The 72,089-nt window shown below is 35.1% G+C and overlaps 2 protein-coding genes across 2 annotated transcripts; one reads left to right on the top strand and one right to left on the bottom strand.

Annotated features, from left to right (window-relative positions):
• The first annotated feature begins 17,858 nt into the window (after positions 1–17,858).
• MMD1 (RING/FYVE/PHD zinc finger superfamily protein) lies at positions 17,859–20,389 on the top strand. The gene has a single exon (XM_090306576.1). The coding sequence runs from the start codon at positions 18,944–18,946 to the stop codon at positions 20,354–20,356; it is 1,413 nt and encodes a 470-aa protein (XP_090162702.1). The 5' UTR covers positions 17,859–18,943; the 3' UTR covers positions 20,357–20,389.
• A 2,958-nt stretch (positions 20,390–23,347) lies between these two features.
• On the bottom strand, positions 23,348–28,315 carry LOC120081679 (uncharacterized). Its single transcript, XM_039036753.2, has 3 exons — positions 27,487–28,315; positions 25,884–26,336; positions 23,348–24,307 (listed from the first exon to the last, which is right to left on the bottom strand). The coding sequence occupies exons 1-3, from the start codon at positions 27,876–27,878 to the stop codon at positions 23,470–23,472; spliced, it is 1,683 nt and encodes a 560-aa protein (XP_038892681.2). The 5' UTR covers positions 27,879–28,315; the 3' UTR covers positions 23,348–23,469.
• Positions 28,316–72,089: the final 43,774 nt, after the last annotated feature.

Genomic DNA, 72,089 nt, shown 5'->3' with positions numbered 1-72,089 from the left:
GCATCATAAAGGTTAGCTAACAATTATAGGAACATCAAGTGAACGAAATGACTTGATTTGTCAGAAAACAGATTTCCACCCGTCATTTGTAGTATACATGCTCGCATATATCTCATAAAGGTTTCCTTGTCCCATCAGCAAGCTCATGGAATTGTGTCCTTAACCATGTCAAAATTAATCTCGATCCTTTAATTTTATCGATGGGTGGGGTGACACTGAGTAACAGTTGACAAATATGCAACCAGTAATCATGCATCGCTCCAAAGATCGGCTCACAATCAACAGGTACCCGAACAACACTTCTATGACTTGTAGAGTGATAGTGCACTCTCTAGTGGGCACATGAAATATATGTGTCTCAGATCTCCATCTCTCAATCAGTGTTGTGATGAGATGTCAATCTAGCTGAATGAATCCAAATCTGGCAACTCCATAAAATTCAGACGTACAAAGTAACGGTAGTATTCGAGGGTGGAATGGGATAGTGTGATGAACAACTGTCTCTCGACATCTACAGGATATCTTGTCAGTGGTACGATCTTCCCATACAACTGATGCTCGATAAATCGATTGGTAGTACAGAAAATTAGGAACAACCAGTCCTTGATTTAAAGTCATGATCTAAAAGAAAAAATTATTTATTTCTTGAGTAAAAGATAAAAAAAATTACAGTTTAATATTTGCACAATAAAAATACTATTTGCATAATAAAAATAGTATTTACAAGATAAAAATACTATTTTCATAATAAAAATAGTATTTACAAGATAAAAAAAATATTATTTACACAATAAAAATAGTATTTACAAGATAAAAACATTAATAATAAAAATTCCTAACTGTCTAGAGCCTGTCTTTGTAACGAAGAACACTTCCTTCGATTATGACCTAACTGATTATAAAACCCATATCGTAGTTGAATGTTTGGCTATGTCCAATCCATCTCGTTATGGTATCGTGAACCCTTTGGTTTACCAGGTTTCCTCAACAACGATGGGTCAGCATGTAAGACATGTATATTAGGTGTGTGATCCAATATTCTTTATGCAGTACACGTTTAAATTAAGGAGAGTAACAGGCAACATACGTTGACAGTTTATAATAGTCCTTAATAAAATCTTTGTAGTTCATGTTAAAATGTGAGCAAACTACCATAAAATGCAAGCATGAGATGCAAATGCTTGCCACTTGTTACATGAATAGTACCGCTCAGACCCATTTAGCCTTAATATTTGAACATTTCCTCCTTTGGCGTTGAGGTTGTGACGTCCGGTCTTCATATGAAACACACCTTTATATCGATCGTATGACTATACTTCATGTTTACTTGATCTTGCAGCCCATTTGTTAATTTTTTTCGTGTGCGAACCTGAATATTTACTCACTTAGTATTATATAATATATTTGAAACAAATTGTTAATCACAAAAAAAAAAAAAACCAAATGTATTTATCTCGATGCTCCAAAGTAGCTCTTATTTCTTCTCTCATTTTTTCGAAATAATTTACACACTTGAAGAATGTTATTTGAGCAAGAGCATTTATCGACAACTTTCGAACTTCTTTGAGGACTTCGTTTATGCACACTGATAGATTTGTCATCATCCACCCGTATCTTAACCCCCAATTGTGTGCTTGAGTCAATTGCTCCATGCCAATGTTATAAAAAAAAAAAAAAAAAAAAAAAAAAAAAAAAAAAAAAAAAAAAAAAAAAAAAAAAGATAGCTCCGGTTTATTCCTTTGATGTCCTCAATGGTATTAAACTTTCGAATTTGGAATTGACATCTGATATGATAAACATAATTCTTTAATGTGTAGAATTTGTATTTTTTTATTGAAGTTGCTGACGATATATCGTAAGCAGAATCAATGGTGATATTTTGGTCTCATCCAACTATTTGCTGGATTGTTCATTGTTGAGATAATGCCAATATGTCGATCTAAAATTAAACAAACCTCTTCGTGTGTAACAATTCTCTCAAATGTTTCAAGAATCATCCCATGAGTTTGCAGACGACGAATGTAAGGGGAAGAAGATGCCCATTTGAATCAGCTGATGTAGCAACCTATAACTTTCCACGATATTTTCCATACAAGAGGGTACCGTCTATCTGAATCATCAATCGACATCTATTAAAAGCTTCTATACAAGGACCAAATGCCCAAAATACAAAATTTAGGATTGGTCTGCTTAACCATATACAGTCATCTGGATAACAATTTGTATGACTCGTCCCAGTCACCGAACACTTTAATCAATGCCTTTCTTTTGCCCTCCCACACCCTATGGTAAAGAATATGATATCCAAATTTTGTTTTTATGTCGGTCTGCAGTTGTGTCATGTTGATGGATGGTTTTTCTCTAATGACATCATAAAACTCTAGTGCAATCATCTATGAATCTAATTGCACATGACTTTGACTAAGTTCTGAGTAAGAACATGTATTTTGATCAACATACTTAGTGATCTCAAACAAGCCATGCGACTTTTTTTTTTGTTGCACGAAGTCTCCATTTGCAACCTTCTTCCCACTTCTTTTACCGAATTGCCCAAATCATCGGTGTCGATTCCACATCCTCATATGGTGTGTGACAATTAATAGCAAAACATTTGACTGCGTGTTGTAGCATTTTTTTTGTCTTGACAAATCATCCCCTTATACAATTAGGTATTGTCAACATCCACATGGGTTACAATTGTGTCATGCTATCGAATGCTATATATTACATTTATACCAAAATCATTGAATGATTCTAAAGGTAACTCATGTTCACGACCATCAAAATCAAACTTTTCAAATTCATTTCTGTTCTAAAATCCTTATATTGATTGTTAGCCACCATATCTTCATCATCACAAGGTGGTCTAGTTGATTTAAGATCAGGGTCAATACATTGAGTCAGATCTTCAAACTGACTAAAGGGTGCATTCAAGTTTATATCCTATTCACATTAACATATAAATGCACTAAATTCGAGAGTGGCATCGCGATTGAGAACATCAAGTTCATTGCTTGTTCATTAGGAATAGGGAATGACATAAACCTTACTGATCCTAATGGTGTTATATTAGGATGTCTCTATATTATTTCTAACCAATTTGCTCTCATATCTACACCAAGTGACAGCCCTACCATTTAAATGAATTGTTAAAAAAACAAGTCCTCTGTTCACATTTATGCTAAAACCCTCACATGGTGGTTGGTCATAATCAACTCCATCAACACCATCAATCACATTACCATTTGTAAACAACATAAATCCCAAACATTTGTCTGCCACAGAAAAAAGACAAACAATACATTAGTAATTATTTACTAATTATCAAACTTAAATACAAACAAAAACAAACAAATATATTAAAGTTAATAATTTTGTATTAAACTATAAACTAAACTTTCTTATTAAAAAATCACTCAAAACAAAAATACTAAACTTTTTAAATGATAAACATCCAAGTTAAATACTAAAAAAATCAAATATCACAAAAAAATATATAAAAAAAAAATCACAATAATTTTATATTAAACTATAAACTAAACTTTTGTATTAAACTAAATATTTTACTAATTATCAAACTATAAACTAAACTTTTGTATTAAACTAAATATTTTACTAATTATCAAACTTAAATACAAATAAAAATATACAAAATACTAAAAAAAAATCAACTTAGTTTGAACATCAAACTTATTAAAAACTAAAAGAATTGAATATTATTAAAAAAAAAAAAACAAACAAACAAACAAGAATACTAAACTTCTTATAATAAAAAACTTTAAACATCAAATTAATAATTTTATATTAAACTATAAACTAAACTTTCTTATTAAAAAATCACTAAAAAAAATTAATCTTTTTAAACGATAAACATGAAAGTTAAACTTTCATTAAATTAGTAACTTTTTTTTTTATTAAAAACAAATGAAATACTAAATTTTTTAACTAAAAAACAATACTAAAAAAATAGAATATCATATAAAAAAAACAAATAGACAAGATTACTTCTTTTATCTAAAATCTAATGCCTAAAATCTAATATCTTCGAAAACAATAATAAACTCTAAAAATCCTAACACTAATATTATTTAAAATGCAAAAGAAAACATTAACATTGGAAATCTAATATAATATAAATAAATAAAATAAACTATAAAAAAACTACTAATATCATTATATCAATATTAATGAATTCAGACTATTGAAAAACGTTTATTGAATTGAGACTAACATGGTAGATCTAGAATATTATTGAATTCAAACTAGTATCAATATATAACTAATATTAAAAAACTACTAACATCAATATATAAGGAATTCAAATAGTATATCTAGCATAAAATAAATATAAACAACAAAAAACTAGTGATAAATAAAAGTTAAACTCACAAATTCAACAGTGGTTCTATTTTTTTTTTTCCAAAGTGACAGCGTTCCCTTTTTTTTATTTGTTATCCGGCAACAAAAACTATAAAAAAATAAAATAAGATTAGAATCTATAACTTATTTTTTAATTAAAAAATAGGAGTCTAGTTGAGTGAACGTATACTTCTTTTTGAATCTTTGTTTCTCGAATAACAATGAAAACTATATATATATATATATATAAGAAATAATAATATGAGAATAGAAACAAAATTTATAATTATTTTAAAAAAAACAGAAATCTAGTAGAGTGAATGAATAAACATGTATAGTTTGTAATCAGAGAAGGGTGAAGTGTGGGCAGAAAGGATGCACACGAAAGAGAAGAAGAAAATAAGGCAGAGAGTGAGAAGAGAGTAAGGTAGAGAGTAAGAAGAAAAGAACAAAAGTGGAAGAGAGCAAGAAGCAAGAAGGCAGAGAGTAAGAGGCAACCGGCTGTTTAAAAGACCAAAACTCGACCTACATACTTAAAGTCTCTAGTAGTGATGAGACGAAACATGAGAAGTGAGACTAACCGACATGAAGTGAGGATTCTCTGCATGGGGAAGTGACGAGACGGACATAGTATGTTGATGGTTGAAGATTCGACCTATGTAGGTCGAGTTTTGAACTCTAGACTTGCTTTTGAATTTTTTGTTGGTCAAAATTTCAACCCTCGACTTATTTTAGGTCGAGATTTCAACCCTCGACTTAATTTTTTATTTTTTTTCATGCCTCAAAATTCTAAACTACCACAAATCTCTAAATAGTTCTAAAACTACTCTATTTCACTAATTACTTTTTCAAACTGCAATATGTAAATAAAGGGTCCTCGGAAGTTTTGTTTTGTTTTGTTTTTTTTTTTTTTTTTTTTTTTTCCTTAATATTCCACTTTTTATTTCATACATCCATTTTTTTTATTTCACTTTAAATCAGTTTTAAAATATTAATTCTATTTTTAATTTTTCTTTCATATAAATACACATGAAAATATATAAACATTTAATAAATTATTTTTAAAAAGTAATGGTTTTAATTTAATTGTATTTTAAAAAACTTTAATAAATATTTTCAGATTTCATTACTTCCTTATATATTACATTTGGATAATTTTATAAAATTTTATTATAATTTTATAATTAATATCACTTAATTTCGATGTTACATCGATGAATTTTATATATAAATATTAAATTATAAGTTTAGTTTGATAATTAGTTAAATAATTAGGACAATGATAATTAGTTAAATGAATATAAAGTATTTAGGAAAATATTGATAAATATTTTTAAAACCATTAATATATTTTTTTTCAAATTTTCCATTATGGACAATAGTTTAATTATCTATTTATCTGCACTATCTAAAAGGGACTCTGGTGAAGATCACCTCTGACAATTAACTCTAGTGATGACCACCTCTGACGCTCCAACTTTTATGCTCACCTTAACGACCAACTTCAACCAATAATTGTAGAGAAGACCATCTTCGATGAAAACTTCTACAAATAACGTAGTCTCTATATTTAGAATAAAACATAACACTAAAATACGTGAGGAGGTTTTAGGATTTTTAAAAAATATTTAGGAAAATTAGATTGTTCGAAAAGTATTTATGATATTCTGATAGTTTTGCATGCGTTTGCAAGTTGAAACAACAAACTCCTTAATTTTTTTTTAAAAAAAATGGAAAATTCACATTTTTAGTCACTAAGTTTTGGATCTAGTTTCTATTTGGTACATAGGTTTCAAAATGCTATATATTTAGTCCACTTTGATTTCAATTTAGTCCCTAGGTTTCAAAATGTTATAATTTTACCTTGACATTTGAGGTCTTAGGTAAACATGGTCAAGAATTGATGCAGTTCGGGGCCTTGGTAAAAATGGTCAAGGATCGAATGTTGAACACCATAGAGAACATTGAGGTCATGGATAAAAATAGTCAGAAGTTGACGGTTCTTGAAGGGGTCGATCTCAGGCAGTTAAGGGAAAAAGATGGTTTTGTTAAATGAGCAAGCTAGTGGAAACTGTGTTTAACTGTCAAAGCTCAGTATAAGGAATTGAGGGATAACTTGGAAAGGTTGGTGAAAGTTAGGCTGGAATGTTTAGCGAATATGAGAAGTTTGAATTAAAACTATCTATTATCTTGTATTTGTAATTAATCTCGTATCATTAAACCCATAGCTCCATAAGGTTCCCTTGCTAGTTCAATAAGGGTTAAATAAGAATAAATTAATTTGAATTGTTTAAATTAATTAAAGAGATTTAATTGTATGGGATGCAATTAATATAATGTATACGGATGTATTATAATATAAAGTTTGATAAGAGAGATAAATATTTGAATATGATTCAAATATTAATTATATAAATGAGATTCATATAAATACTGTAGGTTAAAATTTAATGTGAATATGATTCATATTAAAACTATAGATTATGTGAGAGAATATCTTTTGAATATGATTCAAATTAAATTAAATATATGATATTTAGTTTATTAGGTAATTGTTAATTAACTAAGATTATTAGTTCAACTATTTGTTAAATATGATTTAATATATAGTTTAATTAACATTATTAATTTATTTGTATTAAATTGGATTTAATATAGTGTGTTTTTCTCTTTAACATTCTTCTTCCAAGAATACTTTCTAAAAAAAAAAAAAAAAGAAATCAATTCCCTTACCAAAATTAAAAGAAGACCCACGACTCCTTCTCGATATCTTACCTTGAGAATAGCGAGGAAGGCTTTTGGTGGTGTTGTCCAGTGCTGGAGGTTTTTTATTTTGCTATGTTCGTGAGGAAGAGTAGTGTTCGTGACCTTTCGGAAGAGGAAAATGTGAAGAAGGAGTTTTCATCAAGGGTGAGTAAACCTCTCTTCCCTTCCTCTCTAATTTTTAGACAGCATGCTTTGGCGTTTATCCATATTTGTATTTTCTCTGCCTTTCATCTCTTTTGAAAAACGAAAGTTATGACCATGGACATATAAATATATCTACAGTGCGAAGAGTGCAATATGAGTATTTAGTGGAGTGACTCACAGTTAATTAATGTTGATTAATTTAATCAAAGAATTTAATGAATTAATCTCGTATCATTGAAGCTTATAATCTATAGATCTATTAGGTCCCCTTGCTAGCTTACTAAGGATAAAGCAAGTATTATTTAGTTTTGAATTAATTTGAATTGTTCAAATTGAATAAAAGAGTATAACGATTAGTCACCATTGTTTGGTTAAGAATCATTAGCTTACTTAATAGTTTCTTGTAAGTATAACCCTTCATTTTAGATTCTAAAGTTTCGCTCCAATGAGCCAACTATAGGGAAAAATCAATTAAAAAAAAAAAAAAAAAAACTAAAGCAATCCTATTCATTTCTAGAGTTTGAGTAAAATTTCATGCAAATACCTTCCATAGGGGACACAAGCAAAGGTGCCTCGAGGTCGAGCATGAAAGTTTACTGCAAACCAATGAAGGAGACCATGGGATGTGTTGACACACATCCATCTCCCACTTACCATATATACTCTCTCCATTTACCTTGGTATTGACCTATGCAAACTCCATCTGTAGGGGGTGATAGCACCAAAATTATGCTATTTTCCTCTTCTTAATTTTAGATCGTTACTATATTTAATGTGTTTATTTGATAATTTTGTAGACATCGAGCATCTTAGAGGTAGAATTCGTCGTTACAAGCTATTTGGGGTAATTTGGAGCAATTAGAAGTTAATTTGAGCAATCGGGCTTCAAGAGGACGTGAACGGATGAAAACACCCCTAGACGGAGCGTCGCAACGCTCAAACAAGCGTTGCACGACGCTATAAGGCAGTAGCTACCCATTCGGTGAAGAATAGGGCGTCTCGACACTCAAGTGGCGTTGCAACGCTAAGAATTGAAACGGACGCACGCGCGGAGCAGAAGCAACGTCGCAACGCTACGAGATTTTCTATAAATGCGTCCCTTGCGTTTTAGGGCAAGGGACACAACCTCTAATCGGCCTCCAGCTGATTTTTACCCTTTTCTTACCTCTCCACTTGTATTTTTCTCCTCTTTTCTTCTCATCTCATGTAACTAATGAAACGATGTCGGAATTTATCTTCTTCATCTCAATGGGAAGGTAAGTTCTAGCTAATTTTCTAGCTTAAGGGAATTTGGAACAATGTAGTTTTTTGGGAGTTTTGTTGGAATGCAATCTTTTTGTTCTTGTTTATGGGTTTTAGTCTAAACTTTGTGTTTTATGAATTGCATGCTTTTAATTATTGATTGACGCCCAATAATTTGTCATGAGATTCTAATGCTTTGTGATTACTTTGTAATATCTAATAAATATTTATAGGTTGATCCCATTGGAAACAATGGGTTAGTTAGGCAAAAAGGACTACTCCTATCAACCTAGAGAAAAACCATATTGAATGTTTGATTAGACATTGGAAGTCAAACACTCATCCTAGCGTTATCCCTAAAACTTAATGTGATTAATTAATTTATGTGGAGCGGATTCATTTTCTATGTATGTTGATTAATTAGGTAATTAGGACCATTGATTGGGATTCCAATCAATTGGGCTAGGCATATTCAAGAAACTAAATTGCATTTAAATAACTCGATAAGCAAAATTACATTGGCCAATTCTGATTCCCTTAAGCTAGATCGTTTCTTTAATTGCATTGCTATCTTTTATTTTCTTGCACTTTATTTCTTTTATGCAATTTCCTCTATCCAACCATACCAATCCCCCCTCATTTATCACTTTAACTGAAAACAAACTTGATGAACTAATCTTCCCTGCTTCCCTAAGGTTCGACCCCGGACTTGCCACTTGTACTACCCAGTTAGTATAAGTAGTTAGTTCGGTGATTTATAAATATTATTTGTATAGCAGGGGTTTGGGGAGCAACACCAAAATTCCTGCTATCAGGAGGACACAAGCAAAGGTGTCTCGAGGCCGAGCATAGATCTCATAGTGTGAACTATTTAGGGAGAATGTGAAAAGAAATTGACATATCATATACATCATTTTCCTCCCATTAAGTATTTTAAACCTAGGATTTATTAACTTAGGTAAAATCGACTAATAAATTAATTAAGTGATTATTAAATTTGCCCAATATAACTCTTATATTGAGTGGTTTAACAATAATGATTCTTGTTTATTAAACACTTTAATAAACCTAATCATTTATTGTATGCTTATAACATAATTTTCTAATTCACATTCCAGGTCGGTTCCTAGGTAGGGATGACATACCCCCTCCCCAGCTTATCTCTTTCATTCAGAAGGAGGCATGAAGACAGAAGATATACCCTTTTGTGATGCCTACTGCCCATTCAACCTTTCACATTGAACAAATTTTATACAAACATTACAATTAACTGGAAAACAATTATTTATTACAATGATAATGTTTTACAGAAGTCTGTTTATGCTCCCTTAGGTTATTACAATTATAACTTTAATCTATCTACAAGTAAAGACTCAAAGCTAATGTTCTTGATGGGGAGAAGGAAAACAAGAGTTGGAAAGCTCAATGAGTGGAATCTTTTATAAAACATACTTATAGTTTTTTAAATTCATTTCGAAAACATTTAGTAGCACTCAATCATTCAAACATAATACAATATCAACTTTTAAGATAATAGAAATTCTACATATATATTTCAAATTCTTCCCAATCAGATATATGTCCAAAGCAACAATCCCAGTATCCAATATAACCCATCTAATTTGCACATACCGACAATTTTGCTAAACATACTCGAGTGTACTGATAATCCCAGCCAAATCATACTGACAATCTCAGTCAAATATCCTCGAGATATGCTAACATTTCTAAGGTACAATTCCAGTTTCCAAACAAATCAAATGAAACATGCTTCCAAGCAAATCCAAATAAAAACATTCATTCAATTAAAATAATAGAAAACCAATTATTAAATTTTAAGAAATCATATTTCCTGATTATGCCAAAATTTTCCAGACCATACATATCTATCTAATATCCTATATGTATATAGATTTAACCAAAACATTTGAAAATATATCACTCACAGTTCATCGGTAGAGGTTTTCCAAGTTCCTTGGTTTCCTGTATTCTCCTGAATCCCAAGTCTGTATTAATCCAGTAACCAACTTAGAATCTCATGTTTAGGGTTAAAAATAATCTTAAAATACCTTTCTAACCTTAAACCTAGCTTACCAACCCTAAAATTCTCAAAACTACACCTTTGGACTTGAAAAACAGTTGTTGGCATAGGGTTTGGTCTCCTAAACAAAGTTGGGCACAAGGCTATCTTTGACAACTGAGTTGGACGCCTAGCTCACACTCCTCAACGCATGGTCTATCTTCTTGGATGCATGATGGTCAACCTCAATGCATGATCTTTCTCTCTCTAACCCTAAATCTCATCCAACCCTCCCATTTTAAGTCTTCTTTAAGAAATTTTTAAGTTGTGAGATGAAATGAAACTCCCTCGGGGTATTTATATGTCTTAACAAACCATCCTCTTCATCCTCTCCTACCTTCAACGCATGACACCTCTATCTTGCTTAAAATCTAAGTGTCTTCTTCATGTGTAGTCAACCCACACTTCTTGCCACCACATACTTACATGTAGCCTTGATGTGTCTATTCCTAGCAAAGTCCAACGCATAACTCCTTTTGATATGGCAATCCCATATTTTGCATGTTTAACTTTACTCCTCGACCTTCCACCACCTACTTAGATTAGCCAAGATTTCATTTGGTTGAGCCACACATCTCACCTCATTGTCAACTCAACCTTGTTTCTCAAGTAACCCAAGTCAACGCATAGAATCTTCTCTTTGAGTCAAGTTGGACGCATGGTTTCCCTTCAATGTGTTCAACCTTCTCCAATTCTCCATTCTTGGATCTAGCTTCTTTCTCGTAGCATGGTTTCCTCCCTTGATTATATCCTATGTTGGGATTGGTGTCCTAAATCTCTCTTATATTCTCATAGTTTGTAAACTTTGTACAAACAAACTGTTATTATTAAAATAATTGTTATTTTATGAGTATACACTCAATCCAATAAACAAAGATCCTAAGTTATTTTATGTAATTTAAACATGTATGTAGAGACATACAGGTGGATCAGGTTTAAATGATAACCTAAATGGTCTGTAGTAGATGGATAAGGCTGGGTATCTTATTCTGGTGATATTATGGATACAACCCGCTTTGTAGATGTTACAAGTGTTGTAAAATGCTACAAATGATCTGATCCTGACCATTCATATGGAGACATGTGAGCAGAGTTATCCTATACAAAGAGTTTGTATAAGACCAGACCACGATATGACTAGTCTCATTATATAGCGCCGTTAATAGCAGAGACTTACATTTCACTGGAATGACCATAGGTGACATGACTGAATCTTGAGTGAGTTGTGAACTCCTGCCCATGAAGGTGATTCTTTAATTTACATGGGTGAGAGTGACCATATCACCGACTCAATATGCCTACCATTTTGAGGATTCTTCTGATTGGGGAGCTGGGAACACAACTACACAAGACGAAATTCACTTATTCCCTAATGTCGAGGTAAGTAGATAAATTGCTCCTTTAAGGGCTGATTCCGGGGCTTGAACAATATGAACACACCCTCTCATGGCCCAAGAGGGATTTGGTCATAGTTGGACTATTACTTATGGTTCATTAGAGGGATCAATGGTACTTAAGGAGTTAGATGTAACTATAGAGGCAAAACGGTAAATTTGGCCTAACTGTACTTACAAGCAATTTGTGAAGGGTCATCATGTTATTGACTGGTTATATCTAATGGACACAGAAATATATCTGTAGTGCGAATAGTGTAGTTGTCGGTATTTAATGGTGTGACCGACAGTTAATGGATGTTGGGTAACTTAATTAAAGGAGTTTAATTAATTATTCAAGTATCATTGGAGCTTCAATTTACAGGTCCATAAGGTCCCTTCTATAGTTCAACATGGATTATTGAGAATTCATTTTGGATTAATTTAAAATTTTAAATTAATTGAGAAAAATTAATTATATGTGATATAATTAATATAATTTATTCGATACATTATAATAGAAAGTTTATTTTGAGAGGAATTAGATATTTGAATATGATTCAAATACTAATTATGTGGGTAAGATTCATATAATTGAATTTAATATGAATTGGATTTATATTAAATACCATGATTAATTGAGAAAATTCAAACTATAGATTATATTGTATTTGATACAATATAAAAACTATAGGTTATGTGTTTTATTTGATATACATATAGTTTAATATATAGTATATGATAAGTTGATTATCATATATATATATATATATATATATATATATATCTATTTATTTATTGAATTATTTGAATTTAATAGATAATTCATTTAAGGAGGGAGTTATAACTCCCTCCCCTAATTTTCTCTGATTCAATCGTGTGGCCAAAAAGAGGGGAGTGGTTTTTTAACTTCTTCTTCGTCTTCAAATGGTTTGTGAGAGTATCTCTTCCAACAAAAAAAGTTGCTTTTCTACAATATTTTTCTCCTCTCAAAATTCTCTCCCTCTTCTAGAAAAGATAGTAAAGCCCACGGCTCTTGTTTATTCTTAAACCCTAAGGAGAATACAGGAGGTTCACTTGCGGTGGTGGCCACTTGATTTTTTTGTTTGAGATTTCAGTATGAGGAGAGTTTGTGACCGGATCGAGGGAATACGTGAAGACCTTTTGGCTTTAAGAGTAAGTTTTACTTCTTCCCTAAATTTCCTCAATTAGCATGCTATAAAATTTTATAATGCATATTTGTATGTTCTGTAATTTTAATTCTGTACAAAATTGAAAATTGGGACTGATCTTGCTTCTGTTGCGGACCCCACGATTTCCTTCATCCTAAGTGTTCATATTCTCATAACATGGTTGCTCTAAGTGTTCATATTCTCATAGCATGATTACTTATTCTCATAGCATAGTTCCTCATGCTTATAGCATGGTTTCTTATTCTCATAGCATAGCTTCTCATGCTCATAGCATAGTTCCTTATTCTCATAGCATATCTCCTCATGCTCATAGCATGGTTTCTTATTATCATAGCATAGCTCCTCATGCTTATAGCATGGTTTCTTATTCTCATAGCATAGCTCCTTATGCTCCTAGCATGGTTTCTTATGCTCATAGCATAGCTCCTTATTCTTATAGCTACTCCCCATGCTTGTAGCATGGTTTCTTATGCTCATAGAATAGCTCCTTATGCTCATAGCATGGTTTCTTATTCTCATAGCATAACTTTCAAGATGTCTTATATTTTCTCAAGGTCACATTTTCCCTTTAGCATGTGTTCAAGGTGTCCAATTAGGGTTACTACTATGCATCCAAGTCATCCTCCATGCGTCCACGAGATGCCTCCATGGTTTTTCTCAACTATGATTTGAGTTGAACTTCCATAAATATGCTATGAGTTTAGGTTATAAGTTAAACTCTCTTAACTATGTTATGATTTTCGTACCCAACTATTGTATGACTTCTCCTACTCAACTATGCTATAACTTTAATTATGCTATGACTTCTCCTTCCCAACTATGCTATGACTTTAACTATGCTATGAGTTGAATCCCTCTACTAGCATTTAGCCAATTCTTCACATACCCTAGGCCAATGCCTTGAATTTCTCAAAGTTCACAGCATGGTTTGAACACTTAATCAAATTTTTTCATTCTTTGCTATGTGATAACTTGTAGAAGTATGAGTTATTTTACTTCTTTTATTTGAACCAATTAGGAAAAAGCTTTGAAAATGCGATAACTTGATGAGAAATTCATGAAAATAATTATATCATGCAGTCACACACGCACATAGTCTCTCTATTTACAAAAGTTATAAAAATCGTGCTTTTTAGGTGTAGGAAAATTTCTTATGTGATCGCAAGAAATTCTCATTGCCAATATAATCGCATATTTGGTAGCCTCATGCGATGGGGAATGACCTGATGCATGGACAATGGAAGTCAAATCGAAGACCAAGTTGGTGGCTGAAAAGAAAGCTTCATGGCAGAGCCAATGAACTTCTGACGCGGAGCAGGCATCGCACTAGGGTATGAAATTTAATGTACCTTATCAGTATAATCATTAGTAAGAGATGAAAAGCTGTCCCTTGGCGCCTATAAATACCCTATGATACTTCCATGCAAAAAAAAAAAAAAAAAAAAAAAAAAGGACATTGGAAAAAAACTCTGCCTATATTCTCATTTCAAAAAGCATTCCTCTTTGAGCCATTGTGAAATTTTAAGTGGAAGCTTAGGAAATCTCTCTTTGGAAGCAAAAAGAGAACTTCACCTCCAACACTCTTTTTGAAGCAATCATCTACAGAGCCGGAAGGAGTAAGGAATTATACACCACGACTTGATTCTTTATCTCTATCTCTTTTCTTCCATAGTTGCATATGTATTGTGTAAACGTTGAAAGCCTTCTTTTTCTTAATATGAATGCATTTTCAGTCTATCTTTTATCTATCTCCTCAACTTTTATCATGAGCAACAAATTTCTTTATGGGTTGAGAAACATCGCAGCTAACATAAACTAAATAAAGCTTAATTATACATTCAACTTGTTTTATGCATGCTTCATAAACCACTTGAATGAGTTGAGAGATTATTCTAAGTACATTGAAATCTAAGTTTGAAAAAGCCAAAGATTTAGACCTCATAAAACAAGAAGAGAGCATATTTAGAAAAAAAGAAATGTCTTTTGCATCAAATACTCATTACATGCATCCTAGAGATAGGATATTGTGGCTAAATACATAGGAGTACATGTAGAAGAATTGTTACCATTGATTACAGAAAAGAAAAGAAAGGGAAAAAAAACCCTCTACACAAATGACCTAGAGTTTGGAAAAAGGCTTTTCAAACCTATTTTATTGTTGGATTTTATGTCCTAAGCCCATCATTTATAAATAAACTATTTACTGACATTTAATAAAATAAATTATTATTTTACTTTGTATTTAATATTGCATAACGTAATCCAATAAAGTAAAAATTTAAAGTTTATTTAATGAAAACTCGAATAGTATGTAGTTGACATACATATGGATCATGTTCAAGTTATAACCTATAGAATATATAGTATATGGATAAAGTTGTGTGTCTTATATCCTGGTAAAACTATAGATACGACTCACTTGTAATTATTACAAACGGATACGACTCACTTTGTAATTATTAATAACGATTTGGTCCAAATCGTTCATGTGCAGACATATGAGTGGGGGTATTATTATTCTAAGAATGCCAAAAATTGGTCTATTATTACTTTTTAATTTGAATTGTTTTCAAATATAGAAAAATGAACGGAAATATTTACAAAATATAGCAAAATTTTAGAATTATCAATGATAGACGCTGATAGACACTGATAGATTTCTATCAGTATCTATCAATTGATAGATAGACACTGATAGAAGTCTATCGGTGTCTATCATTGATAGTTCTAAAATTTTGTTATATCTTGTAAATATTTTCAACAGTTTTATCATTTGAAATAATTTTCCTTTTAATTTAATTATGCATTAGATGTATGTTTAAATTAATTTGCATACAGTATGTCATGTAGATTAAAATCCTAGCATAAGTTAAGCATCATATTAAATATAAATATTATATTTAATGTTTAGAATAATGCCTAAAGTATATGTATGCATGAATATAGTTTTTATTAATTATAGTATTAAGAATTATATTAATAATTCATAAAAAGGTTAACGCACGAGATATGATTTTGGTTAATTAAAATACAAGTGTTATGTTTGATAATTAATGATTTCATTGGAAATGAAAATTATAAATTTTATATTTCATTAATTTAGATATAAACGCTATATTGGATATTTAATGGAGGTGGAGTTGTTGTGTGTGATGGTGTTGTCGATTGTTGGTATCAATCGACTGCGTGAAATTGAATATTGAAGAACTTAGTGACGCCTGCATAGTGAGAATGGAGAGGAGGACAGTCTTGAAAGCAAGAGATTTGATGAAAACATATTTGTATGCCACGTTTTAGATATGTGTTCGGTAGTGCTAGACTAATTTCAAGTATTTTGGAGTTTAAGCATATATCACATTTAGGTTACTTTTTTTGTGTGTGAACTTTTGTTGGAGAAGAAGGTTTGGAACTCTGCAATAGTTGACAAGAGATTTTGGTTAATGAAATTGGTGAGATGGAACTTGTTTACAAAAGAACAAATAAAAAAAAAAAAAAAGCAAATTACAAAAACCACCTAAAATATGATGATGGTAATAATTACATCGAAAGTGTAAAAATTAACCGGTCAAACTTTTAACTGTATACAAATTATACCTATAAACTTTTAAGTAAAAAAATCAAATCTTAAACTATGATAAATATAAAAATTAAACCCTCAGAGTTTCACTAATTTGAAAATGGAATCCACGTCTTACTCAATTTAATCTTCATTTTCAACGCAAATATATTGAGCACGAAGATGATAGAAAACTGTGGCATAATAGCAATAAGAGGCACTACAAATTTAAACCCAAGTGGTTGAAAGTCCACCAAATCTACCTAGAGCCCATCTCTCCAACCGACCATTTTCTCACCAATGGGACAGAACAGAGACATGGAAATTCATCAAAAGCCGATGGAATTGAAGATTTTAGGGTATGCAGAGGGTTTAATTTTCGGTTTGCATATGTTGGAAAATAATTACTTTTGAAAAGGGAAAGGAAAAAAATTGGGTCATTAAAAAAATGGAAACGGGTGTGATAGATAATTGTGATGATAGTAATGGTATGAATAATAATTAAATGTATAACAATATTTCAAAAAATTTAAATATCGTAGAATCTATTAGTGATAGACTTTATCGTTTATAGACTTTTACTACCATTATTACTAATAGTCTTTGAGATCTAAATTTAGTTATATTTGCAAAAAAATATTTGCATTGTACTAAATCTGCTACTATTTTGTACTTATTATATTTCCACCTTGTCCCATAAATTTAATATTATACCAACACTAGAGCATTTTTCAATATTGGTCTTTACAGTTATTAGATTAAAATCTATGTTGGTATCAATATCAAGAGTTTAATTTTATAAATATATTGATAAAATATCAATATTGATGGATATTTTCGATAAGTCAAAAAATGTAAAAATATTTGTTTTAAATTAATAATTATGTTGTTTTTACTCTCAAACTAAGTTGTGGATATTGTTGTTGTATTTCTTTTCATATTGGATTAAATAGATGACCTTTTTTATATTTAACCATTAAAAAAGAAAAACAAAGATATTTATAGATATTTAATATTGATGTTGTATCCATGGATTTACTTCGACATATCTACTATATATATTTTCATCCTTAATAATCTTAGTTTCACTAGGACTCAGGCTTACGATTCCTATCGAGTCAATCAAAGAGTGAGAATGAAAAATGAAAATTATAACAATACCATACAATAATGAATGAATGAAAAAGAGGAGGAGAGTTGGAAAAAAAACTACCCAAACTAACTCAACAATATACTTTTAACGAACTCAGAAAAACAGTATACTTTCAACCATTTTTAATTATCACAAAAGTACTATCTTCATACCATTTTAATATTCTAACTAAGCATTCTCTCAAATTCCTTTATCAAAACCGCCAAATTCAAGTATGAAACTGCCACATTCTTCTCTATAACCAAAGATTCATGCCCATTTCAGCATTCTTGAATGAAAGAACTCGAAGAAGAACCACCAAAATCCAGTGGATGATAGAGGAAGAAGAAGAAGAAGAACTGAAGTTCATCTTCAGCCATGTCGATTTCAATCCTCGAATCCTGCAAGAAGAGAAAGAGAAGGCCTAAACTTTTCGGGTTTCAAACGTTTGGCGACCCCGGATCGCCGATCAGCCCCACCGGCCCATTTCGTGAGAATATCAGAATCTTTCTTCAACAATGTGCAGAGATTGAAGATTACAGAATTCAAGAAATGCCTATCTGGTGTACTCTCCTCGTCCATGAAAACAGAAGCTTTGTTGTTCCACTTTACACCATTGAAGAAGAAGTGAAGCTCTCCCCAAAGCCCTACTGCGATTACTGCCGATGTTCTGGTATGAATTCTTTTTCTATAGTGAGTTTCTGTTTCAATGAATTCATCTAACTTTCTCTTATTGTTTCAGGGTGGAGCAATCATTTTGTATCGAAAAGAAAATATCATATCATAATACCTTTGGATGATCGGTGGAACAAACGTCTAGATGATGGCAGTTTCGATCTTGATGATCAGACTCATCTTCTTCATGGCTTGATTCACTGCAATGGCTTCGGGCATTTGCTCTGCATCAATGGAATCGAAGGAGGCTCCAAGTTTCTTTGCGGCAGAGAAGTTATGGATCTTTGGGATAGAATCTGCACAAATCTAAGAACAAGGTATAAAGAATGAAAGTTACAATCTCTGCCGCAAAAGAAATTTTCTCTAACTTTCTGTTTGGTTCCTAGGAAAATTACAGTTGAGGATTTGTCCAAGAAAAGATCAATGGATCTTCGTCTACTTCATGGAGTTGCATATGGACATCCATGGTTTGGGAGATGGGGCTACAGATTTTGCCGAGGAAGCTTCGGCGTGAAAGAACACCATTACAGTAGAGCTTTGGAAATCCTCAGTTCTCTGGAACTCGACAAGATAATACACGAGGTCGATGAAACAGATCGAGGAAGAGAGATGAAGCAAATCATTCGACATTATAGAAATCTGAGCGAAACACAGTTGATCACATTGAAAGATCTACTTAAGTTCATATTGACAGTAAAGTACGTTACTACCATTCAGAAGAAACCGATTCAACCAATCGCTAAATCTCCTCCTCCTTCCAGGCAATCTCTGCAACGAAACAAGCAGCAATCTCTAGTGAAGGAGAAGCAAATACGGTACAGAAAATTCGCCACCGCAATTTCTAATATGGACAGCCGATGGCCGGCGAGACGGTTAGAATACGCGGCGGAGGTGATTGTGAAGGCATTGGAAGAGAAGAAATCAGACAAATTCAGCCATGGCGGAAATGGAATGACTCGACAAGACGTTCGAGATGCTGCTCGCCTTCACATTGGCGACACTGGGTTGCTCGATTACGTTCTAAAATCACTGAACAATGTGATTGTAGGGAACCAAATCGTTCGCCGCGCAGTGAACCCTAAAACGCGGATTTTAGAATACACGATTCACGAACTCAGAAATGGCGCTCAATTAACAGAAGAACAAGAATCAACACAAAATTCAGAACCAACTCTAACACCTGGCAATGACATTTACAGCGATGTGCTATGTGTATACAGAAGCATTTTCCTCGACTATCCAGAATCAGATATGGTGGAATTAGCAACACAAGGAGTTCTCGATAGCAAACATTTTGTTAAAGAATGGCCTCTACGAGACGAAGAAGACCATCTATTAACGTTCATTATCAGACTGATGCCGAGGCTGACGTTTACACAGTCGGAATCGGAGTTGAAGAGCGATTTCATGCCGTCCGGCGAGGTAGTGGTTCTTCCATTACACACAACGATTGGAGAAGTGAAAGAAGCAGCAGAAAAAGCCCTAAGAGACACATATTACGTTACGGAACAGTTCGAGGTTAAGGAGATACAGAATTTGGAGAACTCCGAAGACAGAGAGGTGATTTTCGGAGCGGCAGAATCGGGAGCAGAGTTGTTTGTCAAAGGAATGGGGATGGATTTAGAGACGCCATTGAAGTACCAAGGAGGAGTTGATACCTGGAAAGTCCGGTGCGAGTGCGGCGCCGGCGACGACGACGGTGAGAGGATGGTGGCTTGTGACATCTGCGAGATCTGGCAGCACACTCGCTGCTGCGGAATCGACGACGCCGATAACGTGCCGCCGTTGTTCGTATGCGCCGCCTGCTGCGATTCGCTTGGGCCGTTGAGGATTTGAAAAGGAAAGAGCGCCGCCGGAGTTTTGATTCTCCGTCGAGTTTTTGTCGTTGCAGATATTTGAATGAATATGCAAATATCAGCGTATTCAATTTTGGAAAATGGTAAAAAGAAAATAACCTTTTTTTCTTTTGCGAAGCCCTTTCCCTTGTGGAAATTACAACTAACCCCCTTCTTTTTAGGGAATAAAACTAATCGACATTTTTTTTCTTTCTCTCGAGATAAAATTCTAATCGAGCTTTTGATTAAGAGATTGAGAATATGAATTTTTTTTTCTCTCTATATTACACTTTGGATCTAAATTTGAAATTTTGTATTGATCGATTTTTTTTTCGATTCTTTACCTTGAAATAACTTAGGATCATGTTTGTATCTCTAACAATTAATGTCATCAATATAATAATTTTTTAGTATAGTTAATGGAATGATTTCAACAACTATGTATTGTACCTGAAATTATTGGAAAGGTGATCAAAATGTGACTTTTGATTGGTCGTATACCATTTTTATTATATGAAAAAAAAAAGTTTTTTTAAAAAAAACATAAAAAGAAATTTACATAAGAAAAAAATTATAAAACATATTTTGAATTTGAACTCACTAATTACAAAAAGTTATTACATTGTGGTGACTTCATTTACTAAACCTTTTGTGTTGCAAGTACTTGCATCTTCCCTCAACAATTTAGAATGAGATATTCATTTGTTCTTCTTCTTCATTCCTACTTATTATAAATGAGGTTTAAAATCCTTAACAACCTGGCTTCAATAAAAACACACAATATGAATATTTTTAAAAAATTTATGATGCAACGATTTTTTTTTAGAAAATTTACCATGAACTAACAAGTATGAAGTGAGTTTAAGATCGATTGAAATTAAATTGACTAAATTTGGATATTTGAGTCTTTAAAATAGATTAACTAAAATAAAAATAAGTGTATTGTGATAAAAATGTATTTTAACCGTCGTATATGTGTCTAGTTTTTTTTTCTTCTTTAAATTCAATAACAAGTGGAATTTTTATTTGAGCCATTAATCTATTGCTCAATAATTTAATATCTTTAAGGCGTCATTTGGTTTAAACCTTTTAAATGTCTAGGAATAAATGATGTTTGAGAATAAGATATTTGAAAATAAGATATATGGATATCAAATATGACTATGTTTGGTTGTGTATTAACTACGGTTGAATTTCAAGTAGTCAATTTCACCAATAAGATACGAAGACTTACTTCACATTTGGAATTACACAAAAAAGACTATTTATCTCAAAGAGGATGAATCGACTTTTTCTAGTCGGCCTCTCTCCGGCTGGGCGAGCGCGCGTGGCCACCTACTTCTTTAGAATGCTAAAGGCTAACCATTTCTACTTCTCAAAAAAAGAATACCAAGACAGCTATTCAAACGCTTAACACATACAATTCGAGTTGCTGCTGAAGGACTTTCTTTTGCTGATGATGTGGTTTCTTTTGCTTTTGCAAAACTAAGATCCTCCCACTCCAGTCGTTGCTTTTCTTTCTAGCGAATTCTAAAGAAAAAATTGTGTCTTCCACAATGGAATCTAATAAGTGAGATTTCGAGTAAGTGTTTACATAATCTTCTTCTGTCCGAAGCTTTGAAAAAGGAAAGCTCAATCCCAACAGTCTCATCTATTGCTGCGGATTCTCGAACAAGAACGGGGGCTCTTGTGTCGTGGGACTTGTAGCTCGGCAGTCCACCGGTGGGTTTGTTTATCCTTCCTGTTTCGAGTGTCTTCTTGCAAGCTCAAATGCTTGCATGAAGGTGGTGGGCCTAAGCAGCAGTACTCTTCCCCAACTCTCGTCCTTCAGGCCGACAATGAAAAATTCCACCCCGGGTAGACTTGGGATTTGATTAGACAACGTTCAAAGTTTGTATTTAATTATTATGAAATTAAGCGTGAAAATATTACTATAGTTGCAATAGATTAATAATTTAAAGAATAAATTATATTCAGTATATCAATAAAAAGTTAATTAATTATAAATCAATAATAATTTTAATTATAAATATTTGAAGATCGAGTAATTTATAATTAAAATTAACCAATTAATGTATTTAATGAATATCATTATAATTATAATCTAACACTTGATTATTTATATTATTAATCAGGTTCAAGTAATTTTATTTTTAATTAAATAATATAAGAATATATTTTAATGGACAATATATTACATAAAATGTGAAGAAAGTGAGATAAAAATATGATATATTATTAAAGAACACTAAAAGGTGTTTTGTAAATATGATATGTTAATAATGAGATGAGTAATAAAAATTAATCATAATAAATAAATAATTTATTATAAATAATCAGTGATGATTATATGTTAACTTAAAATTAATATCCATAAAGTGGTTGGTTATTAAAAAAGTAATAAAGTAATGAATTATTATTATTAAAAAAAATGAAGTTTAATACGGACTAAATTTAACTAATTCCAGTGTACTAATTAAATATATTTAAGATATTATTAGTTAATAAATTAATAATTTATGTAAAAAACAATTCAATTCATTTAATAAATTTTTTAAAAAATAAATATTTTTATTATTTTTATTAAATTAATATTAATTAATTAATTAATTAACTATATTTCAAATGAAATTATATGTAAAATGAAAAACAGATAGATAGGAGAAAAGAGAAAATTCCAATTTTAAAAGGAATAGAAAACTCTTATAGTGAAAAATGAGAGGTCTGAAAATAATTGTTAATTTCCATTGTAGAAAAATTCACAAACCAAGCTGCCCCTAATAGTAAGTGGCGGTCAAATTGCTTTTTAAACTTTTTAGTAAAAAAAAATCATAATGTCCCACAAATAAACGATGTAAAAGCCACACATAGCTTAATTGAAATTTAGGTAGGAGATTTAAAATTTCATGCCTTTCCTATACTAAAAAATAATCAATAAATCGAGCATAGTTAAATTAAAAAAATAAAATAAAATAAAGATAACAAACCAAAATACGAATAAGAAAAATTAATTCACAATATAGTTTTAGTTAGAGCAATAAAACTTGTAGTGGGCCCTTTATTGCAAAGAATAATCAAAAATCGTAAATCAATTAAAACCATCACTCTCAATTCTCACGGCGACTCAAGTTCTTTACTCTCACTCCGAGATTCCAATCCAATCACCGGCGATCCCTTTTCACTGTCATCTCTCACATGCCCCGCCGCCACAGCGCCGTCGTAATCAGTAACATTACCAAAAATCAACACTACTCCTCCAACGACGGCGCAACAAAACACCACACCGGAAGAAACCTGCAACCTCGCCGGAACCACCGCCGCCACCGTAAATCCAACGCAACCACCGATCGTTCTCATCCAAGAGAACCACATCGAAATCGCACCTTCCTTTCCCGACGGCGAGCAATCAAGCACCAAAACTCTTCCGTACGCATGAAGAAGCGCCGCCGCCGTGCCTTGAAGAACGGCGAAGACGAACACCACGTGCCGCCGCCACGCGTAGGCGTGGAAATAGAAACAGGTGGCGGAAGTGGTGGCGGAGAGGATAAACCCTAGGATTAGCATTTTGGAGGCATCGGATTTGATTCGGATCTGAAATTGATGGAGTAATGGAAGAGAAATTAGAGGGACAAGGAAGTAGATTAGCAATAGATAGAGAATTAAGACTGGTTTGAAGCAGATTTGGCCGATTAGGAAGAGTAGAACGGCGGTGAAGATGGAGATTGTGATGAAGGAAGAGAGGAAAGCGCCAGAGATTACGGTGGCTATTGCGTGAGGATATTTGAAAATTGAAAGAATGTGAAGCTCTGAATCGGAAGGAATTGTTACAGAGATTGATCGATTTGTGAGGAAGACATGAAAAATTCCGAGAAGCCATTTTAGACCGCCGAAGATCGTGACGATCCATAAGTTGACGAAGTGGCCACCGTCTCCTTCTTGCACTTGCCTGTCACTAACAACCAAAAGCATACACAGGTAAAACAAAAAACAAAAAAAAATAAAAAAAATAAAAAACCTCAACGTGGCAAAGAATGCCAATTACCCAAAATTGTTCCTACCCTGTTAAGTGAGTTTTTTTTTTTTTTTTTTTTGAAAAAAGAAAAACCCTATAAAGTGAATTTCAATAATATCCTATTAAATTTCAATTCACATGTTGCCAAGTTTATAGGTTGAACATAAATTGACATTTCAATTATATATCATACAAGATCACGAAACATTAAAGAAAACAACCAAAATCTCTAATGTCTAATGTAATTATAATATATAATATAAAATAAACAACAATAAAATATTTATTTATCAATTTAAATATTGTCTTGTTTTTATAATTTTTCAAAAAAAAATTATTGACATCAATATTTTCCTTGAATTTAGATTTCTACGTTTTTGTCGAGGTTTGATGTTTTTATAAGAAAAATTTGAGAAACATACATATTTACAAAATCACTTCACAATATATTTTTGTTTTTTTTGACAACATATGAAGTGAAAATAAAACTTCATACCTTAAATTTGATAGTATAAGTTTGTTATAAGTGAACTATGTTTATATTGATAATCATTTCATTGAATTAAGACAGAATGATATGAAAGTTGATTAGATATTTAAAGAAAAAAGAAAAAAACAAGATTACACAAGTCTAATTTTTATAAATTGTTGTCTCGTGAATTTACCTATTTTATTTTAATTAAAAAGCAATTATAAAGCAATTCTAAAGTTTTTGTTTTTTTAGCGATAAAAGCAACTCTAAAGTTTGTTGGTACTTTTTTTAAAATAAATTTAGAGTTCAATAATAAAAAACACGATAATAATTAGCACCTAATCCTTCGCATCTTTTTCTTTTTTTACATATTTAAAAAGTAAAAAATAAATAATTTAAAATTTTAATACACTGTAGTTTTATATTGGAGTCTTGGGTTGAGTGCATAAAAATATGTAGTTTAACCAAATTTGATTTATAAAAATATCAATTCAATGAGTTCTAAAATGCCCAAAATTAAAATTGATAAAATTAATTTTTTACTCCTCGAAGTTTTGAAAAATATTTGTATTTAGTTCCTGAAATTTCAATACATACCTTTGAATAAGTTCATCTTTCTAAGCTTTTAAAAATAGGTTTAAAACGTCCCATCGATTTATTATTATTATTTTAAATTAAGCAATTATTTTTAAGATTATCTATTATCTCTAAAATTATTTCTTAAACATATTTTTATAATTCAAAATTTCATACAATTATATAATGTGAAAATAAAAAATAGGCTTTTTATGCGATATTTTTGAAATATTTGAAAATAAAAAGGTATATTTAAAAATTAAGAGATGCACCTATTCTAAAAAATAAGGAGCTGAAAACTTAGATTTTGAAAACTAAGGTTACCAAATGCACTGATTCTTCAAAACCGGACAAAAATGTACATTTCCTTAAAAGTTTAATAAATTCGATCCTAGAGTTGCAAAAGTCTGGGATTTGCTTCTACTTAGAATAACAATAGCAACAGATACTACTACTCAGAATACCAACCGTCGAAGCATGTGGTAAGTGAAGGCGAAGATAGCGGCGGAACCGACACCGCCGACGGCGGCAGAGCAGGACGAAATCAGACTAGAACTGCTTCTTCTTTGGGAAAATTTGGGTTTATGGACGATGGGTCCGGTGAGGACACGGAGCATGAGACCGAGGTGGCGCGTGTGAGAGGTGAAGGCCACAGAGTGAGCAATTACGATTAAAACAATGTAGAGAGGAAAAATTTTGACCGTTTTGAAGAGGCCTGTCGGAAGACACGAGAGAGCTCCGGCAGCGACGGCGGCGAGAGTGATGAGGTGTTGATTGAAGCCGTAATCAAGGTGGAAGGAGGCGAAGGCGAGGATTGGGCCGGCCAGAACCAAGCCCAAAGCCCATGAGATCGAGGTCCATATTAATGGTGAGACTTGGGTGCTGGATATTTTTATTGTGTGCTCGGTTAAACTTTCGTACCTGCATGCAGCCAAACAAAGAAACCCACGTGTACCGTGTACGTTGTTATTATTATTATTATGTTTAAATACAACTTTTGTCCTATACGTTTGATTTTGCTTTATTTTAGCCTAATTTCAAATTGGTCGTTTGGACTTTTGTACTCTTAACCTTTGATTCACTTTTGATACATTGATTTTCAAAAGGTTCATTTTTCGTCTTTTTGCACTTTTAATTTTAGTTCATTTTAGTCTTTATATATATTTTTTTAAATTGACATTTTCATCATATAAAAATAAAATAAAAATTAAAGTAAAGAGATAAAAATGATTAAATACAGAGACTAAAATGGATATTTTAAAATCATAGAGACCAATACAGAGACTAAAATGGATATTTTAAAATCATAGAGACCAAATCGAACAATTTAAAGATACAAAGATCAAATTAAACTAAAATCAGAAGTATAGGAAAGAAGTACACAAACAAAAATAAATTATCGAACAAGACTTGATGTTCAAGATAAAGTTAAATTAAGCTCAAGCTTGATGTATAACAATTTTCAATCAAGACTTCCTTGACTTTGTTTAAATTTGATTTTATGGTTTAAATTTGGACAGTTGAAAGGGAGATTTTTTTTTTTTAACTCCAGTCATTCCATACTCCATTTGTTGTTCATATAATTTTATTATTGTTATTTTATTTTTGGTTAATATATCATTTTGACCATTATATTTTGAAGTTTAATTTTAGTTCATGTAATTTAGTGGTTCAATTTTAGGCCATTTATTTTTAATAAATCTTAAGTTTAGTCTAAGTTTATTATTTATTTTTTAAAAAAAATATTTTATTATCTATAGTATTTTTACTATAAATTTTAAAAATTCATTCACATATTATATTTTTCTTACATGAAAATCATCATTATTTAATAAATTTTGATAAAAATAAATGTTAAAAGATTAAATTTAAGATTTATTGAAATTATAATGATCAAAATTGAATATTAAAAAAATATGAAAATTAAAATTGATTACATTTTAATCAAAACGGACCAAACGGTATTTTATCTAAAAAGTAAAAAATGGCGCTTAGGTGTAAAAATTGTAGGTTCATCCCGGGGGACCACCAAATGTCAACTGAGACGAGAAAGAAAACAGAGGAGACTCACAGTTGCATTTCTCTAGAAGGGCAATCGAAGCCCATAAAGCTCTTAAACCATCCCTGAGGCGGCGCCGTCGGAGTTCCACTAATCTGGCTAATAATCAACGGAAACACCACCGGAATCAGTAACGACAAAACAAAATACGAGCAAAGTTCATAGAAGCACCATCCCACAATCTCCACAATCGTCGGCCTTTCTCCGTGCCCTTCGTACGCTCTATACACCTCCTTCGCCCTCTCCAGCTTCGCCGCCGTGCTGTGGTAATCCGGCGTCTCCCTCCGGCTTCCGCCGCCGCCGCTCGCCGACCTCGGCATCGATATGCTCCGGCCGCTGGTGGACTTCGGCGGCGGTAAGTTTTGGATCTCCGATTGCTTTGGTCTAGGGCTTTGCTCTGCCATGGCGATTGATGTGCTGCTTGCAAGGTGTTTGATGAAATGCCGAAGTGAAAAATTAGGGCAAATTTTGGTGTTGACAAGGGAAGAGTATTAAAATGGGGGATTTGGACGGAATTTGATGAGGCTACAGCTGGTGGAGCGAGAGATTCAATGAAGGTTGAAAGAGGAGTTTCGATATGTTCAGTGTGACAATGGCGGGCCTTGGGCATGTATATTGGCATCTTTCTTCATATTCTCTTCTCTTACTCTATGCAATCTCTCTCTCTTGTTTTTCTTTGTTGGGAGAAATACCCTTTTACTCCCTACGATTTGAATTTAATTTCTATTTAATTTCTAATCTAACGTGGTTAAGATTTCAATAATACTCGACTCGATTTTAGTCCTTGAGATCATAGAAATTGATGGTCATGATGACGGGACTAATATTAAATCAAAATTGATTGATATACTCAATTCTATTTTATTTTTATAAAGGAAGGAAGAGGAAGAGCCGAATAGGAAAGAAACTTCATCTCCAGTTTTCTTTTTCGATTTTAAGAGAGAGAAATATTTTCTTTTAATCTTTTCGATTTTTAAGAGAGCCAAAGATTTTTTTGTGGAGATCCAATGAGGAAGAGAGTTTTTTTAGTTGTTTAGATTCAAACGCATTTATGTATATGGATTTGTATTTTAGAGCAGTCATGTCCAACACATTTTTTTTAAAAAAATAAAAAAAAGAAAAAGAAAAAGAAAAGAACCATATGGTAAAGTCAAATCACTAGCAGAAACAAAGGAGTTAAAGTCCTCATTTACCGGAAATGCTAACAAACTAGAAAATCTATCAACCCAAAAAAGCTCCCCATTTTCCAAAGAAGTAGCCATGTCCTCGGATTTTCTCTCATTTATTTGTAAACTTCAATTGAATGAGTTGTTATTTTATTGATTTTTCTCTCAATGGCCTTTTTTTTTATTGATTCAAATTTACTGCTTTTCCCCCCCTATAAAATAGTGTTAAATCCAAAGGAAGTTTCTAAATTTTTGTTGCCAATGTTGGATGCTAAAGTAGACGTAGCCTAATCTTGAAGTTGAGAAATCAAATCCTAATTATATTGATTATAGTTAAAAATTTATGAATTATATTCCATGTTGGGTGAAAATTTATTTTTCAAAAAATAAGGGAGAACTAACATTTGGTTGAAAATCCCACGTCAGAAAATTTTGATTTGGAAGACTCACTTTTCTACTCCAACCTTGGCTTTGGGAGGAGATAGACTGGGTTTGGTGGACATCCCACACGCGTGCCGCCGTTCGGGCGGGCGTGGCGAGACGTGTATGTGATTATTTTTCTTTATTAAAAATATTATTATTTTTATTTATTTATTTTTATCTCTTTTAATAAATAAAACCGGAAAAAACTTGGTCCTTCGCACGCGTGTCTTCCGGCCGCTTTTTCTGGCTCGCCCTTGCACGTTCTGAGGCTACCCGCATGGAGTATAGAATGATTGGATGGATTGAAGGACGTCCTGCACACTCTGGAGACAAGCACATCATTTTCACTTCCTTCCATTATTCAATCGGAAACTCTCCTCTCCTACTTTCTCTTCCACTTTCCGTTTTCCGAGTAGTTAGTCAGAAAAGGTGTATATTCCAATCAGTAATGGTGCATTTTCTATCAGATTTTCTTTTTGAGTTGTTTTATCCTTGGGACGATGTAGCAGTATTTCTTATCTGCTTGCACACTTGGGCAGAGCCGTGAAACATCTTAAAGAGAGCGAGCTCTGCGACTCAACCTATAACGAGCTATTTTGCAGGTTTTTCTCTTTGCTCGACCGTCGTGACCTGACCATTTGCTGCTGTCATGTTCATCGTCTGAGGGTCTTGCCGTTTACAAAAATTTTAAGAAGTTTCTTGCCACATCACTAATGGCCTTCACTAGTAACAACGACGTTATGATATCTAATCTCAACTGTCCATTCCGGTTCGAAGGAGCAAACTTTAAACGGTAGAAGCAAAAGATGTTCTTTCTCACCATCAAGAAAGTTGTCGACACTTGTACCAGAGATAAGTCGATCGTCCCTCTAGAAGAACCAACTGAACAACATATAAAAGAAGCTGCTGACTGGGAGGAGAAAGACTTTCTTTGGAAGAAATTTATTTTAAATGGTTTGACTGATGATCTGTATGACTACTACGGTACAATGAAGACAACGAATGAGATCTGAGATGCCCTGCAAAAGAAGTACAACACCGAGGAGGCCAGGTCGAAGAAATATGCTGTCAGCTGTTATCTCAAGTTCCAGATGATGGATGAGAAATTTATGGAGGCCCAGTCCCATGAAGTCCAGAAGATAGCCCATGAGATAATTACATTCAAAGTTGCTGTTATTATTGATAAACTGCCCCTTTTGTGGAAGGACTTTAAGAATACTTTGAGGCATAAGACCAAGTAGTTCTCATTTGAGAGTCTTATCACCCGGTTAAGGATTGAGGAGGAAGCCCAGAAGTAGGACCAGAGGGAGGAGGTGAATGTCGTACTTGGGAAACCCGCCTCTGCCGTGGTAAAACCTGACCAAAAATCAAAGGGGATAAAGAGAAAAGGTCAGAATCGTGGCTCCAGCAACCAGAACCAACAGAAAAAATAGAAGCCCCCTTATGGAGAAACAGTACAGTTCCTCTGCTTTAATTGTAATAAACTTGGGCACATGGCTAGGAACTATAAGAACAGGCATCGTCCTGCTAGTCAGACGAACTTGACAGAAGAACCGTTAATCGTCATAATCACAAACGTAAATGTGATCGGTGGTTATGAAAGGTGGTGGATAGACACTGGTGTTATACGCCATGTCTGTCACGACCTTAGTCTCTTTAAAACTTATACTGAAACTAAGGATAAGAATATTCTGTTAGGGGATCACCATTCCATGAAAGTTGCTGGAACCGACAAGGTGTAACTTAAGTTTACCTCTGGAAAGACCCTTATGTTGAAGGACGTCCTGCACCTTCGAAGATAAGAAAGAATTTGGCCTCAGGCTATCTTCTCAACAAAGCTGGGTTTACTCAAACAATAGGGGCAAACCTATATACCTTTACCAAAAATAATGTATTTGTAGGAAAAGGGTATGCAATTGAGGGAATGTTCAAATTAAATTTAGACCTTAATGAAATGAAATCTTTTGTGTATATGTTATGTTCTCTGAATGTTTGGCATGCTAGACTCTGTTGTGTGAATAAGAATTTAATTAGTAACATTTTGGGGATTTATCCGAGAAGGGAGTGTTGGGTTTTATGTCATAAAACTCGTGGTTTGTAAACAATGAACTTATTCTGAAAATTCAGTAAGTTGTTATTGAATATATGAATTGCTTATTTCATTTTAGAAATAAATCCAATAAACTAAAAGATCCATGACTATTATATGAGTACTTGAACTTTATGTGGAGACATAAAATTGGATCAGGTTCGAGTAAATAGTCAAAATGATCTATAGTATATGAATAAGGTTGGGTGCCTTATTCTGGTAACACTATCGGATGCATCCCACTTTGTAGTTGTTATAAGGAGTTGTAAAGTGCTACAGACGAAGTGATCCTAATTCGTACATGTGATGATATGAGGAGGGGGGCGTCCTATGCAATAAGTTTGCACAAGATCGGACCATGAAATAAGTCACTCTAACTTTATAACGATGTTTACTGTTTAAGACTGACTATTTCAAAACGATGACCTAGGTAGCTTGACCTTAATCCTGAGCTAACTATGAACTCTTATTTATTCAGGATTATCCTTAGATTTTCATAGATGAGCGCTGACTCAACAGCGCTGGCTCAATAAGCCTCCCATTTCAGGGGTAAGACTGGGTAGATAGCTGGGGACATAGGGTGCAAGATGGAATTCACTCCTACCCGCTTTCAGGGATAGTAGAGAGGTTGTTTCCTTAAGTGCTGACTCTGGGTCTTGAACAAGGGTTCCCACCCTCTCATTGGCCCGAGAGGACTTGGTTTGATGATCGGATCACAAACCAATTGTTTATTAGAAGATTAGTGGGATTTAAGGAACAAGAGGTAATCTCGGGGGGTAAAACAGCCTTTTAACCCAGCCGTTATTACGAACAACCTGTGAAGAGTTAACTTACTAATCATGGTTATATCGAGTGAACACAATATATCTACAGTAAGGGGAGTGCAACTACGGGCTTTAGTGGAGTGACCCAGTAGTTAACGAATGGGGGTAAATTCGGTGTAAAAAGTTTAGCCAATTAATCTCAGATCATTGGAGCCCATGATCTGTAGGTCCACTAGGGCCCCTACTAGCTCACAAACGGATTAACCTTTGAGTAGTGTGATAAGTTGATTTGAAATGTTCAAATTAGAATTAAGAGAATTAGTAATTATATGTGATATAATTACACATTTAAGTTTGGAATTAAACGGAATTGAAGAATCGATTAATATTTAAATATGATTTAAATATTAAATTCATGAATAAAGATTCATGGTAGTGGAATTGGTGACGAATTAATTTAATATTTGATATTAAATTAATAAAATTAATAAAATTGTTTAATTAACTTACTAATTTTATTAGAAAATTGATTATTAAATTAATTTTGTAAAATTAATAAAATTTCAATTTTTTAATTAATATATATATATATATATATTTTTTATTTTGGAAATCAACAATAAAAGAAGAAAATTGGAAATGAAAAAAGTGGGGTTTTCCCACTATAGGTGCAAACATCTTAGTCACTAAACTACCAAGTTTTCAGCTCAAATTCACAAGCATGAGTTATGATTCATGCAAGGTTGTTAGTTGCATGAAAGTCATACAATATAAAGCTGAAATTTTGAGTGGAATGTGCAGAGCAATCGTTGCTGAATTCTGAGAATTTGTGTTTGAAGAAGTGTTCTTCACACTGTGTAAAACCAGTAACCTCCTCTCCAATTCCCTTCGATTCAAGCTTTTTTTGAGTCCCACAACTCAATCTAAGGGTTCAAGAGAATAGTAAGGAAGACCTTGTGGTGGTTCACAACCAAGAGATTACAGCTGAAGATTGTGATTCAAGAGGTATTTCAAAGGTTAGTATTGAAACTCTGTTTTTAGTTTATGAGCAAGTTGAATTTAAAGTCAAAATTAATGAATTAGAATGCTTATGATCCTATTTAGCTTCCACTACTTGCTTCCTGAATCCAACAATTGGTATCAGAGCATCATTTAAGCATTCAATTTAGTTAACTTTGTCCTTGTGAGTTTTTTTCATAAGTTATATGAAAATGATGAACTTATATGGTTTTTCTGAGTTTTGGCATTGTTTTCTCTTCAATTATGTTGTAATTCTTGTAATTGGCTCTTATTCGATAGGCCTTAATGTATGTTTAAGTGTCTGTAATTCGTATGGAATCATTAGAGTTGCAATTAGGTTGTAATTGAAGAAATAAGGGAATAAGGTCGAGCAGCAGAATGGGATTTTAAGCCACTGCTCGATACTCGATGCTCAATGCTCCAAAACTCGATGCACGATGCTATATTCGATGAGCAACTCGATGGTATTTGGTGAAATACTTGATGGTGCCATACTCGATGGTATTTTGTGAAATACTCGTTACATGATACCATACTCGATGGTACTCGATGGCATACTTGTTGGTATTTAGTGAAATACTCGATGCACGATGTGTTGGGATTGGCGTCCTAATTCTCCTGGAGTCTCGTTGTTTTGTAAAGATACACATTGTTTAATGAATAAAATAAGTGTTATTTAATTTTGGCATTTACTCATATCCAATAAACAAAGATCCTTGGTTATCTTATGTGAACTTAAGCATGTATATGTGATATATAAGTGGATCATGCCTTAAGTGATAACCTAAACAGATATGTAGTATAAGGATTAAGGTGGGATACCTGATCCTGTGACACTAAAGATATGACCCGCTTTATAAAGGTTTGCAAGTGTTGTAAACTACTACAAATGGTAGATCCTGACCATTCATGTGGAGACGTGCGAGTGGGGGTGTCCTATACAAAGAGTTTGTATAAGACCTGGACCACGAGATGACTAGACTCTGTATATAACGCCGTTGATACTAGAGATTTATATCTCACTTAAACGACCATAGGTGACACGACCTCAATCCTGAGTGTTTTGGGAACTTCTGCCTTTGAGGGCGGTCCTTTGATTAGTATGGGTGAGAGTGGCCAGATTGCGAACTCAACATGCCTACCTTTTTGGGGACTTGTCTAATTTAGGAGTTTGGAACTCAATCCACAAGATGGAATTCACTTCTTTCCCGAAGTAGGGATAAGTAGAGAGATTGCTCCCTTAAGGGCTGATTCCGGGGCTTGAACATAGTAGCCACAACTTCTCTTTAGAAAAGAAGACTCAGTCATAGTAGAACTATGACTTATGTTCATTAGAGGGACTAGTGGTACTTAAGGAGACAAATGTAACTATAGGGGCATAACAGTTATTGGCCCAGCAATACTTACGAGCGATTTGTGAAGGGTTGTCGCACTGCTGATTGGTTAAGATGGACACATAATATATCTGTGGTAAGGAGAGTTCAGCTGTCGGTCTTTAGTAGAGTGCCTGACAGTTAACGGATGGTGGATCTCATGACTAAAGAGTTTAGTCAGTTATTCACGTACCGTTGGAGCTCCGAGCTACAGGTCCATAAGGTTCCCTTGGTAGCTCAATAGATTCAGTTGAATATTAGTTCTTGGTGTTGATTTGAAATTTTCAAATTGACAAGAGGTATTTTGATTGTATATGATATAATCGGTATAATGTATGAGAAAATTGAACTATGGTTTATATGTTTCATGAGATGAAATATTAAAACTATAGGTTATAAATATAGTATGATAAGTTGGTTATCATTTATATTTATAATAATATTAGTTATTGGATAATTAATTCTTTTTCTTTAATAACCAATTGAGTGAGTGGTTATTGGATTTTTATGGTAATCGTGAGATAAAAAAGAAAATGGTTTTCCTAATTATATTAAGATTTAGTTGTTGGGGTCTGTAGTATATGGATATAAGAGGAAAACCTTATCCTGGTAATGCTACGGATACGGCTCGCTTTGTGGAATGGTCACAAGTGTTGTGACTTGTCACAGATGGTCTGATTCTGATCATTCGTATTGGGGACATGCGAGCAGGGCGTCCTACACAAAGAGTTTGTATAAGACTTGACCACAAAGTGTTAACGTCTCATTATATAACACTGTTCATGACAAAGACTTCACTTCACTAGGATGACCATAGGTAACATGACCTCAATCCTGAGTGAGTTGGGAACTCCTGCCATTGAGGGCGGTCTTTTGATTTGTATGGGTGCGAGTGGCCAGGTCGCCGATTCAAACCTACCATTTTGGGGATTCGTCTGAGTTCAGCTACATAAGATGGAATTCACTCCTTCCCCGCAGCAGGGGTAAGTAGATAGATAGCTCCCTTAAGGGCTGATTATAGGGCTTGAATGATGTGGCGCCACACACCTTCTCATGGCCCAAGAGGTGTTCAAACATAGTTGGACTATGTTGTATTGTTCATTAGAGGAATCAATGGTACTTAAAGAGTGAGATGTAACTACAGGGGTAAAACGGTAATTTGGCCTAGCTGCACTTACAAGCATCTGTGAAGAATCATCGTACTCATGATTGGTTATATCTGGTGGATACAGAAATATATTTGTGGTAAGAAGAGTTCAGTTGTTGGTCTTTAGTGGAATGCCAGACAGTTAACAGATGGTGGATCTCATGGCTAAAGAGTTTAGTCAGCTATTCACGCACCGTTTAAGCTTCGAGCCACATGTCCATTAGGTCCCCTGGGTAGCTTGGATAAAGTCGAGAATCAGTGTTTGGGTTAATTTGAAATGTTCAAATTGACAAGAGGAAGTTCGATTATATATGATATAATTGGACTAGTTAATTATATATGATATAATTGGCTAAATGTATGAGATACATTATTTGAAAGAAATTAGATATAAATATGATTTATATCAAGTAGAGGAGAAAATACTATAGTAGATATGTGATATCAAACTATAGGGTAAAAATATAATATGATTATATTTATTATTAATTAATTGGTTAATTATATGAAAATTAAGCCAATTTTTCACATTCGGACGTGCGTTAGTGGGGCAACGTCAGTTATTGTAACCGATGAATTAAAATGAAAATTGTTTTCATTTTGAATCGCCGTCCCAAAAGAGATAGAAGTCACGCGTTGGTGAAATAGTAATCGATCGCCTAAAAATCGAGAGCCTATACGATAGTTGCTCTACATCTAAACGATCGTCTACCTCGTACCTAAACGATCGCACGCTAGTTCTTACACGATCGGATAGCTTCCCTAAACGATCGTATAGTGTGCCGAGTTTGCTAAACGATCGTATACCATTTCCTAAATGATAGCTCAGTAAAATCTACACGATCTTGTAGTTTCTCTTAAACGATAAGCATCGTGCTATACGATAGCGTCTTTTTCCCTCCCACTTGCTTATTGCCTACACGATCTGTTCGTCCTCATTCCTCTCCCAAATTCACCAAAGACCACGCTTTGGGTTCTCACTCTAAGAATACTTGGGGCTCTTTTCTGGTGGTTTTGTCCCCGCGACATTCATGTTCGTGCTAGAGGTTTCCACTACACTGAGTTCCGAAGTTTGAAGAACATCTTCAACTGGTATGGAAACTCTCTCCCTCGTTTGTTTTTGTTCAAAGCATGCCTTTAATTGACTGTTCGTTTGCATAACTGTACGTTTGAATGTATATTGTGTATTTCGATCACTATGAAATTGGAGCGATCCGAACGCGCTCATGGAACTCTTCGGTAAGAGATCCTTCAATTGGTATCAGAGCCAGGTAATTGTTCTGGTATTAATGACTGGTTGGCCTCGCAACATGATAACCAATGGTCATGCATCATCTATTTATTGTAATTGTTATAATTTAAAAAAGCATGATTTGATTATGTAAGAGCATGCTCATACATCATATAATATAAGAGCTATATTTATGCATGCATAAAAAGCATTGACATGCATCATCTTTATATTATAATTGTTATAGTATAAGGGTGAATGATAGCATGTTTGCTTGGTTGTTATGCGTTATATAAAAGTTATATATAGTAATGACCAGAAATTGCATGAAGCATGACACATAGGTTACTATATAAATTGTTATAAACACCTCGTTGTGCGCAATAGTTTTAGTTATTTCTTTTTAAAAGTTAAAGAGAAATTAGAACTAAAAGAAATAAGAAAGACATTCATGCACACTTAGGTTTAATTCATGTTTTTAAAGTGTTTAAAACTTGGATCACATAGACCTAAGATCACGGTTCTAATACGATTAGCAACCCTAAGGCTTTAATATTTTAATCAGTTTAATAGAATTAAATTGGCTAATAAAAAGTAAAAGTGTAGCAAATATATCTATAAGGGACCTTTTGTCTAAGGCGGATTCTGTCTAGGCTGGGATATTTAAGTTGACGAAAATGTAACACTCCTACCTGAGAACTTACCTTGAAAGGTGAATTAGATAGATTTGATGCATGCATGAAAGTTAAGGACAATCCATTAAAGAGTTTAAATGTGACTACTTGAACTTGTTCATATTTCATAGACAAACGTTGTTTATGAGCAGAGTTTAAAAAGATGACTTAGACTAAAATCAGTAGCCGGATTGTCTAGGTTAATGAACCCTAGGTAGAACATTCAGTGGGAGGTACTTGGGGCATAAGATGCTTCACTTAAACCTTTCACGTTTCTCTTAAATAGTCCACACCGTGAATCTACCCTCGGCCTCGCGGCACCTTTGGCCTGTCCCCCCTAACGGATGGTGTTTGAGTAGGTCAATATCAAGGTGGATGGAGAAAGTGTTCATAGTAAGTGGGAGCGGGAAATGCGACAACATATCCCTTGGTCTCCCTCGTTAAGTTGAATCCCCCTAGGAGTGACCGCTCCCACTTACTATGAACATTGGGATATGTTGTCGCGGCACCTTTGGCGTGTCCCCCTTACGATATGTTGTCACACTTCTTGCTTCCACTTACTATGAACATGTAGGATTGTATCAATTGCATCGTAAGAACAAGGATCATTTAAGCATTCAAATTCACTAATTTTGGCATAATATAAAGCATGCTTCTGCAGAAAAAATGGGTTTCAAGACATACCTCTTGAAGAACTTCTTCAAAGCTCCATCTCTAACTGCAATCTTCTCCGTATCTTGTTGTAGACCACCTCAAGATCTTCCCCCACTATTCTCTTGGTGCTCTAGATTGAATTGTGGGACTCAAAGCAAGCTTGAATCAAGGGATGAAGGAGGAAAGCTCACTGCTGCAACAAGGTTGAAGAACCTTTCTTCAAACCAGTTTTTCTCTAAAAAAACCTTTTGATTGCATGCCCGATTTTCACTCCAATCTTCTCATTATATTGCAGATCAACATGCAAAGAGAAGAGCTGCATGTGTTGCAGCTCATGCTTGGAGAAGACAAGGCCAAATAGTTGCTTCATGAGTGAGCTAGTTAAGTGATGGATAATGAAAAAAATCCATTTTTCCATTTAAATGTGTTTTTGTTTTCTTTTTCAATTTTATCTAAAAATCAAAATTTGATTTAATAAATCTATTTGATTTTAAAATGAAAAAATCAATTAGTTTCATAAATTAATTAATTAATAAATAAAACTTAATTAATTTAATATCAAATATAAAATTAATTTTAACACATATCCATCTTTATATATTTAAATCATATTTAAATATATAAATTCTCCTATAACGTTTAATTCTAAAATTAAATATAATTATATCTCATATAATTACTAATTCCCTTAATTCTAATTTGAACGTTTCAAATTAACTTATCACGCTATTTTAGAGCTAGTCCGTTACGAGCTAATAGGAGGACCTCACGGACCTACAGATCATGGGCTCCAACGATCCGAGATTAGTTGGCTAAACTCATTAGACCAGATTAATCTCCATTTGTTAACTAATGGGTCATTCCACTAAAGCTCATAATTGTACTCCCCTCACTGTAGATATATTATGTCCACATGATTTAACCATAATTAGCAAGTCGACCCTTCACAGGTTGTTCGTAATAACGGCTGGGTCAAATATCTGTTTTACCCCCGAGATTAGGTCTTATTCCTCAAGTCCCTACTGATCCTCTAATGAACAACTGGTTTGTGATCCAATCACCAATTAGCCCAGTGAGAGGGTGAGCCCCTTGTTCAAGACCTGGATTCAGTACTTGAGAGAACAACCTTTCTTCTATCCCTAAATTGGGTAGGCGCGAACTCCTTCTCGCACCCTATGTCCCCAGCTATCTATCCAGTCTTACCCCTAAAATGGGAGTCTTATTGAGCTGGCGTTGTTGAGCCAACCCTCAACTATGCAAATCTAAGGGCAATCCCGAATAAATAGAAGTTCATAGTTAGCTCAGGATTAAGATCGAGTTACTTAGGTCATCTAGGTGAAATAGTCAGTCTTAAATAGTAAACAACATTATAAAGTAAGAGTGACTTATTTCTTGGTCCGGATCTTATGCAAACTCATTGTATAGGACGCCCCCACTCTTTATATCATAACATGTACGAATTAGGATCATATCGTATGTAGCACTTTACAACTCTTTGTAACAACTACAGAGTAGGTCGCATCCAATGGTGTTACCAGAATAAGGTACCTAACCTCATTCATGTACCATAGATCATTTTGATTATTTACTCGAATTTGATCCACTCTTATGTCTCCACATAAAGTTCAAGTACTCATACAATTGTCATGAGTCTTAGTTTATTGGATTTAGACTTTCATACAATTTATGAGATCAATAACAAGTATAATAGAAAATGTTTATTATTTTACAAACTGTGAGTTTTTAGGACATAAAACTCAACAGAACACTCTCTCCATCCTACGATATGTCATTGTTAGCTCTCGCGTCCTTAAGATTTCACAATCTCGATCCATATTTTGCTTCGTGTCACCCTGGGAGTGACCTCTAATAACGAGCAAAAATGTACGTTATTACAGCACAAAGATATAAAACAATGCAGGATTACAACAGTAAAAATATACAATATTGCATCCAAAAGCATTAAGTTCATAACATTGCGATCACATGCATCCATCGTATTAAAACAGCTAACTTATATATTTTGTGCAGAAAATGTGTTGGCATAAGGCGGAAATGCGATCCGAAGAAATTAACGTCCGAGCGCATTAAGAGATTGCGATCGTAAGGCTATGCGATCATATGCGCTCGCGAAAATATGCTCGAAAAGGTGGCTGCATAAAGCCGACGCATCAAAGTGAAAGCATAATAAATCACGATGGGACAAAAAGCTGATGACGGTTGATTCTGAATTAAGTTGACAAGCTGTTAATGACATACTGTAGCAAGTACACTCAACTTTTCGGTGATAAATATTTGGCGCATCAGACAGAGAATTAATGACATCCCATCAGTGCAATCATTCGAGAGAAAAAGTTCTTCACCTTGAAGCTCTGTAAATACCGAAGGTCACCTTCGTTGAAGGAGTTCGCTCAGTTCGGAGAGCTCACCATATAGAAGAAAGTTAGCCTTGTTCATAGTTTTATTTTACTTACTTAGAAGGCGGAAGCGAGCGAATGGAGATTACGCCGAGAGATCGTCCTGGTTAACTCGAAAGAGTGCCGGGAAGCGTCAAAAACAAAGAGAGGGCCAACTCTTGCGGAAGCAAGAACATCTTTTGGGCAGAATAGAGATAACTTAATGTAAAAGCCTTGGGAAGCAAGATATTGCTACCAGGCTCTCTACCTTATTTATCCATTGTCATTTTGTATTATGAACTTATTTATGAAATGGAAATTGCATCTTTATATTTGTCCATTCTCTTTACAGTACGCATGAGTAGCTAAAACTGTTGAATGGGTTGAGAAGCACTTAACTAGCATAACCTGAGAACTTCACTTTATGCGATCATCTTGTATTATGTATGCTTCATTTGTCCATTAGAGATACTCGGAAGGGCAGTCTAAGGATAGAATCTAGGCTTGGAAAATTCATATTAGAATCTAGGCTCGGGAGAGTCAGATTAGAACCGCATAATCAAGAGATAGAAAGTTAGGAAAAAGTTCTGTTTGTTATTAGCGCATCGCATGCACCCTAGAGATAAGATATGATTGTATGCGGTCACCTTGTACCTGTGTGTATCATTCATCATCGCATAGGCAAGAAGTATAGACTTAGGAATAAGCTCTATAGACATCATCGCATACATTGCATGTGTCCTTAAACTTAGGAGCTATCACATTTGCATTGGAAAATGAATTGTTGTCGCATGTGTGTAGCATGATCGCATAGCTTGAACACATTCTCAGGAAACGCTAGCTAAAGACCTTCTCAACCCGTTCCTCCACATACTCATTGTATCTTTCATATTATTAGTTCTTTTTCTTAAATCTGCCGCATAAAAATTTATACCTTAAACAACAAACCAATCAACACTTTGATTTATTTGTTACCGCAAAGTAATCGAAATTTACCATCGCACACTGTTTCCTTAGTCCCTGTGTTTGACTTTGGGCTTACCAGGTAACTCAGTAGGATTTATACTTGGATCTTGGTAAGAAAACTTACTTGCACAATGCATTTTCCACCATCGCATTCTATACCATTATTTCATCGCATTAAACACGCATCAACCTCCATTCGGAAAGTGAGTACATGAATTGAGTTTATGGTGAATAGAGGAAGTTATTCACAGTAAAAAACTTGGTGCGTGGAAAATGGAGAGTAAATATGCGTTCATCTTATGATATGCATTTGTTCTCCATGCGTCGATGGTCATGCATTGGGCTAAGGAATATGCAATATGCGTTTAAGAATATATGATGACCATGCGTTCGTGCCACAAGTTTTCTTGCTCTCTCGCCAAATATAACGAGATCGCAAGTTTCTCGAGGTGATCCAAGGTCGAATTCAGGGACTTGTAACTAAATATTGCGAAGTAATATGTTTGTGGCGAAGAACAAAAGAATAATGAAGTTAAAGGACTATGCGTTACTCTTACTCCTAACTAAACAAATTGAGCAATGGAAGTATGACTATGAGAGTTGGTAGAGACGCGACAACTGTTAACTCGTAATAAGATGCATGGAAAAATAGATAAAATAATGGAGGGGATAACTTTACTACATCATTAAGCTTGATCGCAAGGGTAACTCCAGCCAGCACAAGTTATGCGATCCTGCTATACACAAATATACGCATGCGATGAATATGTGAAAATGTCGATAGAACTTATGTCTAAGTCTCTATTCTTGCTTATGCGATCTAACACACATAAGACAAGGTGACCGCATATCACCACATTCTATTTCTAGGGCGCATGCACCGTGTAAGTAGCAATAGAACTTATTCCTAAGCTTTTACTCTTGCTTATGTGATCTAATCTGACTCTCTCAAGCCTAGATTTGGTCTTTAGACTACTCTCCCAAGTATGTCGAAATGATGAATGATGCACTCATAAGACAAGATGATCACATAAAGCATGGTTGAATATAAGATTATTCCTATCTCTAGGAACACTGCTTACTTTGCTTAGTGAGTTCCACTACTTACCCTCTCGGACAGTTAGTCACTGCTGATCAGCTCATAGACAAGTATTGCGACCGCTTATAAACAAGCGTTGCTACAGCCTCACACTAAGCGAAGAGGATTTACTCACTATACTCGTGTAACGCACACCTCTCGATGGTTTGCTACATGCTTCATATGTCTATGCCACATGATTGAGTATGTGATACTCTTTCAATCTACCTTAATTCGTTGCAATGAAAGTAAGTGATGATAAAGAAGAAGTTAATGAAGATGGAGTCGAAAGAATTAAAGAGATGCATTGATTACAAAATGTATTAATGTCTTAGGCCAAAATGCAATACAATACAGAGATAAGAAGAGAGATGTAGGGCTAGATATAGCCAATCTCTTGCTTCCATCAGATGTGTGTCAAGGCTACCGGTGGTGCCATGGATGGGCGGTGAAGTAGTCTCTCTCGAGATCTGTCTCTGACAAAGCTCCGGTTGTCACTCGAAATGGGTTGAAGGAATGAAGAACTCTCAAAGAATCTCTTCTCACACTCTCATCTGTGATCACAAGGAAATGTCTTAAGGCAGAAGCTCGGATGCCTTGAAATTGGGTTCTAAGGCTCTATTTATAGAGCTCAATCGCCGACAGTATTGATGGTCCCACTCTGAGTCTCTGTCACTAACGATGCGATGGATCTGCTATAAATCTCTGCTACTAACAGCGTGGTAGGTGAAATGTCAACATCATCTTTTTTATACTTCTAAGCTATGCGTTCATGCTTGGTTTCCGGAGTACCATCGCATTCCACCAACCTTGCAATCACCCTTTTATCATGGTTATTACTCTATAGTTGCAACCTCCACGCGATGGACGCATGTGATTAATAGCCGCAACATCCATGCGATGAACGTACGCGATCACCCTTGTGATGGTCTGGGATTCACCACATGCGATCGGTTCCTGCAATAGCTACAAAAATAGACATTTTATCGTAGAATAACGCATAATATTGGGTTAGCCAAGATTTTCAATGCTGATCGACGCAAAATCACTTTTCACATGAATTCTTAGTACAATCACCACATATTCTACTTGTTAGCCATCAAAATTCTTGCGTTTCTACCAGCTATAAAAAATCAAAAGTGATATTTTGATTTTCATTCTCACGTCCTAAGAATTTCACACTGTGAGATTAATGCGACACTTTGTGTCACCCTGGGGGTGACCTCCATTCGAAAAGTGTTTGCATGAGTCAATATCAAGGTGAATGTGAGGAAGTTATTCAATGTAAAATCAAATATACGATATATTGATTTCAATTCTCTCATCCCTAGAAAGTTTACACCGTGAGATTCATATGACGCTTCGTGTCACCCTAGAAGTGTCCTCCATTCGGAAAGTGTTTGTATGGGTCAATATCAAGGTGAATGGGGGAAGTAGTTCATAGTAAGTGGGTGAAGGATATGTGTTAATGTGTCCTGTGGTCTTTTCCGTTTGTTTGGACTGTGTGATTCCTATTTTGCGCCTGCTTATCGTCTTTAAGTCGGCCTTGATAGTCGTTTAATGATGGCTATCCCCTTGGAGGGTTGTAACATAGGATTCGGAACAACTCAAACTCAAGAAATGGATAGGATTTCTTAGGTCATTTTCAACTTTGACTTTCCAATTCAGTAGCATCGTTGGGGCCGACCTCTGAGGTCTGAAAATAGGGGATTACACTTACGGAATTACTAAAGTGTTAGTAAGGTCTGACCAAAAATGGTAGTGAAATGACTATAAAAATATGAGTTATTCAGGAGATAGTATTTAGTCAAGAATGTTTTGATTTAGTAGAGGAGTATTTGACCATCTCTCGGTAGCACTTATTCTGACTCACTATAGTGTCGTTGCAAAAATAATGAGAATTTTGGGTACATTATTACTTTGCTAAAACTTGATTGGATTTAAAAGTAATTCTCTAATAAAATTTGTTTATATTTTTCAAAATGACAAGTTCTTTAGTACAACTATTGGCTTTTGATAAACTTACCGGGGATAACTATGCTACGTGGAAATCAAGCCTAAATACAATACTGGTAATAGATGACCTACGGTTTGTTTTAACAGAAGAGTGTCCTCCCATTCCTAGCTCAAATGCAAACCGAAATGTTCTGGATGCATGCGACAGATGGGCCAAGAAAGCCTGTGCCTAAATTCTTGCCAGCATATCTGATGTATTGGCCAAGAAACATGAGAGCATGAGTACTGTCAAAGAGATTATGGAATCTTTGCGTGGGATGTTTGGACAACCATATTTCTACCTGAGGCATGATGCTATCAAATACGTTTACACTTATGTATGAAAGAAGGGGCCTCTGTTAGAGAACATGTCCTGGACATGATGGTCCATTTCAACGTGGCAGAAGTAAACGGTGTTGTCGTTGATGAGAAAAGTCAAGTTTGTTTTATTCTTGAATCTCTTTTGAAGAGTTTCTTACAGTTCTGTATGAACGCACTGATGAATAAAATAGAATATAACATGACTACGCTTCTCAATGAGCTACAGGCTTACCAAACCATGATGAGGGCTAAAGTATTGGGATCAGAAGTAAATGTTACTACTGCTAACAAAAGAGGACCGTCCTCTAAAAAGCCTGATATTGCCTTTTCTTCAAAGAATAAGAGTATTCCGGTAAAAAAGAATAAGGGGAAAGAGAAAAAGAAACCTACTGCAGAAAAGGCAAGGCAAATTTGGCAGATAAAGAAAAATGTTTCTATTGCAGTGAATAAGGGCCTGGAAGAGAAACTGCTCACAATACCTTGCAGAGAGAAGAGCAGGGAAAGCAAGACAAGGAAACTAGTTCCATGTAAACTCCAAGTTTTGAACATGGGTGTATTTCTCAGACAACCAGTGGGAGATGTAGTTGCTATTAGAAGATAAATTTGTTTACTTTCATTACTGTAATGAAAGTTCTTTTATCTTTTGTTAGAAACATATTGTGTATAAACTTTTGTTATAAATGAAATGTTCATTAGCAAAAGTTATATTTGTTCTACTATAAAGCAACTTCTGTTAGAACCAACCAAATTAAAAGTCTGTTTCAAATATTCAGATATTTAAACGGCTAAAAATGAATAAGGCAAAGAGTTATTTAACCTAAGTAATAAGTTTAGAACACTTGAAAGATTATAGGTGTATAAAACTTGTTAGGTAAAATAAATCTGAAATGCTTCGATTAGATCAAACTAAAGAGTATAGAGAGTTTTGAGATTTCTAGGGCTATTTTGATAGAACGTGAAATTCAGTGAAAACTCTCTACACCTCATTGTCTTAATTTTTTTGAACATCATTCCAATTTTAAGGTTTTTTTTTTCCTCCTGAAACTCCATATGAGATGTGGAGAGCTCATAAAAGATGTTTGTGATATGTAAAAGATGTTTACACGTTTAGAAATCTGAAAGAGATCGATACATATATTAGTGTCCAAACCTTAAGTATTGGAGTACCGTTCAAATAGCATGCCTATTTGTAGGCAATCCAAAAAGTAGTATACTTTTCATGTAAAATAAAAATAAAGTGTTTGTATTGACAAATACTAAATTTTTCCTATAAAAGTGTACGAGACCACCATGTATTATTTAGTTTCCATAAAAGCAAGTGTATATCAATAAAAGTTATTGATTGAAGTTGACAATGTAAACAGTTGTTTGGACAGGTCAGATACATTTTACTCAAAGAGTTGAGGGTACCTCGGTGTAGTAGGAGGAATGTATGATAGCCTAGCCATTATTTGGGTTTAGTGAAAACTTAAGTCATCAAGTCTTGGTGACAGTATCGAGAAACCAAAGTTGTCAAAATAAGATGCATTCTCTATATAGTTTAATAAGAAGTTCATTGTATACTAATGTGTTTACAACGATTCTTTCGGCTAAATTGTTCGAGAATCTCCTAGTAAGACTAGAACTACGAGGTATATAACCTAGGGTAAGTGGGAGAAAAAACCATGAGTATGTGATACCTAAAAGCGAACCATGGGTATGTGATGCCCTAGTTTATTGTATTTCTCCATAAAACTCAAAAACTCAATATTATATATTCATATATTTGTTACCACTGGAGTTTTAGTCCAAGTGGAAGTTTGTTGGGTTTTATGTCCTAAAACTCGTGGTTTGTAAACAATAAACTTATTCTGAAAATTCAATAAGTTATTATTGAATATATGAATTGTTTATTTCATTTTAGAAATAAATCCAATAAACCAAAAGATCCATGAAAATTATATGAGTACTTGAACTTTATGTGGAGACATAAAAGTAGATCAGGTTCGAGTAAATAGTCAAAATGATCTATAGTGTATAAATAAGATTGGGTGCCTTATTCTAGTAACACTATCAGATGCGACCCACTCTGTAGTTATTACAAGGAGTTGTAAAGTGCTACAGACGAAGTGATTCTAATGTTAGGATTGGTGTCCTAATTCTTCCGGAGTCTCGTAGTTTGTAAACATTTTGTACACATTGTTATTAATAAAATAAATGTTATTTTATTTGCATTTACTCATATCCAATAAACTAAGATCAGTGGTTATTTCATGTAAACTTAAGCAAGTATATGAGATATACAAGTGGATCATGCCTTAAGTACTAACCTAACTGGTCTATAGTATAAGGATAAAGGAAGGATACCTTATCCTAATGACATTACGGATACCACCCGCTTTGAAGATATTTACAAGTGTTGTAATGTGCTACAAATGGTCTGATCCTAACCAATCATGTGAAAACATGTGAGCGGAGGTGTCCTATACAAAGAGTTTGTATAAGATCGGACCACGAGATGATTAGTCTCTTTATATAACGTCGTTGATAATTGAGACTTACATTTCACTAAAATGACCATAGGTGACATGACCTTAATCCTAAGTGTTTTGGGAACTCTTGCCTATGAGGGCGGTCCTTTGATTAGTATAGGTGAAAGTGGTCAGATTGCCAACTCAACAAGCCTACCTTTTTGGGGATTTGTCTGATTGGGGAGCTGGGAACTCAGTTACAAGACGAAATTCACTTATTTCCCGAAGTAGAGGTAAGTAGATAAATTACTCCCTTAAGGGCTGATTCCGGGTCTTGAACATAGTGGCCACACTCTCTCTTTGGAAGAGAGGACTCAGTTATAGTAGAACTATGACTTATTATTCATTAGAGGAATCAATGGCACTTAAGAAGTTAGATGTAATTGATGGAACACGAGACATACACAGCGGAATTAGGATCTAATTACACTCTAATTTCTTTTAATTAAAAGGAAACTAACATGCAAAACAAGGGAAAAATAGTAAATTAATAGGATAGGATACAACCTTTGTAGCTCCCGAAAACTGCTTTTCCTCGCTGAATCTCGATCCAAACTCTTCCGAACTACCACTAGAGTTGACCTACTATCCTCTGGACTCAAAATCGGATTGTGGGACCCGATGGATAAATAAAACGAGAGAGAGAAAGAGATGGAAAAAGAAATGGATTTTCCTTTCTTTTGGTTTTTGGGTTTTCCTTTTTTTCAGCCCAAATTTTAGAAAACAATTTTGCAAAATGTCAAAAAAGTTTTTTTCATTCAAAATGAAAGCCCAAATTATAGAAAAGGGTCATGCAACAATTGCATGAAATCAATTCATAAAAACCCAACACCTAGAATCCATTATCTAAGTGGGCTTAATGTCTCCACTATAAGCCAACACCTAACCCACTATTTTGTTAGTGGAATTATCCAACAAAAGTTTGGATTTTTCCACTAACTTTAGTCAAAGGGCAAAATAGTCATTTGGTCAAAGTCAAACTTGAAAAAAGTCAACATTTTGACTTTTTATGATTTTTCCCGTGTTGACTAATTTTGAACACCCGAGCATGAATCCGCATTCATTTTCTCGAAATTTAAATCACATTTGAATATAAAGTCAGTCAAAGTTTGGCTTTTCAAAGTCAAAAGTCAACTCTTTGACTTTTTACATCTTTGACCATTTTCATCATTTCCGAGCTTCCGAATATGAACATATTCATATTCTTGATATTTAAATCACATTTAAATATTAAAATTGTATCTCTAAACTGAAAAACCCGACCACTATATCACATATACTTGTTGGTTTCTCTCTCTTCACCTAATTCGAACAATTCATATCATTCTATCATGCTGTTCTAAGTTTATTCCATATGAGCTAGTAGGGGAACCTAATGAACCTATAGATCATGGACTCCAATGATCCGAGATTAGCTAGCTAAACTCTTTAGACGGAGCTAATCAACATTCGTTAACTAACGGGTCATTTCACTATAGTCCCATAGTTGCATTCCCCTCACTATAGATATATTTGTGTCCATTTGATATAACCATGATTAGTAAGTTAATCCTTCATAGGTTATTCGTAATCTCGGCTAGGTCATAAAAATTGTTTTACCCCCAAGACTATATCTTGTTCCTTAAGTTCCACTGATCTTCTAATGATCAATTGGTTTAAGGTTTGACCTATAAACCGAACCCCTCTCGGGCCAAGAAGAGGATGGGGCCCCTTATTCAAGACCTGGATTCAGTACTAAAGGGAACAACCTATCTACATCCCTATATCGGGTAGGAGTGAATTCCGTCTTGCACCCTATATTCCAAGCTATCCACCTAATCTTACCCCTGAAATGGGAGGCTTATTGGGCCAGTGATGATGAGCTGCCCTCACCTATGCAGATCTAAGGATAAATCCGAGTGAACAAAAGTTCATAGTTAGCTCAGGATTAAGATTAAGTTATCTAGATCATCAATTAATGAAATAGTCAGTTTTATACATAAAACGGCATTTAGAACGTAAAAAGTGACTACTTCATGGTTCAGTCTTATGCAAACTCATTGCATAGGATACCCCCACTCACATATCTCTATATCAAAGATTCAGGATCAAATCGTTTGTACTAACAACAAAGTGGGCCGCATCCATAGTGTCCCCAGAATAAGGCGCCCAATCTCATTCATATACTATAGACCATTTTGGCTATATATTTGAACTTGATCCATATTTATGTCACTACATAAAGTTCGAACTACATTAAATAGTCTCAGGACCTTAATTTATTGGATTCAAGATTACAATTTCAATAATAACTTTATCGAAAAACAAAACAGAATATGTTTATTAATTTACAAACTACGAGTTTTAGAACATAAAATCCAACAAACTCCCACTTGGACTACAACTCCTAGTGGAGTATCACAATATTGAATTTAAGTGAGAAATATATGAATACAATAAACTAGGGCATATACCCAAAAGTTCTCCCACTTGTCCTAGTTTACAAACTTCGTAGACCTAGACTCTGTAGGTGACCTTCAAACACTATAGTCGTGAGGGCCTTTGTAAAAGGATCAACAATGTTTTGCTCAGAAGATATCTGGGTCACTACAACATCTCCACGATGTACAATCTCCCGGATCAGATGGTATTTGAGCTTAATATGCTTGCCGCACTTGTGGCTTCTTGGTTCTCTTAAATTTGTAACTGCACCACTATTATCATAATATAGGGTGATAGGCAGATGCATATTTGGAACGACTTCCAAATCTGTCAAGAATTTCCTCAACCATACTACTTCCTTTGCTGCTTCACAAGCAGCTACGTATTCAGCTTCCATTATGGAGTCTGCAATACAGTTTTGCTTTACACTTCTCCACACTACTGCTCCTCCATTCAGAATGAACACTGATCCCGATGTAGATTTTCTTGCATCTTTATCGGTTTGAAAATCAGAGTTAGTGTATCCAGTAAGGATCAAATCCTTAGTACCATACACGAGCATGTAGTTCCTCGTTCTCCTAAGATACTTGAGGATATTTTTAACGGCAGTCCAATAATCATATCCAGGATTGGATTGATACCTACTGACTATCCCTACTGCGTAGCATATGTCAGGTCTAGTACATAACATTGCATACATCAGGCTCCCTACCGCGGAAGCATAGGGAATGTGTCTCATATCCTTAACCTCTTGAGGTGTCTTAGGACATTGATCCTTTGACAAATGAATTCCATATCTGTAAGGTAACAGACCTCTTTTGGAATTCTGCATCTTATACCTAGACAACATTTTGTCTATATAAGTTGCTTGAGACATGGCTAGTGTTCTGTTCTTGCGATTCCGAATGATCTGAATCCCGAGAACATACTGTGCATTTCCCAAATATTTCATTTGGAACTACGTTGCTAGTCATTTCTTGATGTCAATTAGGTAACCTATTTCATTCCCAATGAGTAGAATATCGTCAACATATAAAACTAAGAACGCTATAGTAGAATTGACGATCTTCTTGTAAACACAAGGTTCGTCAACATTCTGTTCAAAGCCATAAGATTTGATCGCAGTATCAAATATTATATTCCAAGATCTAGAAGCATGTTTCAACCCATAAATAGATTTCTGAAGCTTACAAACCTTTTGTTTTTGATCCTGTGCAATAAACCCCTCTGGTTGAACCATATAGATACTCTCCTCAAGATCGCCGTTTAGAAAGGCTGTCTTGACATCCATTTGCCAAATTTCGTAGTCATAAAATGTGGCAATGGATAAGAGTATTCTAATCAACTTAAGAATGGCAACGGGAGAGAAAGTTTCTTCATAGTCCACTCCCTCTCTCTGGGTATAACCCTTTGTTACAAGTCGAGCCTTAAAAGTCTGTACTTTACCGGCTTGGTCTCGTTTTCTCTTGTAGATCCACTTACAACCAATTGGTTTTACATCATTTGGTTGATCTACTAGTTTCTAGACATAATTGAAGTACATAGACTCCATTTCGAGGTCAATGGCTTTGACCCACTTATCACGGTCCATATCTTTCATCGCCTGTTTATTGGTCGATGGATCCACTATGCCGTTATCAGGTATGACGACTTGTATTTCTGTTAAACCCAAGTAACGGTCAGGCTGATGAACAACCCTCCTACTACGTCGAGGCATTCTCAACTCTTGAGAAGAATGTGACTGACCAGATGTACTAGTTTTATCTACTAATTTAGTAGATGAACTAGCTCTATCTGTAGCGTCTTTGGAAATTTCATTCAATACTAGTCTACTATGAGGTTGATGACTTCTTATGTGGTCTTCCTCTAAGAATATGGCATTTGTCGATACAAATACCTTATTCTCTTGAGGATCGTAAAATAGACCTCCTTTTGTTTCTTTTGGATAACCTACAAATAGGCATAGTTTTGAACGACATTCCAATTTTTTAGGATTTTGCACCAACACGTGTGTTGGGCATCCCGAAATCCTAAAGTGACGTAAACTACCTTTACGCCCTTTCCATAGCTCATAAGGTGTTTCTGAAACACTTTTAGAGGGAACATTATTCAAAATACAGACATCAATCTCTAATGCATGTCCCCAAAGGAATCAGATAACTTAGCAAAGCTCATCATTGAGCGAACCATGTCCAACAAGGTTCTGTTTCTTCTTTCATATACACCGTTCTACTGTGGCATATTAGGTGCAGAGAGTTGTGACTTGATTCCGTATTCTATCATATAGTCCTGGAATCTTAAGTCCATGTACTCCCCACCTCGATCTGATCGTAGTGTCTTAATTGTTTTACCTAACTGGTCCTCAACCTCAGCCTTATATTCCTTGAACTTTTCAAAAGAATCAGACTTGTGATGCATTAGATAAATATGACCATACCTTGAATAATCATTAATAAAACTGATGAAATATTCATACCCACCTCGAGCTTTGACATTCAGCGGTCCACAGAGGTCCGAATGTATGAGCTCTAAGGGTATTGTGCCTCTAAGACCTTTTCCAGTAAAATATCTCTTAGTCATTTTTCCCTCAAGACAAGACTCACATGGAGGTAAAGAATTGTCTTCTAACTGATTTAGGAGTCCATTCTTAACCAATCTCTCAATCCTTTTGAGATTTATGTGGCCAAGCCTTAGGTGCCATAGATAGGTATTAGAAGAAACTTTTTGTCTTTTATTCTAAGTTTCGGCTGTTCTAAACATCTCAGTATTTAAGACAAATTTTGCTTTAGTTGGTCTTAACTTATATAAGTTGTTTTCAAGTATAGCAGAACAAATTTGAATACCTTTTCTGAAAATGAACGCTTCATTAACTTCAAAAGATATTTTATACATTTGTTCCAATATACATGTGATAGATATTAAATTCCTTCTCATTTTTGGAGCATACAAAACATCTTTAAGTATGATATATCTATCGTTGAAAAACAACTTCAAGTCTCTCACTGCTTCGGCTGAGACGACGTCTTCTGTTCCAACCTTGAAGGTGATCTCGCCTTCTTCAAGCTTTTTCCAGGAACTAGTTTCCTGAAAAGAGAAGCAAATATGTTTAGTGGCTCTTGAATCCAATATCCAGGTTGAGGTATCATACTCCACTAAACATGTTTCAGCAACTAGTAAATCATATTTAGCTTGTGCTTCTTTCGAGGCAGGGGCCTAAGGACATTCCTCAGTTAAGACAAATCTCAAGTCATCTATTACTAGTGTTGAATTCAAATTTGTTTTCCATGTTGAGTAGTTGTCGCCATTAAGTTTTTCAGAAGCTAATAGTTGATCTAAAGAGCTAGTCATGCTGAAAAGAAAAACATATCCTTTTTTAGTAAAACATTAATATGTTAAATCCAATCAAATTTAGCAAAAAAACTAATAATATACCCTTAATCATTATATTTTGCAACGATATATCAATGGTTTAGAATAACCTCCACCGAGGGGTGATCGACTATTCCTCCGTTGAACCAAGACTATCTTGACTAGATACTATCACCAAAATAACTCTTATTCCTATAGTAACTCAGTTATCATTACTTTGGTCAAGAATTTACTAACACTTAGTAATTCTCGTAAGTATGACCCTCCATTTTCAGACCTCAAAGATCGGAATCATTACGCTTCCAAAGTTGGAAAGACAAGAATAAAAATGGACCTGAGAGACCCTATCAATTTCTAGAGTTCGCGGAGTTCCGAATCCTATAATACAACCCTCTGATTGGTAAGGTCGCTCCAGGGCAGACATGCAGGCGCATTATAGGAATCTCACAGTGTGACCTAATGGAAGAGACCATAGGATGTGTTGACACACTTCTTTCTCCCACTTACTATGAACAACTTCCCCTATTCACCTTGGTATTGACTCATGCAAAACTCTTTGAATGGAGTCCACTCCTAGGGCGGCCCAAAGCCAAGCATGAATCTCACGGTGTGAACTCTTTGGGATGCTAGAGCTAAAAGTACATTACTTCTCTCCAGCTGAAGTGTTCTAGATGGTTAGGGTATAAAATACTTAGTGATACATTTCGGCTAACTAAACATATCCTAAGTCTAGGTGATTCATCCGAGTATAACTTTTATATTGGATTTTTAACCTACGATGTCTAGGTGATAAACAAATTTTATTACCTCACACCGCTCACGCATGCTCAAAAAACCGATTTAACCTAACTCAGATGCCGACTTGATCTCCAGTAGTAGGTGTTCCCTGAATCGTCAATTTAAAGACCTTCAACCTTAGTCATCTTATCTGACTTTTTGCCAAGATCTTGCCAGGTGAGTTTTCTTGTAACTTCAGTTTTACAAGATATCAACTTATTTTCTATGAAAATTGGGATTGCTTGATGGTTAACCCTAAATAAGCATGCATCTTATCTTTGTTATAGATTTTAGAAGTCTAGGTTATTTTATAACAATTATAAAATAAATTATAACAATTATAACTCTAGAGCATTCATCTATAACATGCTTCCTTCAATAAAATATGCTTTAATATAACACTTATATTAAAACTAAGTATGCATAGTATATATTTTATAACACTTATAAGATATAATAAATGCATGTCACATGCTTTTCCTATGGTGGGGTTTTAAAACTATATGGCATACAATATGCACACATAATTATACAACATTATACATCACATGCAAAATAGGTAAACAACACTAAAGTGGACCGATTTTGGGATTAAAAACAAAGAAATAACTAATTTATTAGAAAAATCAGCAATTAGCTACCGGAACCGGCTTCAAACACTTTGAACCATCTGGAACCGCTCAGAAACCACTCGAACCGGTCCAAAAACTCCAAAACCAAGTTGAACCGATCAAACCGGCTCAACTAGGTCAAATAGACCGATCCAGACTGGCTGGTCAACGTTCGTTGGCACGGTCAAATGGAAATCAAACAGAAGCGCACGGGTCGCGGGTCATGGGCGAATGCGCACGCGATGTAGCTTCGAGCGAAGAATCGGGTCGAGTCGCGGGAATGGGTCGGGTACTTTGTTGACAACTGGCACGCGCGAGGCTTTTCTGAATCGGGTCGGGTCGCTATCCGGGTCGGGTCTGGGAGTAGTCTCTTGGGTCTGGTGGCCAAAATCGATTCTGTAAGCAATTTTTCTCCAATTTGGCTGCTGTCCCCTCTCCCGGAATTAAGAAATTACAACTTAATTTCAACTCTAATGACTCCAACAAATCTACAGACCCTTTTTCACACATTAATGCTCATAAACGTGTGAGCAATTACAAATTTCCACAAGAAATGTAAAGAAAAACAATGCCAAAATCATAACTTTAGTCCATATTTCTTTCAACACTTGAATAGAAAGGAAAAAAACACCCACCAAAAGCAATTAAGCGTAATTAAATCATTCTCTGATACCACATGATGGAACACAAGATATACGCAGCGGAATTAGGATCTAATTACACTCTAATTACTTTTAATTAAAAGGAAACTAGCATGCAAAACAAGGGGAAAACAGTAAATTAATAGGATAGGATACAACTTTTATAGCTCCCAAAAATCACTTTTCCTCGCTGAATCTTGACCCAAACTCTTTCGGACCACCACTAGAGTTGACCTACTATCCTCTGGACTCAAAACCGGATTGTGGGACCCGATGGATAAATAAAACGAGAGAGAGAAAGAAATGGATTTTCCTTTCTTTTGGTTTTTGGGTTTTCCTTTTTTTCAGCCCAAATTTTAGAAAACAATTTTACAAAATGTCAAAAAAGTTTTTTTCATTCAAAATGAAAGCCCAAATTATAGAAAAGAGTCATGCAACAATTGCATGAAATCAATTCATAAAAACCCAACACCTAGAATCCACTATCTAAGTGGGCTTAGTGTCTCCACTATAAGCCAACACCTAGCCCACTATTTTGTTAGTGGAATTATCCAGCAAAATTTTGGATTTTCCCACTAACTTTAGTCAATGGGCAAAATAGTCATTTGGTCAAAGTCGAACTTTGACTAAAAAGTCAACATTTTGACTTTTTATGATTTTTCCCATGTTGACTAATTTTGATCTCCCGAGCATGAATCCGCATTCATTTTCTCGAAATTCAAATCACATTTGAATATAAGGTCGGTCAAAGTTTGACTTTTCAAAGTCAAAAGTCCACTCTTTAACTTTTTACATTTTTGACCATTTCCATTATTTTCGAGCTTCCGAATATGAACGTATTCATATTCTTGATATTTAAATCACATTTAAATATTAAAGCTGTATCTCTAAACTGAAAAACCCGACCACTATATCACATATACTTGTCAGTTTCTCTCTTTTCACCTAATTTGAACAATTCGAATCATTCTATCATACTGTTCTAAGTTTATTCCATATGAGCTAGTGGGGGAACCTAATGGACAAGATGAAATTTACTCCTTCCCGATCTTAGTCAAAGTAGATAAATTGCTCCCTTAATAGCTGATTCTGGGTCTTGATCGATAAGGGCTCAACCTCTTATAGGCCCGAGAGGTGTTAGTTTATAGTTAGACTATAAGCTATTTGTTCATTAGAGAAATCAATGGTACTTAACAAGTTAGATGTAACTACAGAGGTAAAACGATAATTTGACCCAGCTGTAGTTATGAGCAATTTGTGAATGGTCGACTGGTTATATCCATAGACACATAAATATATCTGTCATACAAAGAGTGAAGTTATCTGTCTTTAGTAAAGTGATCGATAGTTAATGAATATTGATAAACTTAATTAAAGAGTTTAATTGACCTCAGTAGTTGACGAGTATTAGTTAATTTAATTAAAGAGTTCAATTAATTAATCTCATATCATTTGAACTTCTAATTTAAAGGTCCATAAAGTCCCCATGTTAGCTCACTAAAGGATAGCAATGAGGAATAATTTGAATTGTTAAAATCAATTAATTATTAATGAGATTAATATATAATGGTTAATTATATGTGATCTATAATCTAAATTATGTAAGAGAGATATATAAGATTCAATATTAGATTTATATGAATTGAATTCATAAAGCGATGTATACATATAAATATGTGATATTTATATATTGATTAACTCTATATTAAATATGATTTAGTATAGTTGTTTTATTGATTAATTAATGGTTAATTAATTGATTAAGAAATGATGGAGATTGGATGCTAGTATAAATATTTGATATTTATGTTAATTAATTAAGTATATATTAAATTGGGTTTAATATATGGTTATTTAATTTGTAAGTCAATTAATTAAATAATTGATTATTTAATTAATTAGCTTAAAATGGTGGAAAAGGAAAAACTTGGAGAAGGGGTTAACCTTTCTCCATATAAATTCATCATTATGACCCATTTGAGGCAAAGATTTTATTTTTTAGGTGAAAAACCTAGCCTCCACCAAACAATTTCTCTCTACTCTTTCAACATTTTCTCTCTACCTGTTCCTCCTCCAAAGTGTTAGAGACCATACTTCTAGCCTTGGAATCCTAGAGAATAACAAGGTAACACTGACAGTGGTGTCATTGTTCATTGAGGAGGCGTTCATGAGAAGCCAAAGAAGAAATCGTGAAAATTGGGATTCGACAAAGGTTTGTTGCTTTTTCCCTTCCCTTCCTCTTGTAATAGCATGCTTAATATTGTTGTTTGTCCTCTCTTCACTGTAAATTATTTGCTGTTTTTGTTTTTCATAAAACCAATTTTGAAATTGCACTACGATCACACACTTCTGCAGGATTCAATCCCTTTAATTGGTATCAAAGTCAATTCTTACAATTTTGATTTTTGATTTTTAGAAACGAAAAATAGAGAACATGGTGGGTGCTTTTGTGTACCGTTTTCATGAGATGAGTACTATAAAGTCTATTTGGGTATTTTTGGCTTAATAGATGTTTTCAGTATTTGCCACATAGACTTGTTTTACTTGATTTCATCATCTAAGTGAAGGAACTCGTTTTATAGAGAACCTATGAGTGGAAGCGGACCGTCCAAATCACATTTCGATTGAAACAAATATTTACAGTAAACAGTACAAATTATGCATAAAACATAAATTACAACATGCTTTCTAATAAGAAACAAAGTTCAAGTGATTATACCTTTTAAGAACTCTTCTTCGCATTAATCCCTCGAACTTGCACGAACACTTTGAACAACAACTGAACTCCTCGAACAACACCTAAATTCGAACCAAATGAAGGGGATACTACCACTTGGTGACCTTGGTATTCTCGATGTGAGAACCTAGGAGTGGTGGGCTATGGTTATTTTGGTTAGGAGGGAGTTTGTGGTTTAGAGGAGGAAGACGATTGAAGAGAAAAGCACTATCGCATATAGTTTCATTCAATCGTGTAGGCGATCAAGTCTATCGCATAGAATCTCTAAGTTGATCGTATAGTCTCTCAATCGTGTAACTCTAAGATTATGGAAAAAAAATAAAATCATATTTTATTTATCCCAATTTGCCACAAAAACCGATTAACTTCCCACAAAGGTAGTTAGAGAGAAAAAGAGAATTAATTATCAAATAATTAATAATTATAAATAAATATGATAACCAACTTATCATATTATATTTATAACCTATAATTTTAATATTGCATCATATATAATATAAATTATAGTTTTTTTTTTATCTATTTTACGGCATTTAATATAAATAAGATTTATATTAAATTTAACAACTATTTGAATCTCATTCAAATATTCATTCCTCCAATTAAACAATAATGTATCAAATACATTATATCAATTATATCATATATAATTAAATTTTTTCTAATTAATTTGAATAATTCAAATTTAAAAGAAATCAAACGTGAGGATTTCTATGAGCAACAGATTGATCATTCCAAATTTCATTCGAAATTGAGCATACACAATTACAGTCAAGAAACGGAAACTTACAGGTCATGCACAATACGAAATTACAGCATGCTTTACAATAAGATCAAGGGATAGAGTATCGTACCTTTGAAGACTCATGCTTCAAACTCCCTCGATCATGAACGCTCGTTCAGTCTCCAAGACAGCAACACACAAACGCTCGAACACAACGACTACAACACAACACGGTCAACAGCAACCACCACACGAACACTGCGAGCAACCTCCAAAACCTTGAACTCAATCGAGTTGAGTGAGGACACCACCACAATGGCTACCTTGGTATTCTCGGTGTGAGAATCTAAAAGTGTGGGCTCTGTGTCGACTTGGTTAGAGGAAGAGACTGGAGGAATAACAATCTATAAACGATTGAGCAAGTGGGAGATGAGAAGAGTCTATCGTATAGACGAATGCTCAATCGTTTAGAAGAAGGCAAGCTATCGTATCGGAAATGCCCTGCGATCGTTTAGCTACGACCAGTTGAGTGAACTATCGTATAGTGCCACTCCACGACCATCTAGTCTCTCTTTCATCTATCGTCTAGTGAATCCAATTCACTTGACAGCAGTTTCGTGAGTTTCTTTTCTGAGAATAGAAACTCTAAAAAATCTACTAAATTTAGGAAAACATTTTTTCTTTTATCTCACAGTTACCATAAAACCACCAATAACCTCCTATTCAATTGGCTATTAGAGAAAAAGAGATAATTATCAATTAATTAATATTATTATAAATATATATGATAACCAACTTACGATATTATATTTATAACCTATAGTTTTAATATTTCATCTCATGAAACGTATAAACCATAGCTATTTTTCTATTTTATGGTACTTAATGTAATTCTTATTTACATTAATCTTCCACTTGATGTATCTCACATATCACACCGATCATATCATATATAATCGAATTTCCTCGTGTCAATTTGAACATTTCAAATCAACACCAAGAACTAATTCTCAACTTAAATCCATTAAGTTACCAAGGGGACCTTATGAACCTGTAGCTTGAAGCTCCAACGGTACGTGATGCGTTGGTTTATCATGTGATGATATGTGGATGCGATGATCATACAAGTTTTCCTAACAAAGCCCAAGTATAAGCCTTCTTAGGGTCTTGGTAAGTCCAGGGTCAAACTCAGGGATTACTAAATAGATATGCGACGGACTCTCTGATTCTATTGCGATGGTGATAAAGAAGTAGATGGTGATTTAATTTAGATTGTCTAATGCGTAGACGCGGAGTGGTGAAAAGGTGGTGTTGTAACAAGTATGCGATGAAGGGGTTGAGAAGAGATTTAGCCAACATTTCTTAAGATTTTCTACAAGTCATACGATCATGCTATACACAAATATTAAGTACTACATTTCTCAATGCATAATGCCACATTTCCTATTTCTAGGATGCATGCGATGTGTATGAATTGTAGCAGATAGAATTTATTTCTAAGTCTCTACTCTTGCTTATGCGATCTAATCTGACTCTCTCAAGCCCAGATTCTATCTTTAGACTACTCTCTCAAGTACTCCAAATGATGAATGATGCATACATAAGACAAGATGATCGCATGAAGTGCATAGCTTAAGTCATGATAGCTAAGTACTTCTCAACCCATTCACAAATTTAGTTACTCCTGCATGGTGTGGAGAGACTGAACGTAAGTCGACATGAAGTTTCCATTTTTGCAAATAAAGTGTTGAGTACAAAACAACAAATGGAGTGAGAAATATCACTTCAACTTTGTTCCGATTTGTAGACTCTTGCTCTCACAAGGGTTGGATGTCTCTCTTTCGTATTGTTTTCCGACAGTCTCCGACCTCTTCAAAAATTGATTTCTTTTCAAGGTTTTCCTTCCCTCGACTTCACCTTGCCTCCTCGCTCTCTGTCTATCTTATGTTCTTCTGGTTTGGTAGCATTGAGTATTTATAGATTTCAAGGTGAAGTAGCTCTTCTTACTAATGATTGCAAAGATGGGCAGGATTAATTTCCGTACTCTGTTGCGTCTTCTGAAAGTCACCGGAAGATCAATGTATTTGCAACGAAATGGTCTTTAACGGTCGTCAACTGTATTTCGGAATTGTCTGTTATCAACTTTACGTCCCAACATGATTTATTATGTTGTCGCCTCTACGTAAGGTCTTTATGCGATCACTTTTGAGGTACTTCTTGCGATCACAAACTCAAGTGCGCCATTGCATTGTATCCTTGGATCGTAATTTCATATGCGCCATCGCATTGTACCTGCACAAAAATTAGCAAATTAACTACTTTTATGCGATGAGCATGAGCGATCGCAATTTCTTTTAGTTTGGCACATTCAATCATAATAGTGCCTATATTACCATCACTTTCTCCCATTGTTTAATAATTTAAGCTTTAATAACTTGTATTTCTACCAGTTATCAGTATGTGAATAACTGACTAAACACTTTAGTCACGGGGATCCACCATCCGTTAACTGTCGGACACTCCACTAAAGACCGACAGCTGCACTCTTCTTACTACAGTTATATTTTGTATACATATCAACCAATCAACAGTTTGATAACCTTTCACAGATTGCTCATAAGTACAGATGGGCCAATAATATGCCCCTGTAGTTACATCTAACTTCTTAAGTACCACTGATCCTTCTAATGGACATAAGTCATAGTCCTACTATGACTGAGCCCTCTCTTCCAAAGAGAAGTTGTGGCCACTATGTTCAAGACCCAAAATCAGCACTTAAGGGAGCAATCTATCTACTTACCCATGCTTCAGGGAAGGAGTGAATTCCATCTTGTGTAACTGAGTTCTCAGCTCCCAAATCAGACAAATCCCCAGAAACGTAGGCATGTTGAGTTGGCAATCTGACAACTCTCACCCATACTAATCACAGGACCACCCTCAAAGGCAAGAGTTCCCAAAACACTCAGGATTGAGATCATGTTACCTATGGTCGTTTAGGTGAGATGTAAGTCCCAAGTATCAACGATGTTATATAAAGAGATTAGTCATCTCGTGGTCTGGTCTTATACAAACTATTTGTATTGGACATCCCCGCTCGCATGTCTCCACATGAATGGCCAGGATCTACCATCTGTAGTAGTTTACAATACTTGTAAACCTCTACAAAGCAGGTCGTATCCGTAGTGTCACCAGGATCAGGTATCCCTCCTTAATCCTTGTACCATAGATCTTTTTAGGTTATCACTTAAGGCATGATCCACTTGTATATCTCATATACATGCTTAAGTTTACATACAATAATCATGGAGCTTTGTTTATTGGATATGAGTAAATGTCAAAGAAAATAACTCTTATTTTATTCATAGCAATGTATACAGTTTACAAACTGTTGGATTTTATGTCCTAAAACTCGTAGTTTATAAATTAATAAACATATTCTGTTTTGTTTTTCGATAAAGTTGTTATTGAAATTGTAATCTCGAATCCAATAAACTAAAGTCCTGAGGCTATTTAATGTAGTTTGAACTTTATGTTGTGACAAATGTGGATCAAGTAAAAAAATATAGCCAAAATGGTCTATAGTATATGAATAAGGTTGGGCGCCTTATTCTGGGGACACTATGGATGAGGCCCACTTTGTAGTTAGTACAAACGATGTGATCCTAAATCGTTCATATGGAGATATGTGAGTGGAGGCATCCTATGCAATGAGTTTGCATAAGACTGAACCATGAAATAGTCACTTTTTACGTTATAAATGTCGTTTTATGTATAAAACTGACTATTTCGTTAATTGATGACCTAGGTAACTTAATCTTAATCCTGAGCTAACTATGAACTCCTGTTCACTCGGAATTATCCTTAGATCTGCATAGGTGAGGGCAGCTCATCATCGTTGGCCCAATAAGCCTCCCATTTCAGGGGTAAGATCGGGTGGATAGCTGGGAACATAGGGTGCAAGACGGAATTCACTCCTACCCATTATAGGGATAGTAGATAGGTTGTTCCCTTTACTACTGAATCCAGGTCTTGAACAAGGGGCCCCACCCGCTCCTTGGCCCGAGAGGGATTCGGTTTATAGGTTGGACCTTAAACCAATTGTTCATTAGAGAATCAGTGGAACATAAGGAATAAGATGTAGTCTCGGTGGTAAAACGGTTTTTATGACCCAACCAAGATTACGAACAACCTGTGAAGGATTAGCTTACTAATCATGGTTATATCAAATGGACACAATTATATCTATAGTGAGGGGAGTGCAACTATGAGACTATAGTGGAATGACCCGTTAGTTAATAAATGTTGATTAATTAGGTCAAAGAGTTTTACCGGTTAATCTCGGATTGTTGGAGCCCATGATCTGTAGGTCCATTAGGTTCCCCTACTAACTCATTTGCAATAAACTTAGAACAGTATGATGGAATAATTCGAATTGTTCGAATTAGGTGAAGAGAGAGAAGCCGATAAGTATACGTGATATAGTGGTCAGTTTTACAGTTTAGAGATAAAGCTTTAATATTTAAATGTGATTTAAATACCAAGAATATTAATACGTTCATGTTCGAAAGCTCGGAAAAATGGAAATGGTCAAAGATGGAAAAAGTCAAAGAGTTGACTTTTGACTTTGAAAAGTCAAACTTTGACCTACCTTATATTCAAATGTGATTTGATTTTCGAGAAAATGAATGCGGATTCATGCTCAGGAGGTCAAAATTAGTCAACATAAAAATAATCATAAAAAGTCAAAATGTTGACTTTTTTTTGTCAAAGTTTGACTTTGACCAAATGACTATTTTGCCCATTGACTAAAGTTAGTGAGAAAATCCAAACTTTTGTTGGATAATTCCACTAACAAAATAGTGGGCTAGGTGTTGGCTTATAGTGGAGACATTAAGCCCACTAAGATAGTGGATTGTAGGTGTTGGGTTTTTATGGATTTGGTTCATGTAATTGTTGCATGGCTTTTTTCTAAAATGGGCTTTCAATTATGGATTAAAGACTTTTGGCCATTTTTCCAAAAAAATTTTCTAAATGTTGCTGGAAAAATAAAAACCAAACCACAAAATTCCATTTATTTTCCCATCTCTTTCTCTCTCTCGGTTTCTTCATCCACCGGGTCCCACAATCCGGTTCTGAGTCCAGAGGATAGTAGATCAACTCTAGTGGTGGTCAGGAAGAGTTCGGGTCGAGATTCAACGAAGAAAAGCGGTTTTCAGGAGCTTCAAAGGTAAGGTTTCAAATATCCTATCCACTTCAATTTGCATGCTTATTTCTTTTTTTTTAGAAGCAATTAGAGAGTAATTAGGTCCTAATTCAACTGCGTATGTCTCGTGTTCCATCATGTGGTATCAGAGCATGCTTTAATTTTGCTTAATTTCTTTTGGTGGGTATTTTTTTCCTTTCTATTCAAGTGTTGAATGAAATATGGACTAAACTGCACTTATTTTGATTTTGACATTGTTTTTCTAAATTTCCTGTGGAAATTTGTAATTGCTCACATGTTTATGAGCATTAATGTATGAAAAAGGGTCTGTAAATTTGTTGGAGTCATTAGAGTTGAAATTAGGTTGTAATTTGTTGATTCTGGGAAAGAGGATAGTAGCAAAAATGGAGAAAAATGGCTCACAGACCCGTAATAGCCTCCAGACCTGAGAGACTACTCCCAGACCCGACCCGAGTAGCCGTCCGACCCGGTTCAAAGTCGTCTCGCACGCACGCCTTGTCACACCCCCTCCCTAGCCTTAGCCCCCTAAGACCTGGAAGGGAGCGTGAGGGTATACCAGTAGTATTCCAAGACAATATTTCAATTCAATGTTTCCCCCCTTATCTATTAAAGATTTCAACATGTTTACAATACTCTATCTAACTTTCATACACATAGTTCAATTTCCTATATTCTTTATTACATGATCCGAGCCGTGTTCTGAAAATTTACCAAGTCCTGGTGTATTGGTGGTTAGTAGACTCCTTCCTGAACACTCCGCTTTGCTACCTGGGTTGGGGGGAGGGGGGAGAATATAAGAAAACATTTGGAAGAGTGTGAGCTACTAAGCCAAGTGTGTGATTCTTTAGAATAATAATCACTTTGCAAAACATATTTTTGAGAAATCAATAACATAATCATAATTCCAGTATAATTTATACATGATCACGTGTACATTCATTCAATTATCAACCTCCAGTTCCATGCTATACATGGCATGCTCATATCATGAACACATTATCAATCACAACAACTTTTTATGGAAACTTTCCTATAACCCACTTTTCTTGCTAATGTGCACAACGAAAATTTCTTTCCCGCTAGTCATGCTTAGGTAACTTGACTATATTTCCCGTCGGTTGTCACCGACTATTATTTCCCGCCGACTGAGGCCGATTATATTTTCCCGCCAAGCATCTTTTATTAAACATGCTAACTTATGTAATCTGGGTATAATCTCAATTTCTATAGCAATTTCACAAACGATATCATGGCAACAACATAACATCATAAGCATGCATTTGGCACTTACATATGCATTTATCCACATATCAACGCATAAAACTAAGTAAACATTCACTGTTAACAAGTTTTTCCACTAAAATCACCTTGAGAATACCTTCCTGAGAATTCCTCCATATCAATGGAAATTCCTCAATTAATATTTGTTATATCAATAAATAATGTCAAACTAGCCAAAATACTATTATATAATGAAAACACCAGTTTACCCTACTCCAATTTAGCCAAAATACCAAAATTAGCCTCTTTAGAGGTTATTTGGACTATGGTAGGTAGCTGGGCGTTGAGCAGTAGGCAGGGTGGGCGTGCTGTGCCGCACAGGGGACTGGTGCGTCTGGGCATGCTTTGTGTTGAGCATGATGCGTCGTACGGGGGAGGCAGCTGCGCTGGGCTGACGCACGGGATGCGTCGACCGAGGCGCGCGCAGACGAATGGACGGACACAGCACTGTGTGCGCGCAGGGTGTGGGCTGACTGTGCGTCCGGCTGACTCAATGCCTCACCAACGCAACCTTTGTTTCTTTTGATTTCCAATCAACTTGGCAGTCTAATAACTCAAACATAACTCTCTAAATATGCTCTCACACACAATTTAAGTGATGGTATGAATAAATTCCTCCTGCCCAACCTCTCTATTTATAGCCATTTCAAACTCACCCCATGGTGACAACTCAACTCCCATTTGTCTCACTTTTGAGCTGCTCACACTCAGCCTACCCAACCTAGCCTTGAGTTGTTCTCATTTTAGCTTGCCAGCCAAAATCTCCTTTTTTGCATGAAATATCCTTCACCCACCTCCTGCTTGAGGTGATAAGACTTCAATTGCATGAAATCTTCTTTGTCCACCTCTTACTAGAATTTTGTGTGATCCTCCTTTTGCCACCTAAATCACTTAAATACTTCACATATTTCTCTACTTAAATTGTTTAAGACTTATGCTCGTATACCATTGGCATCCTCCCTTGAAGTTCTCCATCAATTAGTCTTTCCTTTTATTCTTAACGCATAGCAATTCACCTTTCCTTCATTAAAGTCCCACTTAGCCAATGCATGAGTTGGCCATCACCAATGCATAGGGTGGCCGCTCACCCTCGACGCATGGCTTGCTAGGTGAGCTTGCTCGGCCTACTAAGCATGGATGCATGGTGCTGACCATCGATGCATGGAGTGTTGCCTAGGCGCATGCGCACTTGGCCGCATAGGCATGCTCGGCCGTATAGGCACTCTCGGCCGTGTGGGCTTGTCTCGCCGCATGGCCGTGCCTCGCTGCATGGGCGTGCCTCGCTGCATGGGCGTGCCTCGCCGCATGGGCGTGTGCTTGGCATAGTGCATCAATGCATGGATGCTCGGCAGACTTGAAAGTGCTTCGACGCATAGGATGGCTTACCCACTGACCCGTTCGACGCATAGGCAGGGCGCTCGGCATACATCATCGACGCATGGGCTGCACGCTCGACATACACCATCTATGCATGGGCTGCGCGCTCGACATACACCATCAACGCATGGGCTGCGCGCTTGACGCACGGCCTGTGCGCCTGTCCTCAATGCATGGCTGCTCGTCTAGCATGCTCACTCGATGCATACTTCTTGCCCGTGTCTGCATGGCTCATGTATGCCTTTCCGTTGGTTGTATGCAACGCTTAGCCATTTTTCAAGTTTTCTTGCTTCCATCCTCCATGCCTTCTTGCGTCCAACATGTTTTAAGCCCTTCATAGGCGTTTAGATTTTTAGTCACTTTTTTGGATAATTTTTTATGTTTTTCTCCCTTTGCTGCACTATCCTTACTTAGGAATTTTCTAAACCTCCCACTTTAGATTTAGTGTTAGAGTCTTACATTTACCACCCCCTTAAAATAATTTCATCCTCGAAATTAAACGAAACTTAATTTACAACAGAACTTTTATTTAATACTTTGCCTCATACAGTTTTATTACACCACAACTTTCTATTTTAGTCTTCTAAAACTTTCTCTTTCCCTTTTCCCATGACCGACATATTGTCTTCCCTATCCTGAGTTAGTCCATATAGTTTTTCCAACGTCATTTTTCCTGTTTCCTCTTTTCTCACTCCTACAATTCGTCCTCCTTCAACCGTCGTTGATTTTTCTCCCGGGTTGTTTGTTGGTTGTACATTACCAATATCCATCAACTGAGGACATTCTCATTTAAAGTGTCCTTGTCTGCCACACTTAAAACACGTGTGCGACCGTACTTGGGTTTGTTCCCAACATCTTCCCTAGTGATATTTATTACAGATCGGGCATCTTGGTCTTTGGTTAATGCTCATCATTGACTCCTTTATTTGACTCTCCCGTTCAGGGTCTGCTTTAGTATTGGTAACTCCTCTTTTTTTCCATCCACTTCTGCTTTCTACCCTGGGATAAAATTTCTTGGTTCTTCCCTCCGCCACCGACTCATTGATGAGTCTCTTTCTGGTCTTACTTCTTCTGCCATTAGACTTCTTTCTACTCTTATCGTGGCTTCTATTAGCTTTGTAAATTCTCCCCATTCTGCAGTTGTTATAACAGGAGTTCGAATCTCTTGTTTTAATCCTGTTTCAAACCTCCGACAACGTTCTTTTTCATCCACCATTATATTTAAAGCATACTTGGATAACTCCGTATACTTTAATTCATACTCCGCTACAGTCATGTTTCCCTGCATGAGCTGTAGGAATTCATCTTGTTTCATATCCCTGAATGATCGGGGATAGAATCTTTCGAAAAATGCTTTTCGAAACTCCTCCCAACATATTTCTTCTTGATTGCCTCTCCTATTCTTTAGTAGCTTCCACCAATCTTCTGCCTGTTTTTGCAGTAAGAATGTGGTAAGACGTACCTTACGGTTTTTAGGACATCTCATCACTCCGAAACATTTTTCTATTTGATTCATCCATGTTTCTGCATCTGGAGGATCCTTTGTTCCTTCAAAGTTTGTGGCTCCCAATGCCTTTAATCGTTCTATCCCATATTTCTTCTCCGGATCAGGTTGTATATTTTCTAAGCTTGTTTGGAATTTTTGGGTGAATTTATCTATTTGTTCTTCCTCCCTGGATTTTTCTCTTGGATGGCTTGAGGCACTTCCACTTTCGTTTCCAGTGGGTTGCCCCGTTCTACGTTTTCCACTTCTCAGCATTTTGTCTACAATCATTCACACATAAATCAGACATATGTTATCAATATATTATTTTTTATTTATGAACATTGTTGCTATTTACATTAGTAGTTTCTTTCAGTCTACATATTTGTTTACACGTTCTCCGATAGTCATAAGTTTTCAAAGTTAAGACGCATCCTCTCGTTTCTCCATACACACCTTTCCTGCACATGTCCTATTTCCTTACAAAAAATACAAAATTTATAGGATTCTGCGTTGTTAGAGTCATAGGTGGGCTATTCCTCGAATTCGATCACGATACGTCGAGGAATATCCTTATTTCTTGCACGCGCCCATTCTTGGTCCACCGTCAGTTCAGGCAGTATGTTGTTACTTCCTGAACTTGAACCTTCAGCCAGTTCTCGTTGATATTTTTCCTGAATCTCTCTTGTTTTTCTCTAAAAGGAATAACAATTTTTGCGGATATGGCCAACCTTGCCACACCCATAGGAAATTCCGGTCCCTTTCAAACACAGACTACTATGATTTTTACCACACTGTGGACATCCCATGTTAGTTCAGGATCCCACCAAGTTTGCATTGTTCAAGATAATAGGATATTCAGTATTATTATTCACACTATTCTCAGATCTTTCAGGGTTTTCCCTGGGTTAGCACCGCGGTCTCCAGTTCGCGTTCCGGAGTCATTCCATCATCAGTCTTGTCTGCTCGGATTCATTTCCTACAGTGGACATTATTCAGGTTATTACTTACTAATTTCTTTATTTTCACTTCCCTTTTCTCATGTTTCCCTATGTCTACTTATTATTCCTTATTTCTTTCTCCTAACCTTTCCTGATTCTACTTTAGGTTTTCCTAATATATTTCATTATATTTATTCCTCTTTAGGTTTTGACCTGGCCTAGTTTCTAATATTATCTGGCTTCCCTACCTTAGGTAAGCCTTTTCCTGATGCCACTTTGGCTTTAACCTATCCCTTTTTCCTCTACTCTTCCTAGATTCTATTTATACTTATGCTAGACTCAACTTTTTCCCAGGTTTTATGTAAACCTTTGATCTGATACCAAGTTGTCACACACCCTCCCTAGCCTTATCCCCCCCCAAGACCTGGAAGGGAGCGTGAGGGTATACCAGTAGTATTCCAAGACAATATTTTAATTTAATGTTTCCCCCCATATCTATTAAAGATCTCAACATGTTTACAATACTCTATCTAACTTTCATACACATAGTTCAATTTCCTATATTCTTTATTACATGATCCGAGTCGTGTTCTGAGAATTTACCAAGTCCTGGTGTGTTGGTGGTTAGTAGACTCCTTCCTGAACGCTCTGCTTTGCTACCAGGTTGGATTTTACGTCTTAAAACTCGTAGTTTGTAAATTAATATACATATTCTATTTTGTTTTCGATAAAGTTGTTATTGAAATTGTAATCTTGAATCCCATAAACTAAGGTCCCGAGGCTATTTAATGTAGTTTGAACTTTATGTAGTGACATAAATGTGGATCAAGTTCAAATATATAGCCAAACTGGTTTATAATATATGAATAAGGTTGGGCGTCTTATTCTGGGGACACTATGGATGATGCCCACTTTGTAGTTAGTACAAACAATGTGATCCTTAATCGTTCATATGGAGATATGTGAGTGAGGGCATCCTATGCAATGAGTTTGCATAAGACTGAACCATGAAATAGTCACTTTTTACGTTCTAAATGCCGTTTTATGTATAAAACTGACTATTTCGTTAATTGATGACCTAGGTAACTTAATCTTAATCCTGAGCTAACTATGAATTCCTGTTCACTCGGAATTATCCTTAGATCTGCATAAGTGAGGGTAGGTCATCATTATTGGCCCAATAAGCCTCTCATTTCAGTGGTAAGATCGGGTGGATAACTGGGAACATAGGGTGTAAGACGAAATTCACTCCTACCCATTATAGGGATAGTAGATGAATCCAGGTCTTGAACAAGGGGCCCCACCCTCTCCTTGGCCCGAGTGGGATTCGGTTTATAGGTTGGACCTTAAACCAATTGTTCATTAGAGAATCAGTGGAACTTAAGGAATAAGATGTAGTCTCAGGGGTGAAACAGTTTTTATGACCCAGCCGAGATTACGAAAAACCTGTGAAGGATTTGCTTACTAAACATGGTTATATCAAATGGACACAAATATATCTATAGTGAGGGGAGTGCAACTACGGGACTATAGTGGAATGACCTGTTAGTTAACAAATGTTGAATAATTAGGTTAAAGAGTTTTACCCGTTAATCTCGGATTGTTAGAGCCCATGATCTGTAGGTCCATTAGGTTCCCCTACTAACTCATATGGAATAAACTTAGAATAATATGATAGAATAATTCTAATTGTTCGAATTAGGTGAAGAGAGAGAAACCGACAAGTATATGTGATATAGTGGTCAATTTTACAGTTTAGAGATACAGCTTTAATATTTAAATGTGATTTAAATATCAAGAATATGAAAATGTTCATGTTCGGAAGCTTGGAAGTAATGGAAATGGTCAAAGATGGAAAAAGTCAAAGAGTTGACTTTTGACTTTGAAAAGTCAAACTTTGACCAACCTTATATTCAAATGTGATTTGAATTTTGAGAAAATGAATTCGGATTCATGCTTGGGAGGTCAAAATTAGTCAACACGGAAAAAATCATAAAAATTCAAAATGTTGACTTTTTGGTGAAAGTTTGACTTTGACCAAATGACTATTTTGCCCTTTGACTAAAGTTAGTGAGAAAATCCAAACTTTTGTTAGATAATTCCACTAAAAAAATAGTGGGCTAGGTGTTGGCTTATAGTGGAGACATTAAGCCCACTAAGATAGTGGATTATAGGTGTTGGGTTTTTATGGATTTGGTTCATGCAATTGTTGCATGACTTTTTTTCTATAAAATGGGCTTTCAATTATGGATTAAAGACTTTTGGCCATTTTTCCAAAAAAAAATTCTAAATGTTTCTGGAAAAATAAAAACCCAAACCACAAAATTTCATTTATTTTTCCATCTTTTTCTCTCTCTCGGTTTCTTCATCCACCGAGTCCCACAATCCGGTCCCGAGTCCAGAGGATAGTAGGTCATCTCTAGTGGTGGTCCGGAAGAGTTCGGGTCGAGATTCAACGAAGAAAATCGGTTTTTGGGAGCTTCAAAGGTAAGGTTTCAAATATCCTATCCACTTCAATTTGCATGCTTATTTCCTTTTGTTTAGAAGCAATTAGAGTTAGAAGCAATTAGAGTGTAATTAGGTCCTAATTCCACTGCGTATGTCTCGTGTTCCATCATGTGGTATCAGAGCATGCTTTAATTACGCTCAATTACTTTTGGTGGGTGTTTTTTTCCCTTTCTATTCAAGTGTTGAATGAAATATGGACTAAAGTGGACTTACTTTGATTTCGGCATTGTTTTTCTCTAAATTTCTTGTGGAAATTTGCAATTGCTCACATGTTTATGAGCATTAATGTATGAAAAAGGGTCTGTAAATTTGTTGGAGTCATTAGAGTTGAAATTAGGGTGTAATTTGTTGATTCTGGGAGAGAGGACAACAATAAAAATGGAGAAAAATGGCTCACAGACCCAAAATAGCCTCCAGACCCGACTCGAGCAGCCGTCCGACCCGGTTCAAAGTAGTCTCGCACGCATGTCTGCCCTGTCGGGATCCGACCCGCGCGTTCACTCTGCATCGTGTGACTTCGCGCCCGCGATTTCGATCCGGCCCGTTTTGCACTGCGACCCACTTCGAAGCAGCCTCGCGCGCCTCATACCTCCGCGACCCATTTTCTGTTCGCCCGACCCGCTCGCACTTCCATTGACCGCACCAGCGAACTTCGACCAGTCGGTCCAGACGGTCTAGATCGGTTTGTTTGACCTGGTTGAGCCGCATTTACTG

The sequence above is a fragment of the Benincasa hispida genome, chromosome 11, assembly GCF_027475165.1.
Source record: "Benincasa hispida cultivar pf3 chromosome 11, pf3_genome.v1.1, whole genome shotgun sequence".
In the NCBI taxonomy this organism is placed as follows: Eukaryota; Viridiplantae; Streptophyta; class Magnoliopsida; order Cucurbitales; family Cucurbitaceae; genus Benincasa; species Benincasa hispida.
Note: the sequence above shows the minus strand (reverse complement) of the source record. Positions and strands in the feature narration are given on the sequence as shown.

Bases quoted from the DNA above. Each gene is read 5' to 3' on its own strand.
- LOC120081679 (XM_039036753.2), bottom strand. From the start codon at position 27,878: ATGGCAGAGCAAAGCCCTAGACCAAAGCAATCGGAGATCCAAAACTTA. The intron at 26,337-27,486 runs GTGAGTCTCCTC...GGCTGCATGCAG, and splicing joins CCTTCTAGAGAAATGCAACT to GTACGAAAGTTTAACCGAGC. The intron at 24,308-25,883 runs GTTGGTATTCTG...TTTGGTTGTTAG, and splicing joins ACTTACCACATGCTTCGACG to TGACAGGCAAGTGCAAGAAG.
- MMD1 (XM_090306576.1), top strand. From the start codon at position 18,944: ATGGATCTTCGTCTACTTCATGGAGTTGCATATGGACATCCATGGTTT.